Source organism: Lucilia sericata, unplaced genomic scaffold (genome assembly GCF_015586225.1).
Source record: "Lucilia sericata isolate MDLA Ls3-8-SP2 unplaced genomic scaffold, ASM1558622v1 Contig000510F_arrow, whole genome shotgun sequence".
NCBI classification, from domain to species: domain Eukaryota; kingdom Metazoa; phylum Arthropoda; class Insecta; order Diptera; family Calliphoridae; genus Lucilia; species Lucilia sericata.
In genome coordinates, this window is record NW_023994523.1 from 8,723 (window position 1) to 73,353 (window position 64,631).

The following is a 64,631-nucleotide window of genomic DNA, read 5'->3' on the forward strand; positions in this document are numbered from 1 at the left end:
ACTAAGACAATAAAAGAACCTTAACTAAAGATCAAATCAGACTTCGATAAAAGCTCAACTAGGAATATAAAAGCTGAGACTCTAACTAAAGCTATCGAAAGCTTGAACATATCTACAATTGAAGTTCACTTAAGGCTCTATAGTGCTTAACAATTGAAGCTAAACAAAGACAATAAAAGAACCTCAACTAAAGATCATATAAGACATTGATTAAAGCTCAATTAGGAATATTAAAGCCGAACGATTGAAGCTTAACTGAGACTCTAACTAAAGTTCTCTACATATAGTTCAACTGAGACTAGGATTGACATTGAACGAAGACGATATAACAGTTTGATTAAAGCTTCATTAAGGCAACTACAGCTAAACTAAGACTACGATTAAAGCTTAACAAAGACTTGAAAAGTTCTAAAGCTTCTCACCTGGAGCTAAACTAAGATTACGATTAAAGCTTAACAAAGACTTGAAAAGTTCTAAAACTCAAGCTTAAAGATTAAAAATTAAAACATAAGTGATGCTAGAATTGAAGTCGTTAAACATGTCATAAAAGCTCTATGATTAAAGCTCAACTTTTTCAAATAACAAATCACTAAAATTGCCGGCATTTTATTTAGAGAGTTTCGACGAAACTGGAATTGTGTAGAAGTCGTTAAAAATTTCATAAAAGCTCTATGATTAAAGCTCAACTTTTTGAAATAACAAATCATTGAAATTGTGGACATCTTACTACAAGAGTTTCGACGAAACTGTAATTGTGTTAAAGCTTTTAGCATAAAAGCTTTTATTGTATTACTTTAAGCATAATTGCAAAAGTTTAAAAGAAGAGTTTTTAAAAGCAAACAAAGTCTTGAAAAGTTCTAAAGCTCCTCACCTACAGCTAAACTAAGACTTCCATTAAAGCTTAACAAAGACTTGAAAAGTTCTAAAACTCAAGCTTAACATAGACTATGTAAATATTAAAAATTAAAACATAACTGATGCTTGAGTTGAAGTCGTTAAACATTTCATAAAAGCTCTTGATTAAAGCTCAACTTTTTCAAATAACAAATCATTAAAATTGCCGGCATTTTATTAAGAGAGTTTCAACGAAACTGGAATTGTGTGGAAGTCGTTAAACATTTCATAAAAGCTTTATGAATAAAGCTCAACTTTTTCAAATAACAAATCACTAAAATTGTCGACATCTTACTACGAGAGTTTCGACGAAACTGGAATTGTGTAGAAGTCGTTAAACATTTCATAAAAGCTTTATGAATAAAGCTCAACTTTTTCAAATAACAAATCACTAAAATTCTAGACATATTACTACGAGAGTTTAGACGAAACTGGAATTGTGTTAAAGCTTTTAGCATAAAAGTTTTTATTGTATTACTTCAAGCTTAATTGTAAAACTTTAAAAGAAAAGCTCTTAAAAGCAAACAAAGTCTTGAAAAGTTCTAAAGCTCCTCACCTACAGCTAAACTAAGACTTCGATTAAAGCTTAACAAAGACTTGAAAAGTTCTAAAACTCAAGCTTAACATAGACTATGTAAATATTAAAAATTAAAACATAACTGATGCTAGAATTGAAGTCGTTAAACATGTCATAAAAGCTCTATGATTAAAGCTCAACTTTTTCAAATAACAAATCACTAAAATTGCCGGCATTTTATTTAGAGAGTTTCGACGAAACTGGAATTGTGTAGAAGTCGTTAAAAATTTCATAAAAGCTTTATGAATAAAGCTCAACTTTTTCAAATAACAAATCATTGAAATTGTCGACATCTTCGAGAGTTTCGACGAAACTGGAATTGTGTAGAAGTCGTTAAATATTTCATAAAAGCTTTATGAATAAAGCTCAACTTTTTCAAATAACAAATCACTAAAATTCTAGACATCTTACTACGAGAGTTTAGACGAAACTAGAATTGTGTTAAAGCTTTTAGCATAAAAGTTTTTATTGTATTACTTTAAGCTTAATTGTAAAACTTTAAAAGAAAAGCTCTTAAAAGCAAACAAAGTCTTGAAAAGTTCTAAAGCTACTCACCTACAGCTAAACTAAGACTACGATTAAAGCTTAACAAAGACTTGAAAAGTTCTAAAACTCAAGCTTAACATGGACTATATAAAGATTAAAAATTAAAACATAACTGATGCTAGAGTTGAAGTCGTTAAACATTTCATAAAAGCTCTATGATTAAAGCTCAACTTTTTCAAATAACAACTTAATAAAATTGTCGACATCTTACTTAGAGAGTTTCAAAGAAACTGGAATTGTGTAGAAGAAGAATTCATTCTTTAATAACTCTGTTTAAATTCATTGCTTATAGAAAAATGTTTTATGTTTTGATTGTTTTTGTTGTTTATTGTATTTGAAAATGTTTTTTAACGGATTCATCCATATCAGCTTCATTACGTATGCAGCAACACCTTCAGTTTGTTGTTGTTGTTTTTTTTTTTCTTCTGAGTACGAGTACAAATGTTGTTGTTATAGCATTTAATAGTCTTAACGTGGCTTAAAATGCACTATTGTTGTTGTTGTTCTTTTATAATTTTTCGTATCAATTTTTTTTCTTCTTTTGGTAGAGCTCGCTCACTCGCTCTGTTACCACAAACTACAAGACAAAAATTGAATGAATTTTGTGAATGGCTAAATGTTTGGTCTGATGGTCTTACTAGCTGACAGAAAGACCATCTAGCTTGCGCTCTGCTGGCGTTGCTGTTTGTTGCATTTCAATATTTTATTGTGTGTTTTTTTGTCATTTTCATGTGTCTGAAGTTCAATGACACACCACACGACGGACGACGTGAGTTGGAGGAAGATAAAAAAGTGACTATGTGGATAATATGTTTTTTTTTTAGTATAAATCTTGCATTCTTGCATACACTTCTTAAGGTTATGTTTTGGTTAATTTTTTTCCATAAAACTTGCATAATTTTTACTTTTTTATAACTTAATAGTTTTTAAATGAGAAAAATTTTCCAAAATTGCTTTAAATCTTTTGTCATAAAGTATAAATTATTCATCTCCATAAAAAATGCAGTTTTATATTGTTTTTTTTTTTTGGTTTAAGGTCATGGGAATTTTGTGGTTTCAATATAAAATAATTTAATTTAAGTTTTATTTTAAAGCTGTTCAATAGCTTTTGTTGTTTTTTTGTCAAGGTGTTTCCTTTGTAATTGATTTTGAGAATTTTTTTATTCAAAAATTATTACCTTCAACAACTTAACTTGTCTTTTAAAGGAGGTGTCTGTTTTTATTATTTGTTGGGAATTTTGAAGCTTTTTTTAATTGTTTTTCAGATTACAAATTACTAACCTTGTCGATGTCTCAATTTGAGCATCAGTATTATTACTTTTAATGACTAACTGTTACTTTCAAGTTTAAGAGTTTTAAAAAATCTTGCTTTGTGTAAAGCTTTTAGCATAAAAGCTTTCATTATATTAGTTCATGTTCAATTGTAGAACTTCATAAACTTTTGAGAATTTTCAGAAATCCTGATTTGTTTTAAACTTTTAACATAAGAGCTTTTATTGTATTATATCAAGTTTAATGGTCGAGCTTGAAAAACTTTTGAAATCTTAATTAAGCTTTTAAGAGTTTTTAGAAATTCTGATTTGTGTTATGCTTTTACCAAAGAAACTTTTATATTATTAGAACTTCAAGAATTTTTAAAATCTTAGTTATGCTTCTGTCTTAAAACTTCCAAAGTATAAGTTAAGCTTTAAACATATGTATGTATTTAATGAGTTTCAGTTGAGCTTTAATCATAGATCTTTCGAAGTATCAGTTAACTTTTAAACTTAGTATTGGTAGTTCTTTAATTTCAAATCTTCAAAAAGTTTTAGTTAAGCTTTAATATCAAATCTCTATTGGGCCTCTACTGAGCTTTAATCTGAGATCTTTGTTGTCCTTCAATGGAATATTTATATTTGAGCTTTAATCGTAGTCTCAGTTGAGCTTTTATTATGAATCTTCTTTCCATCTTAATTAAGCTTCAATGGTAGAGCTTTTACTATCTTCTTGGATATTTAATCGTAGTCACAAATGAGCTTTGATCATTATTCTTTCTAGTCCGGTTTGATTTTTAATTATAGTCTGCATTAAGCTTCCATTTTGTATCTTAAAACAAAGTTAGTTAAGCTTTCACTGTAAGACTTTTATTGTCCTTATTAAGCTTTAGTTTAGCTCTTGTTTGAGAGTCTCATTTAGTTATCTTACGGATCTTTCTATTTTCTTAATTATTCTTGAATCGTAAAACTTTTAAAGTCTTGATTGAGCTTCAATTGAGCTTTAGTTTGTAAAGTTTTAGTGGAACTTCAATCGTTATCTCATTTAAACTGTATTTTGTAGTCATTATATTGTCATAGTTTAGCTGTGGTATAAAATTTGCTTTCATTATGAATCTTTACAGAGTTCTAATCGTAGTCTCAGTTAAGCTTTAAGCATGATTCATTACAAACTCTGAGTTGATTTCTTACGCAGCTGAGAATGGAGAGAGATTGCACTAAACTTTAAGTTGGCATCTCAAAGTCTCAATTGTTGTTAAAGTTTTAAAGCTTTGGTTAAGCTCGTAGTCTCATTTGAGCTTAAATTGTAGTTCCAGTTCATTTTCAATTATAATTCATTAGAGAGTCTTAATTAAGCTTCAATTGTCTTAGTTTCAATTGAACTTCCATTAGACATCTTTATAAAGCTTTAGTTAAATCTCAGGTGAGCTTTTATTATGGATCTTTATAAAGTCTGAGTCTAGCTTCCACTGTTGATTCCTTTATAGACGTAGTGGAATGTGGATCATTAGATTGTCTTGATTAAGCTTCAATCGTCCCAGTCTCAGTTGAACTTCCATTAGGCATCTTTATAAAGACATAGTTAGTTAAGCCTGGGTTGAGCTTTTATTGTCTATCTTTATAAAGGCTGAGTTTAACTTTCATTCTCTTTCGAACTTAAAGTTGGGATATCGTTAAAGTCTCAATTTATCTTTAATAGTAGACGTTTAAAGCTTTTGCAGACCTTCAATCATAGTAGATCCCTAGCTGAGTTTCAATTGTGGATCAATAGAGTGTCTCCATTAAGTTTCGCTAGTAGTCTCATTTGAACTTTCATTAGGGATCTTTTCAAAGTGTTAATAGAGCTTAAATCGTTGCCTTAATTCTCCTTGTATTATAGAAACTTTGATCATTGTCTAATAAAAGCATCAATTGTAGCCCTAGTTAAGTTTCAATTATGGATCTTGATTAAGCTTTAATCGTATTATCAGAAGAGCTTATATTACGGATTTCTATATAGTCGCAGTTCATCTTCAATCGGAAATCTGTTATATTCTTTGATGTGCTTTAACAGTAGTCTATTTTGAGCTAGTGGTTTTAAGTTCTGACGGAGCTTTAATTTTAGTCTTATTTGAGCTTTAATTACAAGTGTTGTGTAAGCTTTTATAACATGAGTTCAGTTCTGATTTATATACTTTTTAGCAGACATTCAAACGTGGGCTGAATAGAAATTTAATTGTTATTCATGGGCGAGCTTTTATTATGAATTTCATAGTCTCAGTTGAACTTGTATCATAGATTCCTAATTCAGCTTTATTAGATACTTTCTTAAGATTTCACTGTAGTCTCAGAGAGCCTTTAGGTTGGGATCTTCATTGAGCTTCAATTGTAGTTCTTTAAAGTTTTAACAGAGCTTTAATCGTAGTTTCATTTTAGCTTTGATCGTTGTCTGATTAAAGCTTTAATTGTAGCCCTAGTTAAGTTTCAATTGTGGATCTTGATTAAGCTTTAATCGTATTATCAGAATAGCCATATATTACGGATTGATATAAAGTCTTAATTGTGGATCTATATATAGTCACAGTTCATCTTCAATCGATGATCTTTTATATTCTTTGCTAAGCTTTAACCGTAGTCTCTCTTGAGCTTTAGGATCGAATCTTTATGTGACCTTAATAGTTGAATGTGTTTTTAGTATTGACTGAGCTTTAATTGTAAGTCTTATGTAAGATTTTATCTTGAGCTTTTGTAGGAATTTGTATATTTGTTTGGTTGAAGTTTCTGATTTATATAAAGTTTTGACAGACTTCCAAACGTGGGTCCAATAGAGTTTCAATTGTTATTCTTGGGTAAGCTTTTGTCATGAGCTTTAGTAGTAGTTTGTTAATACTTATGTAATTCTGCAATAGCTTTTATTGTAAACTTTATTGGTTTATGTTGGCCTCAATCAAAGGTATTTGAATTCTTAGTTAAGCTTTAATGTTAAAGCTTTTGTAGTTGAAATAACGAGCTGGCCGGACTATTCTTTAGACTATAGACTAGACTATAGAATAGACTAGACCTATAGACTACTAGACTAGACTATAGACTAGACTATAGACTAGACTATAGACTAGACTTAGATAGACTATAGACATACTATAGACTAGACTATAGACTAGACTATAGACTAGACTATAGACTAGACTATAGACTAGACTATAGACTAGACTATAGACTAGACTATAGACTAGACTATAGACTAGACTATAGACTAGACTATAGACTAGACTATAGACTAGACTATAGACTATGACATAAGACTAGACTATAGACCTAGACTATAGACTAGACTATAGACTAGACTATAGACTAGACTATAGACTAGACTATAGACTAGACTATAGACTAGACTATAGACTAGACTATAGACTAGACTATAGACTCGACTATAGACTAGACTATAGACTAGACTAGACTATAGACTAGACTATAGACTAGACTATAGACTAGACTATAGACTAGACTATAGACTAGACTATAGACTAGACTATAGACTAGACTATAGACTAGACTATAGACTAGACTATAGACTAGACTATAGACTAGACTATAGACTAGACTATAGACTAGACTATAGACTAGACTATAGACTAGACTACTAGACTATAGACTAGACTATAGACTAGACTATAGACTAGACTATAGACTAGACTATAGACTAGACTATAGACTAGACTATAGACTAGACTATAGACTAGACTATAGACTAGACTATAGACTAGACTATAGACTAGACTATAGACTAGACTATAGACTAGACTATAGACTAGACTATAGACTAGACTATAGACTAGACTATAGACTAGACTATAGACTAGACTATAGACTAGACTATAGACTAGACTATAGACTAGACTATAGACTAGACTATAGACTAGACTATAGACTAGACTATAGACTAGACTATAGACTAGACTATAGACTAGACTATAGACTAGACTATAGACTAGACTATAGACTAGACTATAGACTAGACTATAGACTAGACTATAGACTAGACTAGACTATAGACTAGACTATAGACTAGACTATAGACTAGACTAGACTATAGACTAGACTATAGACTAGACTATAGACTAGACTAGACTAGACTAGACTATAGACTAGACTATAGACTAGACTATAGACTAGACTATAGACTAGACTATAGACTAGACTATAGACTAGACTATAGACTAGACTATAGACTAGACTATAGACTAGACTATAGACTAGACTATAGACTAGACTATAGACTAGACTATAGACTAGACTATAGACTAGACTATAGACTAGACTATAGACTAGACTATAGACTAGACTATAGACTATAGACTAGACTATAGACTAGACTATAGACTAGACTATAGACTAGACTATAGACTAGACTATAGACTACCCTATAGACTAGACTATAGTCTAGCCCAGCCCTTTAAGTTTTGACTAAGCTTTAATTGGACTCTCATGTGAGCTTCAATTATTAGTCTTATGTAAGCTTTTTTCATGAGCTTTTGTAGGCATTTGTATATTGGTTTGGATGAACTTTCCCTGTAGTCTCAGTTGTGAATTATATAAGGTTTTGACAGACTTTCTTATGTAAGCTTTTTTCATGAACTTTTGTAGGCATTTGTATATTGGTTTGGATGAACTTTCCCTGTAGTCTCAGTTGTGAATTATATAAGGTTTTGACAGACTTTCAAACGTGGGTTCAATAGAGTTTCAATTGTTATTCTTGGGTAAGCTTTTATCATGAGTAGTAGTTTGTAATTCTGCAAAAGCTGTTATTGTAAACTTTATAGGTTTAAGTTGGCCTCAATCATAGGTCTTTGAGTTCTTAAAGCTTAACATTAAAGCTTTCGTCGTCGAAATAAAGAACTGACTTTGATAATTGAAGGAATCAGAAAAAATTACACTCTACGTTTTGAATCCATCGTCTTATTTCCCCTTTCATCTTTCCCTTTTTAATATTTTTCCATTTCAAGCTTTTCTCCGACTAAATGATTATCCCCCCCACAAAAGCTGGCAATAAGAGCACAACGTACGCTTTGAGCTGCAAATAACTGTTATTTTGAGAGTAGGGTATATTTTGGTAACTCTCTAAGGCTTTCTCCAGACGCGTAGAGTTTTTTTAGACCTTGATTTTTTACAAACACACACGATCACAACACCATGATCATAATGATATTTTCTGTAATAACAACAACTATTACAGTTTAGTTTTTTTTTGTTTTTGGAGTTTATTTAATGGTAAAGCTTCTTTTGGGACTTGTTTTTGTTTACTAAATAAATGTGGCCAGTTTAGCTAGAGCTCTGATGGAGACTTGAATGAACAAACAAAACATTATTGTGAGATCGATCATAATGAATGCTATAAGCTTAAAGAGCGAGAGTATGAGTGTGTGAGTTTTTATAGTCTTTCATTTCTTTTACAAACATTTTCTTTCAGGTTGTTGAGTTTTGTTGGATGGTGTGTGTACTTTTACTTTAAGCCACAATAATGTGGAGCCACTACTGCTGCAGTTGACGTAGTGTGTTCATGTCTTCATTTCTTCAACATGATTTTTTTTTTTTTTTTGTTTTTAGGTTTGTGGCTTAAACATTGTACAAAAATATTTCTACAGTGTAGAAAACATTTTAGTTGGATTTTGACCGGCTTAAAAAACGCTTCTTTGCCAGCCGTCGCGCCGTGTTAAACGAGAAAATTTTTATTGAAAACCAAAAAACGAACCTAAAAATTACGCATGCGCCGCGTCCGTTGTATTTGAAAGAAGAGTAAATTTAAGCAAAAGAAAAGAAATATTTTCTCTGTCGTCAGTTATAAAAAGTGTGTCGTTTGAATAATTTTTTTTTCGATTTTTTTTATAACGTTGTGTTGAAGGAAAGAAGAAGAAGAAATAGCTTTTTTAGTAAACGAGTGTGTAGCTGTAGCTGTGTGTATATATCAATCTATATCTGTATTGTATGCTAAAACCATGAGAAAGTGAAAATATTTTTCAGATTTTTTTTTATATCTTAAACATTTTTTTCTATAAATTATTGTTGTTGTTGTTGTTTTTTCATAAGTGTCAATGACGGAGAAATTTTTTTTGTTCGATAATTTTTAAAAAAATTAAAAAAAAAATAAAATAAAAAGTGTTTAAAACACAAAAAAAAAAACACGAAAGCTGCGGAATTTATAAACAAAATTTTTATAAATTTTTAATTTTTTTTTTAAGAAAAAAATTTTGAAATTTATTTTTTCGAAAATTTCATTAAAAAAAAAGTTTTATAATTTTTATAAAACTTATATAATAAAAAAATTAACATCTTTACTTCAACAAAAATTGTAAGTGTAATTTTTTTTTTTTTATAAAAAAACAACTTTTTTTCTTTAAAAATTTTTATATTTAAACAAAAAAAAAAATATTTTTTTTAACCGTTAAAATGTAAGTAGGTCAACCAGTCATACTACTAAATAAACTAAAACAACAAAAAAAAAATAATAATAATAATAAAAACAACAACTTGGCATTGTACTCTCTCAACATCTTCATCGTTTAAAATCTTTAAATTTTTTCTCAATATTTAAATGATTGATTTACATGGATATTGAATGGCACCAAAAAAAAAAAAAATTGGGGAAAAAAAATCAACTCTGTTTACCCAGAAAACAATAAGCTTGTTTATTATGAAATAACATTTTTTTAACAAAATTCAAAAGTTTATGAATACATGGACTCTGCACCTGTTCTGCTCTCATAAATTTCTTAAATATTTAACCTGATTTCTCATTTCAAGTTAAATTTCTTCAAAACTACTTTAAATCATTTAAGAAATTCATTAATTTAACGAATTTATGTTTAAAACTTAAAGAAAAGTTTAATTGAATCAAAACAAAAGTTAATTGCTTCAAAGCATAAATTAATTGCTTCAAAGCAATAGTTAATAGCTAACACTCTCACTTATTGTTTACATTCTCTAGTTCTCTTGTTTACTCTCTTTTGCTCTTTAAAGTTTAGTTCTATTTGAAACTTAAACTTACATTTTATCTACATATTTAGCAAAAAGTGTTCTACAAATTACTCCAAAATAAAAAATTTATACATTTTTAAAAAGAAGACATAATAACCTTTCTAATGATATATAATATAGCAAATTAAAGCTTTTAAAGTTGACGACATATAGAAAAGAGAAAACTTATTTGAAAACCAATGTTTTCTTATTTTGTCAAAAAGTGTTTTACGAATTTTTTATAAATTAAAATTGTTATACATTTTTGAAAAGAAGACGCAATAACCTTTCTAATGATATATAACATAGCAAACTAAGCTTTTCCTCCAATCAAATTAAAGCTTTTAAAATTGACAACATATGGAAAAGAGAAAACTTATTTGAAAAGAAATGTTTTCTTATTTTGCCAAAAAGTGTTTTATGAATTTCTTAAAAATTAAAAATTATATACATTTTTGAAAAGAAGACACAATTATCTTTCAAATGATATATAATAATCCCAACTTAGCTTTTTCTCAAGTCAAATTAAAGCTTTTAAAATTGACAACGAGTAGGAAAGAGAAAACTTATTTGAATCCAATGTTTTCTAATTTTGTCAAAAAGTGTTCTACTATTTTTTTATAAATTAAAAATGTTATACATTTTTGAAAAGAAGACGCAATTACCTTTCGAATGATATATAATATAGCAAACTAAGCTTTTTTTTAAATTTGACAATATGTAGGAAAAAGACAACTTATTTGAAAACTATAGTTTCCTTATTTTTCCAAAAAGTGTTCTATGAATTTCTTAAAAATTATATACATTTTTGTAAAGAAGACACAATTATCTTTCTAATGATATATAATCTACCCAACTTAGCTTTTCCACAAGTCAAAATAAAGCTTTTAAAGTTGCCAACATGTAAAAAAGAAAACTTATTTGAAAACCAATATTTTCCTATTTTGTTAAAAAGTGTTCTATGAATTTTTTATAAATTAACAATGTTATACATTTTTGAAAAGAAGACAAAATTACCTTTCTAATGCTATATAATAAAGCAAACTTAGCTTTTCCTCCAATCAAATTAAAGCTTTTAAAATTGACAATAAGTAGGAAAAAGACAATTTATTTGAAAACTATAGTTTCCTTATTTTGCCAAAAAGTGTTCTATGAATTTCTTAAAAATTAAAAATTATATACATTTTTGTAAAGAAGACACAATTATCTTTCTAATGATATATAATATACCCAACTTAGCTTTTCCACAAGTCAAAATAAAGCTTTTAAATTTGCCAACATGTAAAAAAGAAAACTTATTTGAAAACTAAAGTTTTCCTATTTTGCTAAAAAGTGTTCTATGAAGTTTTTATAAATTAAAAATTGTTATATATTTTTGAAAAGAAAACACAATTATCTTTCCAATGATATATAATATAACAAACTTAGCTTCTCCTCAAGTCAAATTAAAGCTTTCAAAACTGACCACATGTGAGAAAAAGAAAACTTATTTGAAAACTAATGTTAACCTATTTTGCTAAAAGTGTTCTATGAATATTTTACTAACTAAAAATATTATATATTTTTGAAAAGTACACACAATGACCTTTCTAATGATATACCACATGTCACATTTTACTTTCCCATGTGTCAAATCAAAAGCAATCAAAATCAACACCATGCTGTCAACATTGTAAAAAATTTTAACTGTGTTGTGTTAAAATTGCCAAAATTCTTTTGCTTTTTTTTCGTTTTATTAAAAGTGTTACAAGTTTTTGAAAAGTAAAGACAATTTCCTTTCTAATGATATATAATATAATAAATTTAAACTTTCCATAAGTAAAATTAAAGCTTACAAAACTGATCATATGTAGGAAAAAGAAAACTTCTTTGAAAACTACTTTTTTCTATTTTGCTAAAAAGTGTTCTACAATTTTTTCATTTACTTTAAGTGTGATATATTATCGAAAAGAAGACAATATAACCTTTCTAATGATATATAACTTAACTAATCTGTCTCTTCCAAGTGTCAAATTATAACCATTTACAATCAACATTAAGCAGCAAATGACACTTAAACGAAAAATGCTTTTATTGACTTATTTTGCAAAAAGACTTCTATGAATTGTTTATTTATAAAAATGTTTATAAACATTTTAAAAGAATATACAATTTCCTCTACAACGATATATCATACATTAAATTTAACACTACATTTTTTTGTAATTTGCCAAATTAATAATTTCTAAATCAAAAAAATTCTTTGCAAGAATGTAGTGAAAGTTAAATTTCATTTTCTTTTTTTAAAACATTTTACGAAAGATCTTTTTAATAATTTATGATTTTTATCATAAGACAAGAATCAATAAAAAGATCACGTACAAAATAATTGAGCACAAATTAAAGAAATTTATATGTAAACAAAAGCAAAAATCTAAATATTTTTCACTTTTATTAGATTTCTATTAATATTTTGTTTAAAAATAATGCAAAAAAGAGGTCATTTGAAGATATAGTTTTTTGGGGCGTAAGAATTAATCCATAAACTAGCCCATATATTAGATTAGTTTATAGTTTAGACTAGTTATTAGACTTATCCAAAATACTCATTGTTCTAATTTTCTACATGTTGTCAATTTAGAAAGCATTATTTTTAGATTGTGTTAAAGGACATTTTTTTTATATTATATACCTATGTAAAGCTAAATATGTCCTCATTCCGAAAATATATAATACTTCTAATTTATAAGAATTTCATAGAAGACTTTTTTTAAAGTAATCACTAGAAAAGTTTTCAATTAAATATTTTCTTTACAGCAAGTTGACAATTTGGAAAGCTTTAATTTGACACAAGTAAAAGCTAATTCTAACAAATTATATATCATTTAAGAGGAAATCATGTCAGATTTTTAAAAATGTATAAAACTCTTAATAAAAGAAGAAATTGTAGAATACTTTTCGGCAAAATAGTAATAAAGTAGTTTTTAAATGAACTTCCATTTTTTGCAAGTGGCCGATTTAGAAAACTTTAATTTGACATATGAAAAGGGTGAGCTTGACATATTATATATCATTTTAAAAGAAATCTTCTCTCGTTTTCAAAAAAGTATAGCAATCTGAATACAAGAAAAAATCATAGAATACTTTTCGGCAAAATAGTAAAAAAGTAATTTTTAAATGAATTTTATTTTTTCTTCGAGTGGTCGATTTGGAAACCTTTAGTTTGACACAAGGAAAAGCTAAGATCGACATGTTATATATCATTGAAACGGAAATTGTGTATTCTTTCCCAAAATATATAACACTCTTAATAAATGAAGAAATCATAGAATACTTTTCGGCAAAATATTAAACAAGTCGATTTTAAATGAATTTCTGTTTTTCTTTATGTTATCCATTTGGAAAGCTTTAATTTGCCATAAGAAAATGATAAACTTGACATGTTATACATCATTTAAAAGGTAATTGTGTCTTCTTTCCAAAAATATATAACACTTTGAAAAAATAAACAAATCATAGAATTCTTTTCGGCAAAATAAGAAAAAGTATTTAAAACTGCATTTTACCTTTATTTTAAAATTGTCGTTTCTGAAAGCTTTTATTTGACACAAAGAAAAGCTTAGTTTGACAAGTTATATATCATTTAAAAGAAAATTGTGTCTTCTTTCCAAAAATATATAACACTTTGAAAAACTAAAGAAATCATAAAATACTTTTTTGCAAAATAAAAAAAGTATTTAAAATTACTTTTTTTTACCATTTTTTGAGTTGTAAATTGCGAAAGCTTTAATTAGACACAAGTAAAAGCTAAGTTTAGCAAATTATATATCATTTAAAAGTAAATTGTGACTTCTTTCCAAAAATATATAACACTATGAAAAAATAAATAAATCATAGAATACTTTAAGCAAAATAGTAAAAACTAGTTTTTAAATAAGTTTTATTTTTTTGGAACAAAAGGTCGAGTTTGAAAGCATAAATTTGACGTTTGGAAATGTCAAAATTGACATATTATATACCGTTGTAAAGGAAATTGTGTTAACTTTTAAAAAATGCATGATATTTTTTAGTAAAAAGACGATTTATGAAAGATTTTGGTTAAATTAAGAAAAAAAAATATATCAGTTACGAGTTTTTATTTAAATAAGGTTGGTTTTCGTTACTGGGTGAGAAATAAGTTTGCTATATTATACATCATCTGAAAGCTTATAATGTCAGCTTTACAAAACTGTAAGAAATTTGGAATAAAATCAAAATTCATGTAACACTTTTGTTAATTTAGTCAAAAAAGAGGTTTTAAGTTTGTTTTTAAAGTTTATAAAATAAATTAAATTATTTTTTAGTTTATAGACTTAATTTTGAGAGCGTTGAAATAAATTTACGCTTAAACTTGACATAAAAACTTTTAAGAAAAGTGTGTAAAGCGAACATTTAAAAAACGCTTTTTAAATGCATTTGGGTTACAAAAGATTTATGGTGATTTTTTTGCATACGACTATTAGTTCAAGGTCTTGAGATAAATTTTGCAACATTTAAACTACATTTTTTTTAGGAAATTAATTAAAAATGTTAGCAAAAATTACAATTTTATTATAATTTATTTATAATTTTTTTGTTTTTTTCCTAAATTATAAACTTTGTACTTTGAGTTTTATGCTATTTTAGCAAACTTCAGTCTTTGTTTACATTTTTTTCTTGTTATCGTTTCTTTGTTAGTTTTGTTGCTTGTCATTTTGACATGCTAAATGCAGCAGTGCAATACAAAAATGTAAACATTAAAGCAGAGTTGCCATATTAGAGTTAAAATGAAAAACTTTTATTAATGGTAAAGTTTATAGTTTTTTAAATTTATTATTAGTTTAACCCCCTTATTCACAAACAACATTTTTATTTTATAAAAGGTTTATAAAACAATATTTCCATACAAAATCTAATTTATAAACTGTTTATACAATAAAAATTTTGTTCGTGAATAAGGGGGTAAGTCTTTTTTTTGGAAAAATATTTAAATTTAGTTCTGTAAACTTTCGTTTTCAATATTTTATAATAAATTTTTTCTTAAATAGTTTCCAAAAAAACAGGTTTATTATTAACAAGTGCCTATCTCAGATCTATAAAAAAAAACTTTTACTTAAAAGTTTTGCTAAACAAAACTTTTGGAGACTTTAACAAAGCATTCCAACAGCAACAAAAAATCCACAGCATTTCATAACTTAAACCTAAACTGGTGTGAAATCCCATATTTCTTTGTTGTTTTTGGCTCTTTTTTTTTCTTCACAAAAGTGCAAATTATTTAAATCAACTTTTAAACAGACACATCAACTCAAAACCCAAAAAAAATTATGAATTCATTTACAAATATTTATACTAAACATGCGTATTATTTAATATTTCTCTAAAAATTTGTGGTCGGTTTTATTCATAAATTTCTAATACAATTTAAAAAAATTTTGCATTTTGTATGATTTCATCTTAAAATTCCTCTTACACTCTCATCTTCATCAACTTTAGTGATATTCAAAACTGCTTATGTCTGTGTTAAGGCAAATATTATTATTATTATTAATAAATATTTCTCTGTAGTTATTTGTTTTTGTTGTTGTTGTTGCTTTTATTTCATCTTTTTTTTTTTTTTTAAAAAACTATTGTAAATATTTGCTAAATTTGTAATATGTTTTAAAGCAAAAATCCAAAAAATATCTCATTTTATTTTATGATTTTGTAATACATTTCAGTCAAAAAAAAAAATAAAATAATTTTATTCATAAAAATCTGCTTCGCTCTTAACATTCCTTAAATTGCTTTAATTTTTCTTTATTAATTCACGTGAAATTTATTATAATCATTTTAATGACTAAATAAATATTAAATAGAAAGCCTTAAAATTCATCTTTTAAAAGACTTAAATAAACTTTATAGACTTTTGCTTAAATTCAGTAAAAAAAACGTTCTAACTATTTGTTAATTTAAATAAAGTTTTCATTGATGCTATGAATAAATTCATTTAATTAACATAAATATTTTTTTTTTGAACAAACAATTCGATAGGCAAATATGTACCTTAAAGTTATTAAAAAATTATTCTTAAATTAGTGAATTTTGAATCTCATTTAAAGTTTAATCAGACTGGACTATAGTCAACACTAAAGACTAGACTTGACTATGGTTCGAACTAAAGACTAGGCTTGACTATAGTCTAGACCATAGATTAGACAATAACCCAAACTATAGATTAGACTATAGTCCACATAATGAGCTAGACTATAGACCAGACTATAGGCTAGTCATACACTAGATTATAGACTAGACTATGGACTAAACTATAGTCCAGACTATGTAGTAGACTATAGTCCAAACTATAGATTAGTCTTAAGTTCAGAATATGAACCAGATTATAGTCCAGACTTTAGATTAGAATATAGTCCAGAATAAACTAGACTATATTCCAGACTATACACTATACTATAGTCTAGATTATAAACTAAACTATAGACTGGAATATAGTTTGAACTATAAGACTATACTTTAGACTACAAACTAGACTTTAGTCTAACTAGACTAAAGTCTAACTAGACTATAGTCCAGTCTATAGACTAAACTATAGTCCAGACTAATAACTAAACTATAGTCCAGTCTATAGACTAAACTATAGTCCAGACTATTGACTAAACTATAGTCCAGACTATAGACTAAACTGTAGCCCAGTCTACAGACTAATCTATAGTCCAGACTATATTCTAAACTATAGTCCAGACTATAGACTAACTATAGCCAAGACAATAGACTAAACTATAGTCCAGACTATAGACAAAACTATAGTCCAGACTGTAGACCAAACTATTGTCCAGTCTATAGACTAAACTATAGTCCAGACTGTAGACCTAACTATTGTCCAGACTATAGACTAAGCTATAGTCCAGACTATAGACCAAACAATAGTCCAGACTATAGACTAAACTATGTTCCAGACTATAGACTAAACTATAGTCCAGACTGTAGACCAAACTATTGTCCAGACTATAGACTAAACTATAGTCCAGACTGTAGACCTAACTATTGTCCAGACTATAGACTAAGCTATAGTCCAGACTATAGACTAAGCTATAGTCCAGACTATAGACTAAACTATGGTCCAGACTATAGACTAAACTATAGTCCAGACTGTAGACCAAACTATTGTCCAGACTATAGACTAAACTATAGTCCAGACTGTAGACCTAACTATTGTCCAGACTATAGACTGATCTATAGTCCAGACTATAGACTAAACTATAGTCCAGACTATAGACTAAACTATGGTCCAGAACATAGACTAAACTATAGTCTAGACTATAGATTAAACTATAGTCCAGACTATATACTAAACTATAGCGCAGTCTATAGACAAAACTATAGTCCAGACTGTAGACCAAACTATTGTCCAGACTATAGAATAAACTGTAGTCCCGACTATAGACTAAACTATAGTCCAGACTGTAGACCAAACTATTGTCCACACTATACACCTAACTATAGTCCAGACTGTAGACCAAACTATTGTCCAGACTATAGACTAAACTATAGTCCGGACTGTAGACCTAACTATTGTCCAGAATATATACTAAGCTATAGTCCAGACTATAGACTAAACTATAGTCCAGACTATAGACTAAACTATGGTCCAGAATATAGACTAAACTATAGTCTAGACTATAGATTAAACTATAGTCCAGACTATACTAAACTATAGCGCAGTCTATAGAAAAAACTATAGTCCCGACTGTAGACCAAACTATTGTCCAGACTATAGACTAAACTGTAGTCCCGACTATAGACTAAACTATATTCCAGACTAAAGACTAATCTATAGTCCAGACTATAGATTAAACTATAGTCCAGACTATAGATTAAACTATAGTCCAGACTATAGATTAAACTATAGTCCAGACTATAGACTAAACTATAGTCCAGACTGCAGACTAAACTATAGTCCAGACTATAGACTAAACTATAATCCAGACTATAGACTAGACAATAATCCAGACTTTAGACAAAGCTATAGTCCAGTCTATATAATGAGCTATTGTCCAGACCATAGGCTAAACTATAGTCCAGACTATAGACTAAACCATGGTCCAGACTATGGACTAAACTATAATCCAGACTATAGTCCAGACCATAGGCTAAACTATAGTCCAGACAATAGACTAAACCATGGTCCAGACTATAGACTAAACTATAGACTAAACAATAGCCCAGACTATGGGCTAAACTATAATCCTGACTATAGACTAAACTATAGTCCAGACTATAGAATGAGTTATAGTCCAGGCCATAGGCTAAACTATAGTCCAGTTTATAAACTAAACTATAGCCCATACTATAGACTATAGTCCGGCTATAGACTAAATTATAGTCCAGATTATAAACTAAACTATAGTCCAGACTATATTCTAGTTCATGGTATGGACTATAGAATGAAGTAATGTCTAGACCGAAGTCTGGACTATAGTCTAGACTTTAGCCGAAACTAAATTTTAGCCTATAATCTGGCCTATAATCTAGTCTATAAACTATGCCCCAGTTTATAGTTTTTAGAAATTTAATTTGGCTTATTTATAGCAGCAGCAGCAGCAGTCAACCTGTCTGGCAACTTTAAACAACCTATATAAAAATTACTTCATAATAATTTTTTGTTGTTATTGCCACTCTGCCTAAAACCGTTACATATAAATGAACATCATTTTGGTTTAACGATTTTACGGCAAATTTCTTTTTACAGCATTTTTTAGGTTACAACATCCGCCTCGAAAAAAAAAACACAATATTTTTGTTTTTTTTTTAAATTGATCAATATGATGTGTAAATATTTAAAAAAATTAAAAATACACATACATAATTAATTTCTGCTTTAAAGAAAAAAAAAATAATAATAATAAAAACCTAAAATTTTACAATATAATAAATTTATCTCATACATATAGCACAGGGTCAGTGCCAAAAAAGCATAAAAAAACTACAAATACCGAAATAATAAACTGAATAAAAAATTGCATAAAAAAAATTGAGGTTTGTTGATTACAAAACTTTGAAAAATAAAAACTAAAAAACTAAAAACCTTAAAACCTTAAAAAGTCATTTAAAAATTTAAAACTTAATTAAATTTGTTAAAGATTTATAGATAAAAGTGGTTTAAAATTGTTAAAATTATTGTTGTTTGTGTTTTCTTAATTTTATTAATAGAGTTTAAATGTATTTTGTTGCAATTTTTTTTTTTGAGGGGTTTAAAGTATTTGTTTGGTTTGGTTTTAAAGTGGAGTGTAGAGTGTTAAAGTTGTAGAGTCTTGTTATTTTTATGAAGATGATGGAGATAACGATGATATGACCCACTTTACACCTGCGCATTTCAACAAAACTCGCGTGCTTTCTTCATTTACTATTATTTGGTTTATTTCTTGTGCTTTTCTGGTTTAGTTTTTATTTTATTTCTTTTAAATTTGTTTAAAGTTCATTCATGTATGGTTGAACAACAACAACAACAACAAAAAAGACAAGTTTATTAACATTAAATTTCTTGTTGTTTTGTTCATCTAAAAGTTTTACACATCAATTTTCAACATTTTCCATTGGGAGGGAGAGTAAGAAAAAAAAAACATAATGTTTGTATGCTTTGCTCGATTCATGCGAGAGTAATTATAGATTTTGATTGATTATTTCTATCATTATGAGAGTTTTTGTACTCAGTTTTCCTTACTTTTTTTTTTTGATGTTTTTTTCTGTTAAATGACATTTTATTTTAAGGGTGTTTAACCACAATAGCGACGTGTTGCGTTCAACGTCATAACCACAAATTGATTGTTGTAATTCTTATTAATGTAATGATGTTTTAATTATTTTGTAATAAAACTTATACATTTTAATTTAATTAATGTTTTGAGCAGTTTTACATTTAACAAGACTTTAATTGTCACAATTATTGGTTCATTAATTACAGTTTTTTAAAGTGATGATGGAATACACTAATGTCTAGACGATAGACCATGCAGTGCATACAATGCAGAATAAAGATTTGGCCACAGACATTATTATAGAGTAAACTATGGTCCAGACTATAGACTAAACTATAGACTAGACTATAAACTAGATTAAAGTCCAGACTATATACTAGTCTATAGCCCCGACTAAACTATTGTTTAGATTATAGACTAAACTATAGTCCAGACTATAGTCTATACAATTGTCCAGACTATAGTCTATGCTATAGTCCACACTATAGTCTATACTATAGTCCACACTATAGTCTATACTATAATCCGGACTATAGTCTATACTAAAGTCCAAACTATAGTATATACTATAGTCCAGACTATATTCAATACTATAATCCGTACTTTAGTCCAGACTATAGTCTATACTATAGTCAAGACTATAGTCTATACTATAGTCCAGACTATATAGTCTATACTATAGTCCAGACTATATAGTCTATACTATAGTCCAGACTATAGTCTATACTATAGTCCAGACTATAGTCTATACTATAGTCCAGACTATAGCCGATACTATAGTCCATACTATAGTCAAGTCTATACTACAGTCAAGACTATAGTCTATACTATGGTCCAGACTATAGTCTATACTATAGTCCAGACTATAGTCTATACTATAGTCCAGACTATAGTCTATACTATAGTCCAGACTATAGTCTATACTATAGTCCAGACTATAGTCTATACTATAGTCCAGACTATAGTCTATACTATAGTCCAGACTATAGCCTATACTATAGTCCAGACTATTGTCTATACTATAGTCCAGACTATAGTCTATACGATAGTCCACACTATAGTCTATATTATAGTCCGGACTATAGTCTATACTAAAGTCCAAACTATAGTCTATACTAAAGTCCACACTATAGTCTATACTAAAGTCCAAACTATAGTCCCAACTGCAGGCTAAACTATAGACCAGACTAAATTATAGTCCATACTAAACTATAGTCCAGACATAGTCCAGACTATAGACCAATCTATAGTACAGATTATAGACTAAACTATATTCCAGACGATGGACTAAACTATAGTCCAGAGTATAGACTAAACTACAGTAAAGACTATAGTCTAAACTATAGTCCAGACTATAGTCCAGACTATAGACTAAACTATCGTCCAGACTATAGACTAAACTATAGTACAGATTATAGACTAAACTATAATTTAGACTAACATATAATTCAGAATATAACCTAATCTATAGCAGAGACTATGGATTAATCTATTGTGCAGACTATAGGGTAAACTATAGTGCAGATTAGAGACTAAACTATAGCCCAGACTATAGACTAAACTATAGTCCAGACTATGGACTAAACTAAGATCCAGGCTATAGACAAAACTATGGTCCAGACTATAGACTAAACTGTAGTCCAGACTATAGACTAGACTATGGACTAAATTATAGTCCAGTCTATAGAATAAACTATAGTCCAGACTATGGACTAAATTATAGTCCAGCCTATAGACTAAACTATAGTCCAGACTATAGGCTAAACTATAGTCCAGACTATAGAGTAAACTACAGTCCAGACTATAGACTAAACTATAGTCCAAACTATAGACTAAACTATAGTCCAGACTAGAGACTAAAGTATAGTCCTGACTATAAACTATAGTCCAGATTATAGACTACTATAGTGCAGACATCTACAACAGCTTCTATGGTCTTTCGTTTCAATTGAAAATTTCCCTGATTTTCCATACTTTTTTTAATTGCATTTCTTTACACACTGTCTGTCCCCATTTACGTAAAATATCAATGTAAACAAAAATTAAATTTTTGTTGTTGCTATTGTCATTTGTTTGTTTACCTTTGTAATTACAACAGATTAATGGCAAGTATTGCAAATGTACTCAATAAAATTATATAAAAATTACAGTGGGTAAGAAAAATAAGTAAACAAATTTGGAAGCAAAGAAAAATTAAAAGTAATAAATAGAATAATTATAATAAAAATATACTACATTATTATAAAGAAAAGTTTAACTTACAAATTCCGTTTCATTAATGTTTCGTGTAGAATGATAATGATGATGATGCTGATGACTATTAAGATACATGATTATTAGCTTGAGTAAGGCCTTTCATTTTCCTCTTAGTTAGATTCTCAGTGTCAGTGACCTTAATAATTGTATTGTATGTTAATCAAAGTATGAAATGAATTACAAGCAAAACTGAACGTGACATAATTTGTTTAGAAAAATTTTGCTTTTTTTTCTCTTCTGTTTTGTAATTCTTAAGAATGATTAAGAAAAAGAAATCTGAAAAGAAATAATAAAAAAAATGTAATTTTAGTATAAAAAAAATGGAAAACTAAAAGGGAAATATTGTTAAGAATTTGTAATATTTTATTTAACAAATAAGAAAAGAAAACTTGTATGAAAAACAAAGTTTTAACATAAATAAGCCACTTTTCTTAAAAGAAAACGAAGTTGGCATGAAAAGGTATTAAAAAATTAAAACAGAATTGCTTATTTCCAACAAAAAAGTACTTTTCAGTTTGCCCTCTTTGTTTTTGGGTAAATTTTGTTGTAAATGCAGTTTGTCTACTTAAAATGCACTTAAACCATACACTCACTCAAACTTACACTTCCTGTCTCTCTCTCTTACATACACACACTCACTCACACACTAAGTTAACAAATTTGTTTAAGTTTACACAAATTTTTTGTTTTTATTTCCATTTAAGTTCATTTGTTTTTGTAATTTTCTTTTAGCTGCAAAAGTAGCCAGATGTTTTGTTGAAATGTAAAACTTAAAATTTCTTTTTTTCTTTTTTTGTTGTTTTTATTATATTTTTGTTTATTTTTTTTACATTTGTTTGCCTTATACATACTAGTTTGTTTATTAACATTAACCTTGTATCGTAAATAAAGTGAAATTTCTTGATTTTCCTGTTAAATTAACAAAAAGAAACAAAAACAACAACTTCTTGCAGTTGTTGTCCAAATTAAGAAATTGGACAATTTTTGTTTAAGAAAAAGCACGTAAAAGCAAATACATATAAAGTTTAACAAAGTAATTTTACCAAATTTTTCCTTAAAAATTTGTGTAAAAAAGTTAAAATTTTTCTTATTCAGCTAGCTGAATAGAAACATAATTAAGTTAATATATGTTAATAAACTCATTTCAACATTTTTCCATTATTCAGCTAGCTGAATTAGGAAAAAACTAAAATTTTTAAGCCATTTTCATTTAATTTTCAATATTTTAACAAAACTATAACTATTCAGCTGGCTGAAAATCAAAATTTTGCGTATTCAGCTAGCTGAATGGTAGTTTTTTAGAATAACAATTAAGTTGAACCAATTTAACTAAAACTTAACAATATTTTCCCATTATTCAGCTAGCTGAATTAGAAAAAATCTAACATTATCAAATTTTTTTCATTAATTTTTTAATATTTAAACAAAATTATAACTATTCAGCTAGCTGAATAGCAGTTTTCTATAGCACAACTAAAGGAAAATATTCCAAATGTAACATTTTCAATATTTTCTCTAAATTCAGCTAGCTGAATTAGGTAAAATTTTTAATATTGATATAATTTTAGACTTATTACATATAAATTATACGTTTTTAACCAATTCAGCTAGCTGAATTGTAGTTTTTAGTACTATACTAAAGGTAAAAATTCTCAGTTTTAAAATGTTCCATTATTTCACCTTATTCAGCTAGCTGAATTAGGAAAATAACAAAATTTTAATAACTTAAGTTGAATTTTTATACTAAAATAAGAACCTAAACTATTCAGCTAGCTGAATAGAAGCTTTTTCTAATACAAATAAGAACTATTATTTCAAATTAAACAACTTCAATATTTCAGCCAGCTAATGATCACTTTAAATTAATTGTGTTTCTTCCCTGTGATCTGACAACACAACCCTGTACTACGCATAAAGGTCAAAATATTAAAACTAAAAGCTCAGATTAGAACTAGTTGTTGTTTCAATAACATTTAACAATAATAAGTCTTAATGTAATTTTTTGCGGTATTAATTCAAAGTTATAGGCTAGACTATACATTGGACTATATATTAGAATATACGCTAGACTATATAACAGAGAATAGACTGCACTATGAAATACACTATAGACTAAACTATTAAATATAGACTAGACTATAGACTAGACTATAGACTAGACTATAGACTAGACTATAGACTAGACTATAGACTAGACTATAGACTAGACTATAGACTAGACTATAGACTAGACTATAGACTAGACTATAGACTAGACTATAGACTAGACTATAGACTAGACTATAGACTAGACTGTAGACTAGACTATAGACTAGACTATAGACTAGACTATAGACTAGACTATAGACTAGACTATAGACTAGACTATAGACTAGACTATAGACAAGACTATAGACTAGACTATAGACTAGACTATAGACTAGACTATAGACTAGACTATAGACTAGACTATAGACTAGACTATAGACTAGACTATAGACTAGACTATAGACTAGACTATAGACTAGACTATAGACTAGACTATAGACTAGACTATAGACTAGACTATAGACTAGACTATAGACTAGACTATAGACTAGACTATAGACTAGACTATAGACTAGACTATAGACTAGACTATAGACTAGACTATAGACTAGACTATAGACTAGACTATAGACTAGACTAGACTATAGACTAGACTATAGACTAGACTATAGACTAGAAATCTGTTCTTGAAATCTGTTCCAAACTCTAATTATTTACATTGTTTTCATTTTTCAAACAAATTCACAAATTTCCTTATTAAACTGATGAGAAAATTTTGTAAAACAATGTAAATTAAATTTATTATTTTAATTTATTGCTAAAAATTATTATTAATAATTAAAAACTGTATTAAACTTTGTGTAAAAAAAAGTAGTAAAATTGAATGAGTAATGTTAACAGTAAATTTTCAAAACTTAAACAATTTAAGAACTTTACAAGTCCAGCTTAAAAGAGAGTATTTTTTAAGTCTACGAGTGTTAAAGCCTCTCTTGTGTTTTTCGTTGTTATTATTGTTGACCTATATTTTTATACTTTTATTCTTACAGTTATTTTTGTGTATTTCTTGTTTTGGTAACATGTTCTGGTTTGGTGTCCCCTTTTTTCTTTTTTTCTTTACATTAATGAAAAATTATTTAAAAACTAACTACAACAACAACAATAAGAAACAATTTAACATAAAAAATACTAAATGCGGAAGAATTTAAATAGCAAAAAACTGTTGTATTGTTGTAAATTAACTTGTGTGTGCAGCACACTGTAAGTATTTAGCATAATATGATTATGAGCAACATGCATAGTGTAATCATTCGTGTACGTACTTATGAACACTATTTTCGCCGCTTTTGAAGGCCTTTGTTTCGTTAATGCTTCACAAAGTGTTGGTCAATGTGGGAGGGTGTTGGGCTTTAATGACGCTCAATTTAATTGCAGAATGAAATGGTAATCGCTTTTCTAACGTCAATTCTAGTTCTCTACTTTATATAGAATTTCCATTTATGCTTAACATTGTACAGTGGGGTCAAACTGATCAAGGCTATAGTCTAGTCTATAGTCTAGTCTATAGTCTAGTCTATAGTCTATAGTCTAGTCTATAGTCTAGTCTATAGTCTAGTCTATAGTCTAGTCTATAGTGTAGTCTATAGTCTAGTCTATAGTCTAGTCTATAGTCTATAGTCTAGTCTATAGTCTAGTCTATAGTCTAGTCTATAGTCTAGTCTATAGTCTAGTCTATAGTCTAGTCTATAGTCTAGTCTATAGTCTAGTCTATAGTCTAGTCTATAGTCTAGTCTATAGTCTAGTCTATAGTCTAGTCTATAGTCTAGTCTATAGTCTAGTCTATAGTCTAGTCTATAGTCTAGTCTATAGTCTATAGTCTAGTCTATAGTCTAGTCTATAGTCTAGTCTATAGTCTAGTCTATAGTCTAGTCTATAGTCTAGTCTATAGTCTAGTCTATAGTCTAGTCTATAGTCTAGTCTAGTAGTCTATAGTCTAGTCCTTAGGCTAGTCTATAGTCTAGTCCTATAGCTAGTCTATCGTCTAGTCTATAGTCTAGTCCTATAGTCTAGTCTATAGTCTAGTCTATAGTCCTAGTCTATAGTCTAGTCTCTAGTCTAGTCTATAGTCTAGTCTATAGTCTAGTCTATAGTCCTAGTCTATAGTCTCGTCTATAGTCTAGTCTATAGTCTAGTCTATAGTCTAGTCTATAGTCTAGTCTTAGTCTAGTCTATAGTCTAGTCTATAGTCTAGTCTATAGTCCTAGTCTATAGTCTAGTCTATAGTCTAGTCGATAGTCTAGTCCCTATAGTCTAGCTCTATAGTCCTAGTCCTATAGTCATAGTCTAGTCCTATAGTCTAGTCTAGTCCTAGTCTATAGTCTAGTCTATAGTCCTAGTCTATAGTCTAGGTCTAGCTAGTATCTAGGCTATAGTCCTAGTCTAAATCTATGTCTAGCCATAGCCTAGTCTAGTCTATAGTCCTAGTCTATAGTCTAGGCCTATAGTCTATCTATAGTCTAGTCTAAGTCTAGTCTAGTCTAGTCTATAGTCTAGTCTATAGTCTAGTCTATAGTCTAGTCTATAGTCTAGTCTATAGTCTAGTCTATAGTCTAGTCTATAGTCTAGTCTATAGTCTAGTCTATAGTCTAGTCTATAGTCTAGTCTATAGTCTAGTCTATAGTCTAGTCTATAGTCTAGTCTATAGTCTAGTCTATAGTCTAGTCTATAGTCTAGTCTATAGTCTAGTCTATAGTCTAGTCTATAGTCTAGTCTATAGTCTAGTCTATAGTCTAGTCTATAGTCTAGTCTATAGTCTAGTCTATAGTCTAGTCTATAGTCTAGTCTATAGTCTAGTCTATAGTCTAGTCTATAGTCTAGTCTATAGTCTAGTCTATAGTCTAGTCTATAGTCTAGTCTATAGTCTAGTCTATAGTCTAGTCTATAGTCTAGTCTATAGTCTAGTCTATAGTCTAGTCTATAGTCTAGTCTATAGTCTAGTCTATAGTCTAGTCTATAGTCTAGGCTATAGTTTAGTCTATAGCCTGATCTATAGCCTGATCTATAGTCTAGTCTATTGTCTAGTATATAGTATAGTCTAAAGTCTAGTTCATATTCTGCACTGCTCAACAATCAATTTTGTAGTCTGGACTATAGTCCTGTCTCTACTCTGGGGTATAGTCTTTTGTCTCCACTATAGTATAGTCTGTAGTTTGGACTATGACAAGTATGTAGTCCAGATCGTATAGCAGGTTTCATACTCTTAATTATGGTCTAGTCTATAATCTTTACTATAGTATTGTCTATTTAGAATTCAACATGAAAATTGCTTATATATCACTTGTAACGTTTTAATTTAAAAAAAATTAATAAATTTTATAAATTCTTGAATATTTTATAGAACGACTTTCCAGTCAAATTTAAATGTTTTCTTTACAAAATTCCTGTATAATTACTTATACCAAGTGGTAGATAGTACAACATGTAGTTTAGGTTACAAATCAATAATTAATTAATATAGAAATTAATTAATTAATATAGAGAATGCAAATACCTTATTGATAAGCTATATATTAATGCTTTAAACTTTTAAACTATTAACAACCGATTGTTTACATATATAAAATATTTATCTCTATGCAAAAAATATGTTAAATAAAAATTACAATATTTAGTAGAGTCACAGTTTATAAACAATACCAAAGTTTATAAAAAATAATTTCAAAAAAGCACTCAATAGACAACACTGTTGGCTTACCGTTATCTTTTAAAAAGTGCTGCCAAGTTGTTAGAGCAAAGAAATTGCCAATATATTCTCTGTTGTATGTGAGAGAGATGTTTAATGAGAAAGAAAGTGTTGCCAATTACATAAATAGTTATAGCAAGGAAGCGTTTAATGGGGGAAGAAGGACAAAGAAGCGATTAATGGGGAATGAGGACAGTTTCTTCAAGAAACTTTATTACTATATATCAAACTGTGATTTGACAGGCTAAAACTGTAGATTTGTGTTTAGTTTTTCCCTCTCTGCTGCATAGCATTTTGTGTGAGAGCATTTAAAATCTCGCTACAACTTTCGTTGAGTGATCGTTTAATCTCGCTAGCTGACTTACTGGGAGTACAAACAATCAACATACTTAAACTATCACTTACTCGTAAACATACCGGTTGTTTTACATACAAATATGCTGGAAGTTAACTATTTATTCTATCTCTATCTCTGACTCTGATCATACACATTACACGACGAGATCATCTATCAACTCTATCTTTATATTATTGTTTGTGTTTTCTCTATGTGATATACAATTTATAAATATATATTCTTACGCTAAAGCTATAGATGATTTCAGTTGTTTATCATAGTACAACGTGTTAATAAGTCTGACATTTTTTTTAAGTTAAATTCTTAATTGAAAAGATCAGTCAGACATTTATTGTGATTTTTTTTATTTTTTCGAAAGTACGTAAAATGTGTGTTTTTAGTTTTTTTTTTTCTAAATATAAAGAAAAAAATATTAAATAATTAAATTAAATAATATTTAAATTGTAATATTAGTGCCTCAAATATGTGGGTGTAAAGAAGAATTTGTGCAAAAGTTGTTTTTTAAAAAATAAATTTAAATACTAATTAATGAATTTAAGGATTTAAGTGGCTGGAAATAATTAGCAAAAATTAAAAATAAAAACAATAATTAAAGAAATTGTTTAAAAAATAAAAAAATAATAACTATAAAAAAGAATAATGAACAAATTTGTATAAAACTTTATAAAAACTTATAAAAAAAATAATTTTTTAAATGAAAATTTAAAAAAAAACAATATTTCTAAATTAATTTTTTTAAAAAATATATATAAAAATTTTTAAAATTTTAAAAAAGAACAAAAATATTTTTTCTACAAATTTATAAAACATATCAACATTTTGGAAAAATTAGAAAAAAATTTTAGCAAAAATTAAACAAAATTATAAAAAAACTCCTAAACAATTTAAATATTAAATAAAAAAGATTTTTTCGGAAAATAAAAATTATTTTTTTTTAATTATAAAAAAAATGATTTCTGTCCGAATTTATAAAAAAATCATAAAAAATTAAAATTTTAAGTGAAATGAAGCATTTTTAAAAGTTTTACAGAAAGAACATTTTTTTAAGAAATAAGTGAAAAATTACTGTTTATAAAAAGAAATATTTAAGATTTCCTAAAAAATATTTAAAAATTGTTTCTATAGTATAGACAGACTATAGTCTAAACTGTAGTCCAGTCTATAGTCCAAAGACTAGTCTACTCCATAGTTTAAACTTTAGTCTAGTCTGTAGTCCAGTCTAATCTATAGTCTAGAATGTAGTCTAGTCTATAGTTTAGACTGTATAGTTTACAATGTAGTCTAGTCCATAGTCTAGAATGTAGTCTAGTCTATAGTCTAGGCTGTAGTCTAGTCTATAGTCTAGGCTGTAGTCTAGTCTATAGTCTAGGCTGTAGTCTAGTCTATAGTCTAGGCTGTAGTCTAGTCTATAGTCTAGGCTGTAGTCTAGTCTATATTTTAGGCTGTAGTCTAGTAGTAGACCGTAGTCTAGTCTAGGCTGTAGTCTAGTCTATAGTCTAGGCTGTAGTCTAGTCTATAGTCTAGGCTGTAGTCTAGTCTATATTTTAGGCTGTAGTCTAGTAGTAGACGGTAGTCTAGTCTATAGCCCAGACTGTAGTCTAGTCTATATTCCAGTCTATAGTCTAGACTTTAACCTAGGCTATAATCTAGTCTAGACATAACACTGTCTAGACTGTAGTCTAGTCTATAGTCCAGACTGTAGTCTAGTTTATAGTCTATAGTCTAGACTGTAGTTAATAGTCTAAAGTGTAGTCTAGTCTAAAGTCTAGACTAGTCCAGTCTATAGTCTAGACTGTAGTCCAGTCTGTAGGCTACATTATAGTCCAGTCTATAGTCTAGATTGTAGTCCAGTCTATAGTCTAGATTGTAGTCCAGTCTATAGTCTAGACTGTAGTCCAGTTAATAGTCTAGACTGTAGTCCAGTCTATAGTCTAGACTGTAGTCCAGTCTATAGGCTAGACTATTGTCCAGTCTATAGGCTAGACTGTAGTCTAGTCTATAGTTTAGACTGTAGTCTAGTCTATAGTTTAGACTGTAGTCTAGTCTATAGTTTAGACTGTAGTACAGTCTATAGTCTAGACTGTAGTACAGTCTATAGTCTAGACTGTAATCAAGTCTATAGTCTAGACTGTAGTCCAGTCGATAGTCTAGACTGTAATCCAGTCTACAATCTAGAGTGTAGTCTACAGTCTAGACTGTAGTTCAGTCTATAGTCTAGACTGTATTCCAGTCTATAGTCTAGACTGTAGTCCGGTCTATAGCTTAGACTGTAGTCAAGTCTATAGACTAGATTGTATTCTATTCTTCAGTCTAGACTGTAGCTTTGTTTATAGTCTAGAATGTAGTCCGGTGTAGTCTAGTTTATAGTATAGACTGTAGTTTAGTCTATAGTCTAGACTGTAGTTTAGTCTATAGTCTAGACTGTAGTTTAGTCTATAGTCTAGAACGTAGTTTAGTCTATAGTCTAGACTGTTGTCCCGTCTGTAGCCTAGTCTGTAGTCTAGTCTATGGTCTAGACTGTAGTCTAGTCTAGTGTAGACATAGCTCATTTTAGACAGTTGTCTATAGTCTAGACTGTTGTCTATAGTCTACACCGCAGTCTAGTCTATATCTAGACTGTCTAGAATGTAGTCTGGTCTGTAATCTAGATTGTATTCTATTGAGTAGCCTGGACTGTAGTTTAGTCTATAGTCTAGATTGTAGACCAGTCTATAGTCTAGACTGTAGTCTAGTCTATAGTATAGATTATATTCTATAATGTAGTCTAGACTGTAGCTTAATCTATAGCATACCATAATGCAGTCTAAAATCAGGAATCTATAACAGTATATAGTCAAGACTACAGTAAAGTCTAAAGTCTAGTTTAAAGTCCAGGCTAAAAGTCTAAACTACAAATCATTCTGTAGTCTACTATAGCACAGAGTTTAATCCATATTATATCCCATTTTAGAGTCCATTCCATATCCCATTTAATGCTTCAGACTATAGGTCAGTTTACAGTTCAGATTATAGTCTAAAGTCAAGATTATAGTCCAAATTAAATTCAAGACTTTAATCCAGACAATAGTCCAGTCTTTAGTCCAGCATAAGATTTTAGTACAGATCCTATAGCCAAGCTAAAGTGAAGAATATATTCCAGTTTAAAGTCCAGGTTATAGTACTGCCTCTAGTATATAGTGCATTGATTGTATAGATTATATCAAATTCTATAGTGAAGACTATAGCCCAATCTATAGTACAGACTATAATCCAAACTAAAGTCTAGACTATAGTCCAAACTATATACCTTACTATATCCCAGTCAATAGTCCAGTCTGTAGTCAAGACTATAGATCAAATTATGGTCTGAACTACAGTCTAAAGGTCAGTCTATAGTCTAGTCTGTAACACAGTCGATAGTCTAGTCTCTAGCTCAGTCTATATTTCAGTCTTTAGCTCAGTCTATAGCTCAGTCTATAGTCTAGCCTTTAGTACAGTCTAATGCCCAGACTAATCCATTCTGTTAATCCTTAAACTCGGATATGTCTTCCAAAATTACTAATACTGTTTTATTGAACAACTTTACAACACTAGTTTTTACCAAAAAAGCGAAAGAGATACAGAGAGGGAGAGAGCATGAGAATTGCCAAATAACAGTGATGCCAAATAGTTTTTTAAAACCATTAAAAAACGTATAAAAACACATTTTGTGTTTGGAAATTAAAAAAAAACAATTTAAATTTAGGAATGATTCCTTAAAAACTACTTAATTTAGTAAGATTTAGGAAAATTATGAAAAATTTATTAATAATTATTATAAATATTTCATAATTATGTCTGTTAAAACAATTAAAAATATCTAGATTAATTTATAAATATTACTATTTTTTAAAAAAATAAATTTTAAAGTGTTTAGTTAGTAAGTAAAGTGTAAATAGCTCTATAAACTTAGACATGTTTAGTTTATTATAATTAGTAATTTGGGTAAAAAACCGTACATTTTTAAATCTCTGACTATTTACAAAATTCTTGACAAGTGTTTTGTTTTTTGTTTTCATACAAAATGCGCATTAAATTTGAAAAAAAAGAAGAAAACAATATATTTAAACAGATTTTCAAACAAAACATAGATGAAAACAATAATTGGCAATAACAATTTATCAAAAATTTTCATTACTAACCGTCCATGATTTGTCTGTCTGTCTGGGCTGTCTATTTAATTTTGCAAAAATATAAATTTTGTATTAAAAAACTAATACCCGCATTGTCTATGGATAGACAGACAGTATGACTGTCTTAACAAGTGTCATTATTATCATTAACACTCACTCTCTGGTCTCATTAATAAAATGTCTAAATGACATTTATTTCAATTTGTATTGTCTGCTGGTTGCACTCGGTTTCCTTTTTTTAAAAAAGATTTATGTATTACAAATTTTTAAAAACTACTGTATTTCCGTTTTTGTTTTAGTTCAGATTTATGTAAGTTTTTTTTAAATAAAAAACTGTCAATATTACAGAAGAGTAAAAATAGAGACAGCTAGACAGGAAAAGAGAATCTTACATGGTTTTAAAAAACCTACTTGTCAATATTGCTGTGAGAGAGATTTTGTTCGGTTGCCAAAAAATTTTTTTATTATATTTATGTAAAAATCCATAAAAATTTTTGTTGTCTATTTATAAACATTTAATATATGGTTTTGTAAATATTAGGTTTATATGCAAAAAGGAGAAAGTTTTTTTTTCTTTAATTTAATTTAGTAATATTTAAAATGCAACCATGCATAAATATGGTATTTAGTATTGTAATTGTAATATGCTAAATTTAATTGCAATAATAATTTGTAATCAAAATTTAATTTATTCATTTATTTAATAAGCAATTGTCTGACATTTTGTAACTCTTTTGAAGAAAACCAAACCAGACTTTTGACTAGCAAATGGACAAGATTATACACAAGCTTGTAGTCCCGAATATATTTAGTTCAGATTAGTCTATAGTTCAGGTTACAGACCAGCCTATAGCCTAGACACTAGACGAGCTTTTAGATCATACTATAGACACGTGTAGACTATATGATAAACTGTAGAATATAGACTATGGGCTAGAATATAGGCTACACTACAGTCCAGATTATAGACTAGAATATAAACCAGACTAAGGAGTAGACTAAAGACTAGACAATAGGCCATACTATAGACTAGGCTATTGTCCAGACTATAAACTATTCAATAAACCAGACTATAAACTATACTACAGACTAGGGAGTAGACTACAGACTAGACTATAGGACAGACTATGGACTAGAATATAGTCGAGACTATAGACTGTAAGCCAGACTATAGAGTTTACTATAGTCCGGCCTATAGACCAGACTACAGACTATGGAGTAGACAGCACACTGGACTATAGACCAGCCAATGGACTAGAATAATGTCAATACTATATACTATAAAACAAACTATAGACTAGACTATAGACTAGACTATAGACTAGACCATAGACTAGACTATAGACTAGACTATAGACTAGACTATAGACTATACTATAGACTAGACTATAGACTAGACTATAGACTAGACTATAGACTAGACTATAGACTAGACTATAGACTAGACTATAGACTAGACTATAGACTAGACTATAGACTAGACTATAGACTAGACTATAGACTAGACTATAGACTAGACTATAGACTAGACTATAGACTAGACTATAGACTAGACTATAGACTAGACTATAGACTAGACTATAGACTAGACTATAGACTAGACTATAGACTAGACTATAGACTAGACTATAGACTAGACTATAGACTAGACTATAGACTAGACTATAGACTAGACTATAGACTAGACTATAGACTAGACTATAGACTAGACTATAGACTAGACTATAGACTAGACTATAGACTAGACTATAGACTAGACTATAGACTAGACTATAGACTAGACTATAGACTAGACTATAGACTAGACTATAGACTAGACTATAGACTAGACTATAGACTAGACTATAGACTAGACTATAGACTAGACTATAGACTAGACCTATAGACTAGACTATAGACTAGACTATAGACTAGACTATAGACTAGACTATAGACTAGACTATAGACTAGACTATAGACTAGACTATAGACTAGACTATAGACTAGACTATAGACTAGACTATAGACTAGACTATAGACTAGACTATAGACTAGACTATAGACTAGACTATAGACTAGACTATAGACTAGACTATAGACTAGACTATAGACTAGACTATAGACTAGACTATAGACTAGACTATAGACTAGACTATAGACTAGACTATAGACTAGACTATAGACTAGACTATAGACTAGACTATAACTAGACTATAGACTAGACTATAGACTAGACTATAGACTAGACTAGACTAGACTATAGACTAGACTATAGACTAGACTATAGACTAGACTATAGACTAGACTATAGACTAGACTATAGACTAGACTATAGACTAGACTATAGACTAGACTATAGACTAGACTATAGACTAGACTAGACTAGACTAGACTATAGACTAGACTATAGACTAGACTATAGACTAGACTATAGACTAGACTATAGACTAGACTATAGACTAGACTATAGACTAGACTATAGACTAGACTAGACTATAGACTAGACTATAGACTAGACTATAGACTTGACTGTAGACTAGACTATAGACTAGACTACAGACTAGACTATAGACTAGACTACAGACTAGACTATAGACTAGACTATAGACTAGACTAGACTATAGACTAGACTATAGACTAGACTATAGACTAGACTATAGACTAGACTATAGACTAGACTATAGACTAGTCTATAGACAAGACTATAGACTAGACTATAGACTAACTATAGACTAGACTATAGACTAGACTATAGACTAGACTATAGACTAGACTATAGACTAGACTATAGACTAGACTATAGACTAGACTATAGACTAGACTATAGACTAGACTATAGACTAGACTATAGACTAGACTATAGACTATGACTATAGACTAGACTATAGACTAGACTATGACTAGACTTAGGCTATAGACTAGACTATAGACTAGACTATAGACTAGACTATAGACTAGACTATAGACTAGACTATAGACTAGGACTATAGACTAGACTATAGACTAGACTATAGACTAGACTATAGACTAGACTATAGACTAGACTATAGACTAGACTATAGACTCGACTATAGACTAGACTATAGGACTAGACTATAGACTAGACTATAGACTAGACTATAGACTAGACTATAGACTAGACTATAGACTAGACTATAGACTAGACTATAGACTAGGACTATAGACTAGACTATAGACTAGACTATAGACTAGACTATAGACTAGACTATAGACTAGACTATAGACTAGACTATAGACTAGACTATAGACTAGACTATAGACTAGACTATAGACTAGACTATAGACTAGACTATAGACTAGACTTATAGACTAGACTATAGACTAGACTATAGACTAGGACTATTAGACTAGACTATAGACTAGACTATAGACTAGACTATAGACTAGACTATAGACTAGACTATAGACTAGACTATAGACTAGACTATAGACTAGACTATAGACTAGACTATAGACTAGACTATAGACTAGACTATAGACTAGACTATAGACTAGACTATAGACTAGACTATAGACTAGACTATAGACTAGACTATAGACTAGACTATAGACTAGACTATAGACTAGACTATAGACTAGACTATAGACTAGACTATAGACTAGACTATAGACTAGACTATAGACTAGACTATAGACTAGACTATAGACTAGACTATAGACTAGACTATAGACTAGACTATAGACTAGACTATAGACTAGACTATAGACTAGACTATAGACTAGACTATAGACTAGACTATAGACTAGACTATAGACTAGACTATAGACTATACTATAGACTATACTATAGACTAGACCATAGACTAGACTATAGATTACACTATATACTAGACTATTGACTAGACTAAAAACTAGACTATATACTATACTATAGGCTATACTATAAGTTAGACTATAGACTAGACTATAGGCTAGACTATAGACTAGACTATAGATTCGACTACAGACTAGACTACAGACTAGACTATAGACTAGACTGTAGACTAGACTAAAAACAAGACCATATATATATTAGTCTAGTCAGTCTATAGTGTAGTCAGTTTATAGTCTAGTCAATAGTTAGTCAGTCTATAGTCTAGTCTATAGTCTACTCTATAGTCTAGTCTATAGTCAAAGACCTAACTGGTGAGAATGTATTAGTGGAAACACAAAAATAGAATAGGCTGGAATAGAGTATAGTCGAGATTCAAGACTATAGGCCACATTATAGACTAAACTATAGTATGGGCTATAGACCAGATTAAAGTCCAGACTATAGATTAGACTGTATACTAGACTATAGACTAAACTTTAGACCAGACTATTGATTTGATTATAGTTCAAACTACAGACTAGAATGGAGTACAGGCTATAGGCAAGACTGTAGTCCAACCATACCATAAATATGTATATTAGACTAGGCAGAATATTGATTATATTAAAGTTCAGACTATAGACTAGACAAAAGACCAAACTATAAACCAGACCATAGCCCTTATTATAAACTTGGTCGTGGACTATTGTGTTATATGGTTATCTTATTACTATCCTATAAATTTCTTAAGAAAAGTGAAAATTTCGTTCTCGATTTGTTGCCTTATGATTGCAACACTGTTGATTTTGACTCAACAGTGTTGCAAAGTTCAACAATAAACAAGTGTGGCTAACGTTTAGAAACAGTTAAAAGCTCCAAAAACTAATATTTTAAAATTTTTAACAATTATTTAGAAATTTAAAAATAAAATAATTTTACTAATTATACTTTTCTTATTCTCTTTTTAGATATAAAAGCTGGCCAACTTAATACCATATAGAAGAAATCGTTTTTAAAATTTTAAATAATTAAACAAACATGGATATAAGCTCAAAACCAAAAAGAAAATTTTTTAGCAGTTGATAGAGTGTTTTTTGCAAAACGAAAAATCCCCAAAATAAAGTCTACAATAAAATACAAAAACACTAACTACTTTATTAATTAAAAATAATTAAATAAAAATAAATTTTTATATAAAATTAATTAAACAAAAAAATAGTGAAAAATTAAAGGAAAAGATAGAAAACAAAATCAACCGCTTCCAATAACTTCCAAAGCTTTTATAGTAAAACAAACAAAAAAAAGAATAATTTTTTTAAAATAACTATGCGCACATTACAAATCTTTATTTCTGTTGTAAATTAAAACTGCTTTCTTCCTAAATTATAAATAATTAAATAGTAAAAAATACTACTTTGCTTAACGAAACAATAAATAATTTTACGAATATAAAGAAAAAAAAAACTAAACCCCATGACAACTCTAAAAACGAAAGTAATTTAAAGAAAACACAAATTAACAAAAAAAAAAAGAAAATTTTTTATAATTTCTGCTAAAAAGAAAGTGTTAATTTTTTTCAAATAAATATTTGCAACGTTCTAAATATAAAAAACAAAAATTAATAAATTAGCGTTAATTTTATCTAATAAAAATAACAACAACATTAAAAAAGTTTAAAATTAGAAATCATTACTGCAACTAGTCCTTCAATATTGTACACGCTTCCATTATGTCGGAACCTATAAACAATATAACTCTAACGACGTCGTTACCCAACGGCTCGTTATCATCATCATCATCAGCTTCAGCCTCAACATCAGCAGCAGCGGCCGCCACATCATCAGCCACCAGCTTAACGTCGGCCCACGCCACTAACTCCTCCTCATCCACCAACAATTGTGGCTCTACGCCCATGCTTAACGGACACATTGGCACGCACTATACGCATTCGAAACATAATTTTGAACGTTATACCAGCCACACCAATGACTACGTTTCCATACCACAATTCTATGCGGGACGCAGTGTATTCATTACCGGTGGCACTGGTTTTATGGGAAAGGTGAGTTTTTGAAATTTTCATTGAAAAACTATAATTTAGACTTTAGATTTAGATTAAAATATTGCTAGACTATTATTCCGGAAGGAGTCCGAACTATAGATCAGTATAGATTATACACTAGACTTTACACAAAAATATATAGTAGACTAGTCAATGGGCTAGTCAATAGGCTACACAATAACTTGACTAGTCAATGGGCTAGTCAATAGACTACATATAGACTAGACTATAGGCTAGACTATAGACTAGACTATAGACTAGACTATAGACGAGACTATAAACTAGACTCTAGACTAGACTATAGACTAGACTATAGACTAGACTCTAGACTAGACTATAGACTAGACTCTATACCAGGCCATAGACCAGACTATTCCAGAGTAGACTAAAGATTAAACCATAGATTAAAAATAGACTAGACTAAAGACTAGACTAGACTATAGACTAGACTCTAGACTAGACTATAGACTAGACTCTAGACTATACTATAGACTAGACTATAGACTAGACAATAGACTAGACTATAGACTAGGCTATAGACTAGACTATAGACTAGACTATAGACTAGACTATAGACTAGACTATAGACTAGACTATAGACTAGACTATAGACTAGACTATAGACTAGACTATAGACTAGACTATAGACTAGACTATAGACTAGACTATAGACTAGACTATAGACTAGACTATAGACTAGACTATAGACTAGACTATAGACTAGACTATAGACTAGACTATAGACTAGACTATAGACTAGACTATAGACTAGACTATAGACTAGACTATAGACTAGACTATAGACTAGACTATAGACTAGACTATAGACTAGACTATAGACTAGACTATAGACTAGACTATAGACTAGACTATAGACTAGACTATAGACTAGACTATAGACTAGACTATAGACTAGACTATAGACTAGACTATAGACTAGACTATAGACTAGACTATAGACTAGACTATAGACTAGAGTATAGACTAGACTATAGACTAGGCTATAGACTAGACTATAGACTAGACTATAGACTAGACCATAGACTAGACCATAGACTAGACTATAGACTAGACTATAGACTAGACTATAGACTAGACTATAGACTAGACTATAGACTAGACTATAGACTAGACTATAGACTAGCCTATAGACTAAACTATAGACTAGACCATAGACTAGATCATCGACTTGGCTCTTGAGTTGACTATAGATTAAACTAAAGACTTGACTATGTACTAGACTGCAGACTAGATTATAGACCTTACTTTACACTAGTCTGCTATGTTGCCTACTCTATAATCTGTAATATAGTCTATACTTTAAAGCATAATTAGAACTATGGTTTAGAGCCTAGACTATATGCTATATCCTTCTAGATGTCGATTTTTTCAGCTGTATTTAGTTTAAAGTCCATTTTTAAATATAAACTAAACAATTTGCTCTAAAATAAATAACAAACAGTCTTTCTTTTTTAAAAAACACAAAAAAATCTCAACAATAGAGAGTTTAATTTTAGAACCAACATGTTTACAGTTATTTTTAATACCTGACGTGTACTCTCTTTATATTTTTATTTATATTTTTTATTATTTAGTTTTATTTTAGTTTTAATAAAAGCTTAAAAATAAACAATTTTCTTGCACTTACACAAAAGAATTTAGATTAAAAAAAAACCGAAGAAAACAGTAAAAAGAAACGTAATATTAAGAAAAGAATATGAAAATTAATTCATAATTCTTTTGTATTTTAACTATTATAGAAAGAGATGTAGACATGGAATACACAAACACACATGCATACATACATATGAATGTCAGTAACCGAACCACCCACAACTACAATCTTTCAACCATTCCCTCTCTTTTTCACTGACTTTATTTATGCACTCATTTATTAATGAATACATTCACTCACTCATTAATTTGTTCGCTCCAGTGATTATTGTTGAGTTGTTGTTGATGATGAGGGAGAACAATATAATTGTTATCTTACCCAGAGTAGCATGTGATGGTTGTAGTTGTAAGGAGTAGTTCGAAAATTTGTTGTTCTAGTTTTATTTAGGTATTTTTATGAGTTGTAGTAATAAAATTTATATTTTTTCTATAAATAACTACTACTAGAAGACTTTTGCCCTAACACCCACTTGCCAAGACCATAGAGTAGACTATAGACTGTGAATTATACTACAGGTAAGACTACACACTCGACTCCAAACTAAAATATCTACTAGATTTTAGATTACTCTACAGAGTAGACTACAGACAAGTCTATAGACTAGACTACAGATTAGAAAATAAACTAAACTATAGGCAGACTGCACTATAGACTTGATTATAGATTAAATTGTAGACGATAGACTAGAATGTAGACTACCGTCTAGACTGTAGACTGCAGACTAGACTGTAGCCCATAGACTAGACTATAGGCTAGAGTATAAACTCGACTATAATCTAAACTATATACTAGACTATGGATTAGACTATAGACTAAGCTATAGATTAGAATGGAGACTAGACTATAGAATAGACTGTAGTCTGTAGTCTAGTCTATAGTCTAGACTATAAACTAGACTATAGACTAGACTATAGACTAGACTATAGACTAGACTGTAGACTAGACTATAGACTAGTCTGTAGACTAGACTATAGACTAGACTATAAACTAGACTATAGACTAGACTATAGACTAGACTATAGACTAGACTATAGACTAGACTATAGACTAGACTATAGACTAGACTATAGACTAGACTATAGACTAGACTATAGACTAGACTATAGACTAGACTATAGACCAGACTGTAGACTAGACTATAGACTAGACTATAGACTAGACTATAGACTAGACTATAGACCAGACTGTAGACTAGACTATAGACTAGACTATAGACTAGACTATAGACTAGACTATAGACTAGACTATAGACTAGACTATAGACTAGACTATAGACTAGACTATAGACTAGACTATAGACTAGACTATAGACTAGACTATAGACTAGACTATAGACTAGACTATAGACTAGACTATAGACTAGACTATAGTCTAGACTATAGACTAGATTATAGACTAGACTATAGACTAGACTATAGACTAGACTATAGACTAGACTATAGACTAGACTATAGACTAGACTATAGACTAGACTATAGACTAGACTATAGACTAGACTATAGACTAGACTATAGACTAGACTATAGACTAGACTATAGACTAGACTATAGACTAGACTATAGACTAGACTATAGACTAGACTATAGACTAGACTATGGACTAGACTATAGACTAGACTATAGACTAGACTATAGACTAGACTATAGACTAGACTATAGACTAGACTATAGACTAGACTATAGACTAGACTATAGACTAGACTATAGACTAGACTATAGACTAGACTATAGACTAGACTATAGACTAGTCTGTAGTCTAGTCTATAGTCTAAACTATAGTCTATTCTAGAGTCTTGTCTAGTTTATAGTCTACTGTGTATTCTAATCTAGTCCAGTCTAGTCTATAGTCTAGTCTATAGTCTAGTCTATAGTCTAGTCTATAGTCTAGTCTATAGTCTAGTCTATAGTCTAGTCTATAGTCTAGTCTATAGTCTAGTCTATAGTCTAGTCTATAGTCTAGTCTATAGTCTAGTCTATAGTCTAGTCTATATAAACAATGCAACAAACTAGACTATAAGCTAGACTATGGACTTGCCTATAGTTTTTGTCGATACGCTGGAAACTAAAAATAGTTTTAGTACAGACTTTAATCCATATATCAAACTATATTTTCTACCTTTGTAAAATATTTTCTCTTCTAGTTTTCTTTACCCAATAGTTACAGCACGTCTATTGTTATAAATTTGAAAAATTTATGCCACCACAACAACAACTAGAGGAACAATAAAATGAAATTATTAGTTTTTTTTTGTGTAAAAACTACAAAAATGAAATAATAGTTATAGTAATAATAATCATAATAAAAGCTGTAAAAATGCCATTTTGCTGGTATTTTTATATTTTCTTTTTTTGCGTCTCCCCCTTGTCCCCCTTTTCATCTCACCAGTAGACTTAAATTGTGACATATTTTTTTGTATGAAACTATTATTATGTATTTGGAACTAAAGGAGATCGCTGTACCAAAGAGAGGGGGAATTGTCAAAAAAGAACATGAAATATTCAATGACGCACAATGGGGTTTAGTAAATAGCTTTTGATCTGTTTATTGTTCTTTTTAGAAAACGCATTGAATTTTTAAAATATTGTTGTTGCTTTTTATTACTCTCTCGTTCGTTCCCTTTCTCCGTACAAAACAAATATTGTTAACAATTAGTTGTTACTACATCTTTAAGCTGCATTTAAAAAATATAATTTTTTTAACAAAATTTGTTTTTCTTTAACATTTCCTTTTACAACATCTTTTAAAACTAAAAACAAAATAAATAAAATTTTTATTTACTATAGACACAATACTTGTAATTGTCTAAATACATCAACTTGACAAGTGCACATGCATGCATCTACATCTATTTATTTGTTTGTAAAAGTGCAAAAAAAGAAACATACATGCACTTGCTTTTACTTGTTCACCATCTGTTTCCATCTTACTGTCTCTTTCTAAATAGCTAAACGTGTATGCATTATCTCTAGAGTGTTTATCACTCATTCTTTCTTCTTCTTATTAATACTCTTATGGGGTTTTTTGTTGTATGTAAACAAATAACAGCACTAACAGACTAATGTTATTTATATGAATAAATCCACTGGTCACAAGCCCAAAAAGACTAAGTCGAGAATTGTAATTTTCAGCAAATTCACTTGATTTTATAGTTTAGATTGCAGTTATGTATATAGTCCATACTAAAGGTCAGTCTATAGTTGTTTAGCCTGTAGTCTGGACTGTAGTCTTGTATAAAAGCTTGTCAATAATCTAAGTATTAGTTTATAGTCTGTACAATAGTCTATGTTATAGTCTGGACTATAGCCGCGTTTAAAGTCTGGACTATAGTATGGTGTGTAGTGTAGACTAAGATGTGGACCATAGTCTGGACTATATTAGTCTGGACTATATTTTCGTCTATAGCCTGGTCTGTGGTCTCGTCTATTGCCTGGACTATAGTCTCATCTATAGTCTGGACTACAGTCTCGTCTGGACTATAGTCACATCTATAGTGTGGACTATAGGCACATCTCTAGTTTAGACTATAGTCACATCTATAGTTTAGACTATAGTCACATCTATAGTCTGGACTATAGTCACGTCTATAGTCTGGACTATAGTCTCGTGTATAGTCTGGACTATAGTCTCGTGTATAGTCTGGACTTTAGTCTCGTGTATAGTCTGGACTATAGTCTCGTTTATAGCCTGGATTATAGTCTTATGCATAGTCTGAACTATTGTCCCCTTTATAGTCTGGACAATAGTCTAGTCTATAGTCAGGATTATAGTCGCGTTTATAGCCTGGACTATAGTCTTATCTATATTCTGGATTATAGCCTAGTCTATAGCCTGGACTATAGTCTAGACTACATTAAAAACTATAGTCAAGTCTATAGCCTGGACTACAGTCTCGCCTATAGTTTGGCCTATAGTATATTTTCTATTTTCCGGGCTACTGCTTGCACAAGTCCATAGACTGGACTATAGTCTGGTAAATAAACTGGTCTATAATCTAGCCTATAATCTGGATTATAAACTAGTCTCTAATCTAGACAATAGTCTAGTCTTCAGTTTGCAATATAGTCTAGTCTGTTGCCTGGACTATAGTCTAGTACCTATGTAGTCTTCATTATAACCTACACTATAGTATGGTCCGTAGTCTGGACTGTAGTCTAGTCTATAGTCTAGCCTCATCTATAGTCTAGTCTATAGTCTAGTCTACAGTATAGTCTATAGTATAGTCTATAGTATAGTCTATAGTATAGTCTATGGTATAGTCTATAGTATAGTCTATAGTATAGTCTATGGTATAGTCTATAGTATAGTATATAGTATATTAGTATAGTCTAGTCTATAGTCTAGTCTATAGTCTAGTCTATAGTCTAGTCTTAGTCTAGTCTATAGTCTAGTCTATAGTCTAGTCTATAGTCTAGTCTATAGTCTAGTCTATAGTCTAGTCTATAGTCTAGTCTATAGTCTAGTCTATAGTCTAGTCTATAGTCTAGTCTATAGTCTAGTCTATAGTCTAGTCTATAGTCTAGTCTATAGTCTAGTCTATAGTCTAGTCTATAGTCTAGTCTAATAGTCTAGTCTATAGTCTAGTCTATAGTCTAGTCTATAGTCGTAGTCTATAGTCTAGTCTATAGTCTAGTCTATAGTCTAGTCTAGTAGTCCTAGTCTATAGTCTAGTCTATAGCTAGTCTATAGTCTAGTCTATAGTAGTCTATAGTCTAGTCTATAGTCTAGTCTATAGTCTAGTCTATAGTCTAGTCTATAGTCTAGTCTATAGTCTAGTCTATAGTCTAGTCTATAGTCTAGTCTATAGTCTAGTCTATAGTCTAGTCTATAGTCTAGTCTATAGTCTAGTCTATAGTCTAGTCTATAGTCTAGTCTATAGTCTAGTCTATAGTCTAGTCTATAGTCTAGTCTATAGTCTAGTCTATAGTCTAGTCTATAGTCTAGTCTATCAGTCTATAGTTAGTCTATAGTCTAGTCTATAGTCTAGTCTATAGTCTAGGTTCTATAGTCTAGTCTATAGTCTAGTCTATAGTCTAGTCTATAGTCTAGTCTATAGTCTTAGTCTATAGTCTAGTCTATAGTCTAGTCTATAGTCTAGTCTATAGTCTAGTCTATAGTCTAGTCTATAGTCTAGTCTATAGTCTAGTCTATAGTCTAGTCTATAGTCTAGTCTATTAGTCTAGTCTATAGTCTAGTCTAGTCTATAGTCTAGTCTCTAGTCTAGTCTATAGTCTAGTCTATAGTCTAGTCTATAGTCTAGTCTATAGTCTAGTCTATAGTCTAGTCTATAGTCTAGTCTATAGTCTAGTCTATAGTCTAGTCTATAGTCTAGTTCTATAGTCTAGTCTATAGTCTAGTCTATAGTCTAGTCTATAGTCTAGTCTATAGTCTAGTCTATAGTCTAGTCTATAGTCTAGTCTATAGTCTAGTCTATAGTCTAGTCTATAGTCTAGTCTATAGTCTAGTCTATAGTCTAGTCTATAGTCTAGTCTATAGTCTAGTCTATAGTCTAGTCTATAGTGTAGTCTATAGTCTAGTCTATAGTGTAGTCTATAGTCTAGTCTATAGTCTAGTCTATAGTCTAGTCTTTAGTCTAGTCTATAGTCTATTCTATAGTCTAGTCTATAGTCTATTCTATAGTCTAGTCTATAGTCTAGTCTATAGTCTATTCTATAGTCTAGTCTATAGTCTAGTCTATAGTCTAGTCTATAGTCTATTCTATAGTCTAGTCTATAGTCTAGTCTATAGTCTATTCTATAGTCTAGTCTATAGTCTAGTCTATATAGTCTATAGTCTAGTCTATAGTCTAGTCTATAGTCTAGTCTATAGTCTAGTCTATAGTCTAGTCTATAGTCTAGTCTATAGTCTAGTCTATAGTCTAGTCTATATTCTAGTCTATAGTCTAGTCTATAGTCTAGTCTATAGTCTAGTCTATAGTCTAGTCTATAGTCTAGTCATAGTCTAGTCTATAGTCTAGTCTATAGTCTAGTCTATAGTCTAGTCTATAGTCTAGTCTATAGTCTAGTCTATAGTCTAGTCTATAGTCTAGTCTATAGTCTAGTCTATCTAGTCTAGTCTATATTCTAGTCTATAGTCTAGTCTATAGTCTAGTCTATAGTCTAGTCTATAGTCTAGTCTATAGTCTAGTCTATAGTCCTAGTCTATAGTCTAGTCTATAGTCTAGTCTATAGTCTAGTCTATAGTCTAGTCTATAGTCTAGTCTATAGTCTAGTCTATAGTCTAGTAGTCTATAGTCTAGTCTATAGTCTAGTCTATAGTCTAGTTCTATAGTCTAGTCTGTAGTCTAGTCTATAGTCTAGTCTATAGTCTAGTCGTAGTCTAGTCTATAGTCTAGTCATAGTCTAGTCTATAGTCTAGTCTCTATAGTCTAGTCTATAGTCTAGTCTATAGTCTAGTCTACAGTCTAGTCTATAGTCTAGTCTATAGTCTAGTCTATAGTCTAGTCTATAGTCTAGTCTATAGTCTAGTCTATAGTCTAGTCTATAGTCTAGTCTATAGTCTAGTCTATAGTCTAGTCTATAGTCTAGTCTATAGTCTAGTCTATAGTCTAGTCTATAGTCTAGTCTATAGTCTAGTCTATAGTCTAGTCTATAGTCTAGTCTATAGTCTAGTCTATAGTCTAGTCTATAGTCTAGTCTATAGTCTAGTCTATAGTCTAGTCTATAGTCTAGTCTATAGTCTAGTCTATAGTCTAGTCTATAGTCTAGTCTATAGTCTAGTCTATAGTCTAGTCTATAGTCTAGTCTATAGTCTAGTCTATAGTCTAGTCTATAGTCTAGTCTATAGTCTAGTCTATAGTCTAGTCTATAGTCTAGTCTATAGTCTAGTCTATAGTCTAGTCTATAGTCTAGTCTATAGTCTAGTCTATAGTCTAGTCTATAGTCTAGTCTATAGTCTAGTCTATAGTCTAGTCTATAGTCTAGTCTATAGTCTAGTCTATAGTCTAGTCTATAGTCTAGTCTATAGTCTAGTCTATAGTAGTCTATAGTAGTCTATAGTCTAGTCTATAGTCTAGTCTATAGTCTAGTCTATAGTCTAGTCTATAGTCTAGTCTATAGTCTTGTCTATAGTCTAGTGTATAGTCTAGTCTATAGTCTAGTCTATAGTCTAGTCTATAGTCTAGTGTATAGTCTAGTCTATAGTCTAGTCTATAGTCTAGTCTATAGTCTAGCCTATAGTCTAGTCTATAGTCTAGTCTATAGTCTAGCCTATAGTCTAGTCTATTGTCTATTCTATAGTCTAGTCTAGTCTATAGTCTAGTCTATAGTCTAGTCTATAGTCTAGTCTATAGTCTAGTCTATAGTCTATTCTATAGTCTAGTCTATAGTCTAGTCTATATTCTAGTCTGTAGTCTAGTCTATAGAGTCTAATCTATAATCTAGTCTATTGTGTTAAGTGTTAAGTTGTTACTATCAAGACTTATTCGTTTTTGGCCTTTGATTATAGACTAGTTTTTTATCTAAATGTTCATGTAACCCTTTAAGTTTTTCCTTGTTTATTACACTTAAGAAAATATGAATGATGGTATAAAATCGAATGGAATGATATGTTAATATTAGAAACTTATAGAAAAAAAAACAAAAACAACAAAAAATGTTTAAAAAGAAAAACCAGCATAATGGAAAATATACAAAATGTCTCATGTTAATAACAAACGTGTGTTTGATATGTAATACATAGAAGCAGAAAAGTAAAAGAATGTAATAAATAAAAATGAATTAGATTTTTGTTATATTTTTGTATGTTAAATGAATACATTCCTTTAGATTACTCTACAGTTGCTAAGTGCTTATAGTTTAGATGCTAAAAGTGTACACACGAGTATTAATTTTTTGTTTTCACTTTCTTGACTTTTTCCTTTAGAAAATATGTTTTAACAATAAATAATGGTTAAATGTAAGAAAATAGATAAAAAAACAACAACTTAAGCTAAAAAATAAACAAAAATATTGTGTAAACAACTTGGGTGTTTGCTGTTGTAGTTGTTGTCATTAATATTTTTACATGCGGTTGGTTATATTATGTCACTAAAAACCCCCTAAAAATAAAAATTATAAAAAAGTAAAACGAAATTCTTATTTAACAGCAAACAGTAATAACAATTGTAGCCAAAGGTTAGAGAACAACTTGACGTATGAGTAATATTCTGCACTTTACAAAAGAGTTACATAGAAATGTAGTTAATTGTTTGCTTAATAATTAGCATACTTTAGGGTGCTAATAAGTTCTAGTTAAGCAGAACAACTCTACGTATGATGAATAACGGTATTTAGAATAAGCACCAACAGTAAGGCAATTAACTTAAATAATTTGCATATTTTAAGGAGCTTTTATGCTAAAATGCTAAAAAATTTTGAATCGAATTTTAAAAAACACCAAAGAGGGTTAATAATTATACAATAAAAACTTATTATTAAGTTTATTGTTTAAATATAAACCACTAATCCCTTCAGAATTCTAAAAAAACATTTGACTTTAATCGTTTTTGTCTAAAACATTATTTAGCGAGTAGAAAAAAAAATTAATGACTCTGTATTAATGACAGCGTTGGCGATTAAATAATTTATCATTTTATTTGATTTTAGTTAACAAATATGTATACTAAACAAATAACAAAAAAAGTCAATATTTGTTAGTCTTTAGTTAACAGTACTAGTAAATTATTAATTATTAATCTAGATTATTTTCAATGGTGACAAAACTAATTAAACACCATGTCTATTAAAAGGAATATGTGTTAAAACAAAGTTTCGTGTTTTGTGGAAAATGGATAGTTTTAATTATGATAATTTTTTCATTTGTTATTCATCGGTAAATTTCTTTATCAATTGTTTACTAAAGTAAAAATCACCAATTCGCTTCTCCTTTTTAAACCCACTGTAGTATTACATTAGCTTTTACACACTTCTGTACACACACACATGTATGTATAAGAGCTACCTGCCCCCTTATCATTTGATTTAATAGGTCCCATTACAAAAGGAATAAATATTCCATGAACTTAAATTAATTGTCTATTAAACACATCGTGCTATTCAATAAACTGTTTAAACCTGGAAAGGACATTTGAAATTTTGAAATAGGATTCAAAATACTACATTAAATTCCAATCTATACAAACTATAGACTAGACTATAGACTAGGCTATAGACTAGACAACAAACCTGTATATAGACTAGACTACGGACTGGATTCGCCTATAAATTATAAACTAGACTATAGACTAGACTATAGATTAGACTATAGACTAGACTATAGGCTAGACTATAGACTAGACTATAGATTAGACTATAGACTAGACTATAGACTAGATTATAGACTAGACTATAGACTAGACTATAGGCTAGCCTATAGACTAGACTATAGACTAGACTATAGACTAGATTATAGACTAGATTATAGACTAGACTGTAGACTAGACTATAGACTAGACTATAGACTAGACTATAGACTAGACTATAGACTAGACTATAGACTAGACTATAGACTAGACTATAGACTAGACTATAGACTAGACTATAGACTAGACTATAGACAAGACTATAGACTAGACTATAGACTAGACTATAGACTAGACTATAGACTAGACTATAGACTAGACTATAGACTAGACTATAGACAAGACTATAGACTAGACTATAGACTAGACTATAGACTAGACTATAGACTAGACTATAGACCAGAATATCGACTAGACTATAGACTAGACTATAGACTAGACTATAGACTAGACTATAGACTAGACTATAGACTAGACTATAGACTAGACTATAGACTAGACTATAGACTAGACTATAGACTAGACTATAGACTAGACTATAGACTAGACTATAGACTAGACTATAGACTAGACTATAGACTAGACTATAGACTAGACTAATAGACTAGACTATAGACTAGACTATAGACTAGACTATAGACTAGACTATAGACTAGACTATAGACTAGACTATAGACTAGACTATAGACTAGACTATAGACTAGACTATAGACTAGACTATAGACTAGACTATAGACTAGACTATAGACTAGACTATAGACTAGACTATAGACTAGACTATAGACTAGACTATAGACTAGACTATAGACTAGACTATAGACTAGACTATAGACTAGACTATAGACTAGACTATAGACTAGACTATAGACTAGACTATAGACTAGACTATAGACTAGACTATAGACTAGACTATAGACTAGACTATAGACTAGACTATAGACTAGACTATAGACTAGACTATAGACTAGACTATAGACTAGACTATAGACTAGACTATAGACTAGAGCTATAGACTAGACTATAGACTAGAACTATAGACTAGACTATAGACTAGACTATAGACTAGACTATAGACTAGACTATAGACTAGACTATATAGACTAGCTAGACTATAGACTAGAATATAGACTAACGACTATAGACTAGACTATAGACTAGACTATAGACTAGACTATAGACTAAATTATAGACTAGACTATAGACTAGACTATAGACTAGACTATAGACTAGACTATAGACTAGACTATAGACTAGGCTATAGACTAGTCTATAGACTAGACTATAGACTAGACTATAGACTAGACTATAGACTAGACTATAGCTAGACTAGAGACTAGACTATAGACTAGACTATAGACTAGACTATAGACTAGACTATAGACTAGACTATAGACTAGACTATAGACTAGACTATAGACTAGACTATAGACTACTATAGACTAGACTATAGACTAGACTATAGACTAGACTATAGACTAGACTATAGACTAGACTATAGACTAGACTATAGACTAGACTATAGACTAGACTATAGACTAGACTATAGACTAGACTATAGACTAGACTATAGACTAGACTATAGACTAGACTATAGACTAGACTATAGACTAGACTATAGACTAGACTATAGACTAGACTATAGACTAGACTATAGACTAGACTATAGACTAGACTATAGACTAGACTATAGACTAGACTATAGACTAGACTATAGACTAGACTATAGACTAGACTATAGACTAGACTATAGACTAGACTATAGACTAGACTATAGACTAGACTATAGACTAGACTATAGACTAGACTATAGACTAGACTATAGACTAGACTATAGACTAGACTATAGACTAGACTATAGACTAGACTATAGACTAGACTATAGACTAGACTATAGACTAGACTATAGACTAGACTATAGACTAGACTATAGACTACTATAGACTAGACTATAGACTAGACTATAGACTAGACTATAGACTATAGACTAGACTATAGACTAGACTATAGACTAGACTATAGACTATAGACTAGACTATAGACTAGACTATAGACTAGACTATAGACTAGACTATAGACTAGACTATAGACTAGACTATAGACTAGACTATAGACTAGACTATAGACTAGACTATAGACTAGACTATAGACTAGACTATAGACTAGACTATAGACTAGACTATAGACTAGACTATAGACTAGACTATAGACTAGACTATAGACTAGACTATAGACTAGACTATAGACTAGACTATAGACTAGACTATAGACTAGACTATAGACTAGGCTATAGACTAGGCTATAGACTAGGCTATAGACTAGACTATAGAATATAGTGTAAACTAGACTGTAAATTAGACTAGATTATAGATTATAGACTAGAGTAGACTATAGAGTAAACAAGTAAGTAAACTAGATTCTAGAGTAGACAATATATGTGGCTATAAGTTAGTTTTCTAATATCTAAAGAAAACTGTTGTACTAGAAAAAATATTTACAGAAAACTGTTTTACTTGCATAAATATGTATAGAAAACTGTTATACTAGAACAATTATTTACAGAAAACTGTTATACTATTACAAATATTCATAGAAACTGTTATAATTGTCTAAATATCTATAAAAAACTGTTATACTAGAACCAATATCTATAGAAAACGGTTATATTAGTATAGTTATGTTGAGAAAACTGTTATACTGAGACAAAAATTCATAGAAAACTGTTATACAGAGGTAATTATTGAGAAAAAAACCGTAAATTTCAAAATTTTAGTATAAAAATATTTTTCTAAAAATTCTTTTATAAAAATCCCTAAATCCTTGAAAAACAAATACATCTGATTATATGGCAACTTTGTGAGATTAAAACAACATATAAATATTTACATACCAACTGACACATGTATGCATAAATAAACACACCCTTACACATAAATAACTGTAGCAAGAACGACAACAACAACATAAATTGACCTCCCTACTTAACCAACAGCAACTGTAATAAATAAAATGATTACACCAACCAACCAACCAATCAACCACTCACCACTTTAACCACAAAAGGGACCAAAAACACAAGCGGGTCATTCAGAATAATCACATTTAATATTAAATTAAATAATATTTTATGACAATGAATGTAAAATTATTTACATTAAATAATAACTGACAACATTTAAGGAGGAATTTTTAAATAATAAATAACTTCCTACGTCCTTTTTCTATATCCTTTATGTGTATTAACTGTTAATATTAAAGTTTAAAGTTGTCACAAAAGTGTCAAAGAAAAATCAATAACGATTACAGGTCATTCAGGTTCTTTAATTTGTCCTGCACATGCCAGACACGCTAATTTTTTTTTATTTAAAAATTAATGTAGATTTTTTTGTAAAAACCGTTACTAAAGGTTATTTTGTGTTAGACAGGTTACAAGGCGCCATTGTGGTTTTTTCCAACATTAAATGATGATTGTGTTGCGGTTGTTTAGGGAATGGTAATGACAAGTGTTGAGTGGGAAGGAGAGGGAGAGAGAGAGAGAGGAGAGGGTGTGAATGTGTAGTTTTTAATGAGGTGTTCCCTTTATTGTTATACGGGGAGTTAAGTGACAATTGTTTTGATTAACTTGAAACAAACTCCCCCAGGAATGTAATGACCTCTGACAGGCGGTTCATTTTAAAACAACAGGGGAGTTTTTGTTTTCTAAAGTGTTTTTTGTAAGGATTCAAAAGTATTTTTTAAAGTTCATAGGGGAATGTAAAGTTAAATTATTTAATCTAAAGCAAATTTTAATAAAAAAATCTAATTTTATACTTTTCTTTCCAGGTCTTGGTTGAAAAATTACTACGCTCTTGTCCGGATATAAAAAATATTTATCTACTGATACGGCCCAAAAGAGGGCAAGGAGTCTCTGCTCGACTTGATGAACTGCTAGATGCACCGGTAAGTTTCTTTAGTTTCTATTATAATCGCATTTCTTATACATAATTTTCTTTTTTAATAAACGCAGCTTTTTGAAAAACTAAGAAGAGAAAAACCAAAGGATTTGAGTAAAGTAATTCCTATATCGGGTGATATAACATCCGAAGAATTGGGCATTTCGGAAAGTGATCAGGTAAATAATAAATAATGATGTAATTTTTCACTTAAAGGATTTAAATTTTTATTTTCTTCGCTTCTCTTTACAGGCTATATTGTGTCGCAATGTATCGATTGTATTCCATTCAGCTGCCACTGTTAAATTCGATGAAAAGCTCAAATTATCAGTTACAATCAATATGTTAGGGACAAAACGTTTGGTTGAATTATGTCATCGTATGATGTCTTTAGATGTGAGTATGAAAATTCAAAAAAAAAAAAACAACTTATAATGAAAGAAATCCATAGATAACTAAATTAAGGGACAATTACCCTAATTATATAGATAGATAGGTCCATGGTATATAGTACAGTCTTTGGAGTGGTCTATAGGGTCCACTAAAGATTGATTTATAGTCTTTATTTCAGATTTATATACAGCCCATAATCTAATCTATAGACTAATAAAAATCCAGACTATATTGGTCTATAGTCAACACTATAGACTGGTCTGGACTATAGAGTGGTCAGGTCTATTGACTGGTATATAGTGAAAACTATAGACTAGTATACAGTCAAGACTATGGACTCGTCTATAGTCCATAGTCTTGACTATAGACTGATCTATAGTCAAGTCAGTAGACTCGTCTACATTCAAGATTAAAGATTGGTCTGTAGTCAAATCTAAAAATTTATCTATAATCAAGACTATAGACTGATCTATAGTCAACACTAAAGACTGATCTATGTTTAGTTCAGTTCTAGTTTTGTTCTAGTTCTGTTCTAGTTCTGTTCTAGTTCTGTTCTAGTTCTGTTCTAGTTCTGTTCTAGTTCTGTTCTAGTTCTGTTCTAGTTCTATTCTAGTTCTGTTCTAGTTCTGTTCTAGTTCTGTTCTAGTTCTGTTCTACTTCAGTTCTAGTTCTGTTCTAGTTCTGTTCTAGTTCTGTTCTAGTTCTGCTCTAGTTCTGTTCTAGTTCTGTTCTAGTTCTGTTCTAGTTCTGTTCTAGTTCTGTTCTACTTCTGTTCTAGTTCTGTTCTAGTTCTGTTCTAGTTCTGTCCTAGTTCTGTTCTAGTTCTGTTCTAGTTCTGTTCTAGTTCTGTTCTAGTTCTGTTCTAGTTCTGTTCTAGTTCTGTTCTAGTTCTGTTCTAGTTCTGTTCTAGTTCTGTTCTAGTTCTGTTCTAGTTCTGTTCTAGTTCTGTTCTAGTTCTGTTCTAATTCTGTTCTAGTTCTGTTTTAGTTCTGTTCTAGTTCTGTTCTAGTTCTGTTCTAGTTCTGTTCTAGTTCTGTTCTAGTTCTGTTCTAGTTCAGTTCTAGTTCAGTTCTAGTTCTGTTCTAGTTCCGTTCTAGTTCTGTTCTAGTTCAGTTCTAGTTCATTTCTAGTTCAGTTCTAGTTCAGTTCTAGTTCAGTTTTAGTTCAGTTCTAGTTCAGTTCTAGTTCAGTTCTAGTTCACTTCTAGTTCTAGTTCAGTTCTAGTTCAGTTCTAGTTCAGTTCTAGTTCAGTTCTAGTTCTAGTTCAGTTCTAGTTCAGTTCTAGTTCAGTTCTAGTTCAGTTCTAGTTCAGTTCTAGTTCAGTTCTAGTTCAGTTCTAGTTCAGTTCTAGTTCAGTTCTAGTTCAGTTCTAGTTCAGTTCTAGTTCAGTTCTAGTTCAGTTCTAGTTCAGTTCTAGTTCAGTTCTAGTTCAGTTCTAGTTCAGTTCTAGTTCAGTTCTAGTTCAGTTCTAGTTCAGTTCTAGTTCAGTTCTAGTTCAGTTCTAGTTCAGTTCTAGTTCAGTTCTAGTTCAGTTCTAGTTCAGTTCTAGTTCAGTTCTAGTTCAGTTCTAGTTCAGTTCTAGTTCAGTTCTAGTTCAGTTCTAGTTCAGTTCTAGTTCAGTTCTAGTTCAGTTCTAGTTCAGTTCTAGTTCAGTTCTAGTTCAGTTCTAGTTCAGTTCTAGTTCAGTTCTAGTTCAGTTCTAGTTCAGTTCTAGTTCAGTTCTAGTTCAGTTCTAGTTCAGTTCTAGTTCAGCTCTGGTTCAGTTCTAGTTCAGTTCTAGTTCAGCTCTAGTTCAGTTCTAGTTAAGTTCTAATTCAGTTCTAGTTCTGTTCTAATTCAGTTTACTTCTAGTATAACAGTTTTTCATAGATGTTTGTTGCTGTATAACAGATTCCTTTAGATACTTGTGGTACTGTAAGAGTTTTCTCTAGGTTATTGTATCATTATAACAGTTCTCTATAGATATTTTTGTATTAGTATAACAGTTTTTCCTTTGACTTCTGTATCTGTATAACACTTTTCGTTAGATATTTGTATTAGTATACCAGTTTAGTTTAGTTTAGCTATTTGCGTTATTATAACATTTTTCTTTAGATAATTGTGTTTGTATAACAGTTTTCTATGGAAATTTGTATCAGTATAACAGTTTTATTTACACTTTTATATCAGCCTAACAGTTTTTTTTAGATATTTGCAGCAATATAGCAGTTTTTTTTTAGATAATTGTATTAGTATAATTTTTTTTCTTTAGATTATTTTATTTGTATTACAACTTTGTATAGATATATCTTTCAGTATAACAGTTTCCTGTATTTTTATGTAAAATATCTCCTTAATTTGTTTATTTTATTCTTCTCCTCTAGGCACTAATTCATGTATCCACTGCCTATTGCAATTGCGATAGAACCGAAGTATCTGAGGTTATTTATGCACCACCCTATAATCCCGATGATATTATTTCTTTAGTTAATTGGCTTCCGGAAGATACACTCGATACGGTAAAAAAATACTGCTTTCCAGCTCGTGAAACAATTTAATAAATCTTTTTTCTCTATAATTTACAGCTAACTCCCTCACTGATTGGTAAACGCCCAAATACTTATACATTTACAAAAGCCTTAGCTGAACATATGCTACTCAAGGAGGCTGGTAATCTTCCAGTTGCCATTGTGAGGCCATCTATAGGTAATTTTTGTTTTTCTAATTCTAATTACAATTCATTTAATTAACTTTTTATGTGTATTTATAGTGACTGCCAGCTTAAATGAACCTTTTGCCGGTTGGATTGATAATTTTAATGGTCCCACTGGTCTCTTATCTGCCATGGCCAAAGGTCTATTTCGCACAATTGTGTGTGAGAAAAATTGCATTGCCGATGTGGTACCTGTTGATATTGTGATTAATCTAATGATAACGGCTGCATGGCGCACAGCATCCCATAAAACTAATGATAATTTATTAATTTATAATTGTTGTACCGGTCAACGACATCCCATAACGTGGGGTAAATTTGTTAACTATGCCATTGATCACGTTCGTAAACATCCATTAGGTAAGTGAGAGGGGGAGTGATTCCTTTTTTATTGTAATTAATATTTTATTAATTCTTGTTTTTTTTTTATCATCTTCCAGAGGGTTGTGTTTGGTATCCTGGTGGCGTTTTACGTCGTAATGTTACCATTAATGCTGTACAGGGCTTTATTTTACATTATATACCAGCTTATATATTGGATATTATTGCACGATTTGCTGGTAAAAAACCATTGTAAGTAGAGGAACCCATTTTTAAGAAGTTATTCTTTAAAAGTATAACAGTTTTCTGTTAGTTTGTATTAGTATAACAGTTTTTTATTAATATTTGTATCGTTATATCAATTTTTAATTAATATTTGCATCAGTATAAGAGTTTTCTCTTAATATTTGTAACAGTATAACAGTTTCTTTACTTATCTTTTATGATCCGTGTCAGTATAACAGTTTTTTATTAATAATTGTATGAATATAACTCTTTTTTAGTAGATTTGATACAGTTTCAGTATTTTCTCTTAATGAAAACTGTTATACTGATGCAAATAGTGATACAAAACTGTTATACTGACTCATACATATATTGATAGAAAACTGTTATACGGAAGAATCTGTCTATAGAAAATTGTTATACAGATGAAAATATGTGTGAAAAACTGTTATACAGATAAAAATATGTGTGGAGAACTGTTATACTGATGGAAATATCTATAGAAAACTGTTATACTAATGATAATATCCATAGAAAACTGTTATACTGATCAAAATCTATAAAAAAAACTGTTATACCGATGAAAATATCTATAGAAAACTGTTATACTGATGAAAATATCTATAGAAAACTGTTATACTGATGATATCTTTAGAAAACTGTTATACTGATGATAATATCTTTAGAAACCTGTTATACTGATGATAATATTTTTAGAAAACTGTTATACAGGTGAAAATATCTGTGGAAAACTGTTATACTGATGATAATATCCATAGAAAACTGTTATTTAGATGAAATTCTATAAAGACAACTGTTATACCGATGAAAATATCGATAGAAATCTGTTATACTGATGAAAATATCTATAGAAAACTGTTATAGAAAGCTGTTATACTGATGAAAATATGTATAGAAAACTGTTATACTAATGAAAATATCTACTGAAAATTTCTATACTGAGTAAAATATCAACGAAAAACTGTTATACTGCTGAAATTATCTATAGAAAACTCAAATACTGATAAAATCTCTTTAGAAAACTATTATACTGATGAAAAATCTATATAAACTATTGTACTAATGAAAATATCTGTAGAAAATCTATAGAAAACTGTTATACTGATGATAAAATCTATAGAAAACTGTTATACTGATGATAAAATCTATAAAAAACCGTTATACTGATGATAAAATCTATAGAAAACTGTTATACTGACGAACATATCTATAGAAAACTGTTATACTGATAACATCTATAGAAAACTGTCATACTGATGAAAATATATATAGAAAACTGTTATACCGGCAATAATATCTATGGAAAACTGTTATACTGCTGAAATTATCTATATAAAACTGTAATACTGATGAAAATATTTATAGAAAACTGTTATACTGATGAAAATGGCTATATAAAACTGTTATACTGATGATAACATTCATAGAAAACTGTTATATTGACGATAATGTCTATAGAAAACTGTTATACTGATGAAAATATCTATAGAAAACCGTTATACTGATGATAATATCTATGGAAAACTGTTATACTGATGAAAATATTAATAAAATACTCTTATTCTGATGTAAAGATCTGCCATTCTGATGATAATATTTATATGCAACTGTTACTGATACTGGCTATCTATAGAATACTGTAATACTAATAATATCTATAAAAAACTCTTATATTGATGAAAAAATCTATAGATAACTGTTATACTGATGAAAATCTTTATGAAAAACTGTTATACTGATGTAAATATACATATATAGAAAACTGTTACTGATGCAAGTAACAACAGAAAACTATTATACTGTTCAAAATATGTAAAGAAAACTGTTATACTGATAAAAATTACTATAGAAAACTGTTATACTGATGAAAATAACTATAGAAGACTGTTATACTTTTGAAAATATCCATATAAAACTGTTATACTGATCAAAATATGTAGTGAAAACTGTTATACCGATGACAATATCTATAGAAAACTGTTATACTGGTTATAATATTTATAGAAAACTGTTATACTAATAAAATTATCAATAGAAAACTGTCATACTGAATAAAATATTTATAGAAAACTCTTATACTGGTGTAAATACCCATATAAAGCTGTTATACACAAGAGAAAACTATTATACTGGAGGAAATATCTATAGAAAACTGTCATACTAATACAACTACTTATAAAAAACTGTTATACTGATAAAATTTTTGAAAGAAAACTCTTATACAATTAAAAATATTAATAGAAAACTGTTATAAAAAACCCCGTTTTACTGACAAATCTCTCATTATTAATCTTTTTCTGTTTTTCCCCCCTTTTTCTTTCACAGTGTTGTTAAAGTCCAAAATAAAATCGCCAAAGCAGTAGATTGTTTACAATACTTTGCCACCCATCAGTGGCAATTTAAGGATGACAACGTCTATGCTCTCTTACAAACCCTCAGTCCAAAGGATCGCGAGACATTTGTATTCGATGTGACCACAATTAATTGGGAAAAATATATGGAACGATATGTTTTAGGTTTTAGACAATTTCTATTTAAACAAAAACCACAATCATTACCTGGCAGTCGAAAAAGATTATTAAGGTGAGTGGAAAGGAAATTGAAACAAAAAAATTAAATTAATAAATTATTATTTTTTTTGTTGTTTTTTTTACAGATTGTATTATATAAATCAATTAACAAAATTATTAATGGTCGTATTTACTTGGCGTTTTCTAATGTCACGTTCAAAACGTTTAAATGCCTTGTGGTCAACATTTTTACAAAATCTTTTTAAAATAATGCGTCTTATGCCATTTTTGTAATATATTTATTATTTTAATTATTATTATTATAATTATAATTTCGTAATTGAAAAAAAATTAACAAAAAATTTAACAAAAAAAAATCTACAAAAAAACAAAAAAACCACATAATTAAGCATATTATATATAAATATATAAATATTAATATATAAATATTATATATAAAGAGAACATTTTGAACAAAAAAATATTTGATTAAGAAACTCTTGTCTTTTTTTATTATTATTATTAATTATAATTAATTATTATTTTGTTTTATATAATTTATGCAAAGAAACAAAAAAAAAACTAACTTAATTAATTGTTTATAAAAAAATGAGTAATTAGTTATTAATTATTATTAATATTTTAAAAAATTTTTCATGTTTTTTTATAATTTTAATTATTATTTTTTATTATTTCGTTATAGTTTAAACGAATAAATTTTTGTTTTAGTGAGGGTTTTAAAACCATTAATAGTTTTGGTCTGTTTTTTAAATATAAAATTGTAAAATTATTAAATATTTTATTAGTTTTTAGGTTTTTTTTTAACAAAAGGTCAAAGGTTAATAATTTGTTTTTTTTTCTATAAAAAAGCAAAAAAAAAGTCTGGGAAAAGGCAATTTTGAAAAAAACGTTCTTAAATAAACTTTATTAAAAATAATTTGTATAAAAGTTTTGTTTAAAAAAATTATTTTAAAAATTTTTAAAAAATTTCTTTTGAATATTTGAAAACTTTTCTCCCTTTTGCTAGAAATATTGTAATTATAGTTTCTTTCTTTTCCTTTAAGTGATAAATTTTAATTTTTTTTTAACAAAAAGTAAAAAACTCTTTAAATTAAAATAAAACACAAGCAATTCTTCTTAAACTATTTCTAAAAACTCTAAAAAAAAAACAAACAACATTTAGCATTAGTCCTAAAAATTTATATGAAAAACAAAAAAAAACACAATCTATTAAATAAACAAATTAATTTAAATACAAAAACAAAACAAAAAAAAACTTAGAGCAGTTTTTATTAACAAAAAAAAAAAAAAAAATAAATAAAAAATATAAAAAAATAATGCTTATTGTTGCTTAAATATTAAAAAAAAAATAAGTAAATTATATAGTAAAATTAACAACAAACTGAGAAAACGAGAAAAAAACATTGGTATTATTAATAAAAACAAATAATAAATTTAGTTTAAAAAAAATTTTTACAAAAACAAGTTAATATTAATTAAATAAAAATATGCTAAAAATTAATTGATAAAAACAATTTCTAAAAAAAAATATAAATAAATTTGCAACTAGAAACATAAAAGACAAAAAGCAAACAAACATCCATTAGTTTTATTAAATTAACAACAAAACAATCTAAAAATAAATATTATTTAATACCTTACATACAAAAAACAAATAAATTTATAAAAAAAAAAAATAATAAAAAATATTCTTTAAATAAAAGAACAAGAAAAAAAAACAACAAAAAAATACAAAAATCTTTTTTTTTTTTCTAAAAGAAAACCCAACAACACTCAAACTGTTTGTTTATTTAAAAAACATCTAAAAAAGGGACCCCCTAATTTAGAATTTTTTCCCTTTAACCCTTTAAATTACAACAAATACCCAAACAAACACCCTTTTCAACAAATTTCATACTCATTTCTTTAATCAAAAGGACACCCTAACTCTACCCACATACAAATTGCTAATAAATTAGTTAAGTTTTCTTACAAATATCTTCAGTTATAATAAGATTTTTTCTATAATAATAAATTTTATTATTTTTGCTTATTTAAGGGACACCCTAACTTTATAATTTGGCTTTGAAATGCATTTAATTAAAACAAAAATATATAAGAAAAGCTTTTAAAGCAGAATTTTTAAATTTCTCTAATCAAGGGACACCCTAAGTCTATAAAAATCACAATATGTTTAACAGTTTTACATAAATAATTGATAATTTTCCATAAATTAACAAAAATTTCATATTTTTAATACATTTTCATAAATTTTATAAATTTCTTCTAATATAGGGGACACCCTTTTATAAAAAAAAAACTTCATAAATTTTTCGAAATAAACAGCCTTAAGGAAAGACACAACAAGGAATCGTTTTTTTACGCCAAATAGTCCAAAGTTTTCTTATTTCAAGGGACACCCTAAAACAATGCAAAACCCTATCGAAATTGATGAATCTATAGATCAGATTATAGAATAGCCTATAGATCAGATTATAGAGTAATATATAGTTAGACTCTGAGCCAGTCTATAGATTACTCTGCCGATCAAACTATAAACCAGTCTATAAATCAGATTATAGACCATTTTGTAGATTAGACTAAAGATCAGTCTATAGATTGTACTATAAGTCAGATTATAGATCAATCTTTACATCAAACTATACACCAGTATAAAGACCAAATTGTGGATAATATATTAGACTATCGACCAGTCGGGAAATACCCCGATAGACTAGTTTATAGATTGGACTATAAATCAAAATATAGATCAGTCTGTAGATCAAATTATAAGTAAATAGTCAATAGATCAAACTATGGACCCTAGATTAGACTACAGACCAGATCAGTTTATAAATCGGACTTAAGACTAGTCTATAGATCACATTATAGACCGTACGTAAGACTATAGAACAGTCTATAGATAAGGTTATAAGTCAAACTAAGGATCAGTCTGTAGATCGAACTACAGAGCAGCATACAGATCAAACTCTAGATCATAAATAATTCTACAGACCCAGCTATAGATCAGTCTATTAATCGGAATAAGCACCAGTCTATAGCTATGTTTCTAAACCGTTTTATAGATTATAGGTTAGACTATCAGACTAAATTTCTAATCTGATATACCGGACAAAAGACTAGTCTATAGATCACATTATAGACCGTAGGTAAGACTATAGAACAGTCTATAGATAAGACTATAAGACAGAATATGGATCAGTCTGTAGATCGAACTATAAACCAGCATCTAGTTTAAACTCTAGATCATAGATTAGTCTACACACCTGCCTTTAGATTAGCCTATTAATCGGAATAAATACCAGACTATAGCTATGTCTTTAAATCAGATTAGAGATCAGTCTGTTGATCGAACAATAAACCAGCCTATAGATCAAACCGTAGATCATAGATAACACTACAAATCAGTCTATACATCAGATTATAGATCAGTCTATTAAGCGGAATAAACACCAGACTGTAGCACTGTTTTGGACCGTTCGATAGGCCAGTCTCTAAATCAGATTATATATCAGTCTATACATCAGACTACAGAGCAGTCCATAAATCACATTTTAGATCTGTCTATAATTCAAACTAAAGACCAGTCAATAGATCAAATTATATATCATTCTATAGATCTGATTATAGACCATATGTTAGAACAGTCTATAGATTAGACTATAAGCCAGTCTAGCAATTAGTTTATAGATCATACTATAATCCAATATAAAAACTATAATGCACATCATAGACTAGACTATAAGCTAGACTATATAACAGTCTGTAGATCAAACTATAAACCAGTTTAAATATCATACAACAGACCCTAGATTACACTATAGACCGGTCTATAAATCAAATTATAGATCGGACTATAAGCCAATCTATAAATCAGATTATAGATCAGTCTATAGGTTATACTGTTATCTAATATAAAGATCAGACTATAGACAAAAAAAACACACAATTTATTTTCCCCAGTTTTCAACTTTCACCATTATAAGGGAAACCCTTATAAACCCTTCCTTATAAATTTCTTAAAATGTTTCCCTCTTACAGCTCTTGAGTGTTATGCTATTTGTAAAAAAAAGACATAAATACTTTATTAATTATTTTATAACTTATTGTTTATACATTAAAAAAAAAACAAATAATATAAACAAAACACAAGACAACAAAATAACCTTAATTTTTTTATATACAAATTATAATATTATGTTTTGCAAGCGCAAGTCCAAAAATTATAAAAAAAAACAATTGAATTAAAAAAATTTAATAACATTAAAAATTAAACATCAAAAAACGCTAAATAAAACAACAAATAAAAAACATAAAAAAATTATTCCGTAAAATTAACCACAACAACAACAAAATGAAGAAGAAATTAAGTCAAGAAAAACAAGAAGAAATAATATTATTTAATTAATTACTTAAGTAGGAAATAATTATGAAATTATTGAATAATAATAAAAAAAGAAATTGAATAAATAAAATAAATATGGGTTAAAATGATTACAAAAGAAAAATAAAAACAAACAACAAACAGAAAAAAAGACAAATTTGTGTTTTATTTGGAAAACAAAGTAAGGTTTAACAAAACTAGAACTAAACTGAATTTGAACCGAATAAGAATTGAATAAGTACTGAACTCAAACAGAGCAGAGAGCAGAACTAAAACAAAACTGGAACAGAAGTAGCATAGAATTAGAAAATAACTAGAACAGAAAGAGAGCAGATCTAGAACAGAATTAGAACTGAACTAGAACTAAACTAGAACAGAGCGGAACTAGAACTGAACTAGGACAGAACTAGAACAGAAGTAGTATAGAATTAGAAAAGAACTAGAACAGAAAGAGAGCAGATCTAGAACAGAACTAAACTAGAACAAAACTAGAACAGAACTAGAACAGAACTAGAACAGAACTAGAACAGAACTAGAACAAAACTAGAACAAAACTAGAACAGAACTAACAGAACTAGAACAGAACTAGAACAGAACTAGAACAGAACTTGAACAGAACTAGAACAGAACTAGAACAGAACTAGAACAGAACTAGAACAGAACTAGAACAGAACTAGAACAGAACTAGAACAGAACTAGAACAGAACTAGAACAGAACTAGAACAAAACTAGAACAATACTAGAACATAACTAGAACAGAACTAGAACA

The 64,631-nt window shown here is 29.1% G+C and overlaps 1 protein-coding gene across 1 annotated transcript; it reads left to right on the forward strand.

The window, feature by feature from the left end:
* The first annotated feature begins 28,588 nt into the window (after window positions 1-28,588).
* On the forward strand, window positions 28,589-59,845 carry LOC119605686 (putative fatty acyl-CoA reductase CG5065). Its single transcript, XM_037958945.1, has 11 exons — window positions 28,589-28,744; window positions 37,300-38,393; window positions 53,186-53,302; window positions 53,370-53,474; window positions 53,548-53,691; window positions 56,052-56,186; window positions 56,253-56,373; window positions 56,438-56,740; window positions 56,821-56,953; window positions 59,273-59,530; window positions 59,604-59,845. The coding sequence occupies exons 2-11, from the start codon at window positions 38,061-38,063 to the stop codon at window positions 59,749-59,751; spliced, it is 1,797 nt and encodes a 598-aa protein (XP_037814873.1). The 5' UTR covers window positions 28,589-28,744; window positions 37,300-38,060; the 3' UTR covers window positions 59,752-59,845.
* The last annotated feature ends 4,786 nt before the right edge of the window (window positions 59,846-64,631 follow it).

What these genes read in the sequence shown, in the direction of transcription:
- LOC119605686 (XM_037958945.1), top strand. Translation starts at nt 38,061, where the DNA reads ATGTCGGAACCTATAAACAATATAACTCTAACGACGTCGTTACCCAAC. An exon ending in ATCGTATGATGTCTTTAGAT is followed by an intron (nt 53,692 to 56,051) that starts GTGAGTATGAAA and finishes CTTCTCCTCTAG; the next exon opens with GCACTAATTCATGTATCCAC. An exon ending in AGTCGAAAAAGATTATTAAG is followed by an intron (nt 59,531 to 59,603) that starts GTGAGTGGAAAG and finishes TTTTTTTTACAG; the next exon opens with ATTGTATTATATAAATCAAT.